The sequence below is a fragment of the Xenopus laevis genome, chromosome 4L (assembly GCF_017654675.1).
Source record: "Xenopus laevis strain J_2021 chromosome 4L, Xenopus_laevis_v10.1, whole genome shotgun sequence".
NCBI classification, from domain to species: domain Eukaryota; kingdom Metazoa; phylum Chordata; class Amphibia; order Anura; family Pipidae; genus Xenopus; species Xenopus laevis.
Genome location: NC_054377.1, coordinates 59,428,181 through 59,500,269, shown reverse-complemented (window position 1 = coordinate 59,500,269; position 72,089 = coordinate 59,428,181). Strand labels below are relative to the sequence as shown.

The following is a 72,089-nucleotide window of genomic DNA, read 5'->3' as shown; positions in this document are numbered from 1 at the left end:
AAAACTATTGGAAAAACCATACTGCTTGTTCTTACTATAAATGCAAAATACTATAACTGCAAAATGAAAACAAATTTCATGTGTGTTATAAATAAATAAAAACATGTTTGAAAAAACCCCCAAAAAAACGTAAGTTTAAAAACTGAAAAATGAGCACAAATTACAAATGATTTTAAATACCTACAAAACTCTGTTAGAAATGCACTTTCCTGGCAATTGTTCACACTATTAAAATAAACTCTTTCCTAATAAATGCTCTTGTTTCATAGAGGTCGGGACTTAAGAAAAGCACATTTATTTATTTGTAGTTTGTTAAAAGCAGATTTATTAGCCATTTCTATATTCACTCCTATTTATAGAGATTGCTTTGTTTTAGCTTTGGCTATCCTGTAAATCTTTGCTGTATATGTGCTTATTATACCCACCTCATCCAGGAGATTTCTGGTTTCTGTGCTAAGCACAGCTGGATAGCAGGGCTTTCCATTGGTCACTTGGTGAATTACACTTTCCACGGTCCGTCCACAGAGGAATGGAGATCTTCCAGTGGCCAGCTCAGACAGGATAATGCCGAATGCCCACCAATCAGCTCCAGCATCATATGGCTTCCTCAATAGAATCTGAAAATCAAGGCCAAATCATTTACTATTAATCACTGTAATATGTTCCTACATCACACACACACACTCACACACACACAATACTGTATATAGATCACACCAATTGTAGTGTGTAGGGCACACGTCACTGTTTGTTAGTGACCACATTAGAACTGAATTTCTCACCTCTGGTGCCATGTAAAGGATTGATCCACACTTCACAGTAAGCTTCTTGTCCCCAAAAATGTCATGTGCCGCTAATCCAAAATCCACGATCTTGATGTGGCCATCTTTGTTGACTAAAATATTCTCCAGCTTCAGATCTCTGGAAGAGAATGATTAATAATAAAGGGCAGGAAAGTAAAGGGTGATGTGAGATGGAAGGGAAAGGAGCACAGGAAACGTAAAAAGCAGCTAAAGGCATGAAAGAGAATATTATATACAGAGCTGTCTTGATTCAAAGGCTGTTTATAAACATGACAAAACTGCCATAAACAAGAAACATTATAGAGAGAGGGATGTTTTACAGGATAAAAACCAGAAATTATATAGATCTGTCTTACTTACCGATGCACAATCCCTCTTGAGTGAAGGAACTGGAGGCCTACTACTAGTTCCGCTGAATAGAAGCTGTTGAAAAATATTAACATATGTATTAACCATCATGTTTACCTTTATTACAACAATTTGTTCATTAAGACACCAAAGTAAAACTCATAACCAGATGGTCTTGCAGTTTGGTTAAAACAAGCCAAACTACCTGATGAAATCTGGTTTGTGGAGTGTGGCCAGCTATAAACTCTCCAAAATTGTAACTGATAAACCTGATAAAAAATGCCTTTGTTAAGCGAAGACAGCATTAGATTTTCATTATATGGAAAGTTAATCTTAGAAGCTCATTTAAAACATTTTGGAGTTCTATGGGGCCTGTCAAATCCCAGTGAAGAAATGAAAATACTTGTACATCGGTGGCTGGAGCGCTGCATGTGACCAGTGTCGGCCTTAGACACATTGGACAAATTTGGCCCAATCGGGCCCCACACGAGTGCCAGCTCTGATTCCTTATTCCTTCATCCCCCAGTGGCCCAGCCTGCCCACAATCCCAATTGGCCCAGCCCACCCTCGAACCCATTGGGCCCAGCCCACCACTGAACCCGATTGGCCCAGCCCACCTCAAAATCAATTGGCCCAGCCAACCCCAAACCCAATTGGACCAGCCCACCCCTAAACCTGATTGGCCCAGCCTGTTCCCATACCAGATCAGCTTAGTCCAACAGTGCATTGGTAAAAGACTGCTAAGTCAACAGAAAAAGAAACAAAAAAAAGTGTTGGACAAAAGAGGTACAAAGTGGGAGAGAATGGGAAAAAGAATGAGAAAGTAGGAAAAATTAGGAGATACAGAAAGGGAAAGGAAATGTATTTGTAGAACACCAAATAAATGAGTAAAGGTGAGTGATTGACTGGCAGAGGTGATAGTGGGGGTGAAAAATGAACAAAGAAATGTTTAAGGAAGAAAAAGAATATCTGATATGTGAAAGAAAAGTAAGAGCTGAGGTGCTGGGAGAATAAAAGACAAAGGGGATAGTGTGGTAAAGAGGGAAAGAAAATATCAGAAAATAGAAATCAAAAGGCACCTTTAACCGTTACAGATTGCCATGGGAGTTTTTGAAAGGCCAGCTAATTTTTAGTTTTCACCAATTGTTGCTGAATGTTTATCCCTATAGGTATTCCCCTGTACTAAGCACGATAGAAGGAACAGCCGCCTGATGTTGCTCATAGTCTGTTCAGAGAGATTCCATATAACTATAGCAGCATAGCTATTCCCCCGTACTAAGCACAATTCAGCAGGAACAGTACCCTTAAGTTTTCTCATAGCCTGTATAGAGAGATCAGATAAAACTATAGCAGCATAAGTATTCCCCTGTACTAAGCACAATTCAACAGGAACAGCCCCCTAAATTCATTCATAGTCTGTACAATGACAATGACTTATTTGTGTATTTAGACCCTCTCCTATTCATATTTCAGTCTCTTCTTCAAATCAGTGCATGGTTGCTAGGGGAATTTGGACCCTAGCAACCAGACTGCTGAAATTGCAAACTGGACAGCTGCTGAATAAAAATCTCAATAACTCAAAACCCACAAATAAAATAAAATGAAAACCAATTGCAAATTGTCTCAGAATATCCCTCTTTACATCATACTAAAAGTTAACTCATAGGTGAACAATCCCTTTATCGGGGCCCAGTAAATTTCTGTACCAGGGCCCTTAGGGGTCTAGTTACACCACTGGTTCTAGCTTTACTTTGCGGTGCTAAAATTTAGAATTGTATTTCTGGCCTCCCTAAGGGATAATATTAGAAATGGGCACTATTTTTACAGTTACACAGGGGCCTTGGTTTTAGTAAAGTGAAAGGGGCTGAAAGCCTACGGACCCTATGTTGTGTATATCTGTATCATCTGCAGGGCCGGATAAACATAGTGGGCGCCCCTAGGCCCACTGCCGTTTGTCGCCCCTGTCCCCTCCCCTTTTTTAGTGCAAATTTTCATCATCTGGACCAATGCGGGTGTGGTTGGGCAGCATGCCGCCCCCCTAAAATCCTGCCACCCTAGGCCCGGGCCTAGGTGGCCTTTCCACAAATCCGGGCCTGATCATCTGACACTGGGTAACACACATCTTGGATCCTAATAATTTGGATTTATTCCTAGTACTCACTATTTAATAATTAAAATAGAGTTGGAGGCACTTACCCCTGGTTTTGCTTGCTGTTTTCTTGACCAAAGTAGATATTTTGGAACTAACCAATAGACTAAACATGATGCATCTTTCAGCTTTGTGTAACTGGCATCTGTCTAATATGTGTTTCTGAACCATTAGTTTGTATGTTACTTACATTACGGTCTCCATCTCCAGTTTCTTTTTAGTCGTTATCAGATGGTAAAGGCTTGTTTTGTTCACACACTCCATCACCAGAAAGGCATGCAGCTGGTTACACAGATAAATGAGTATAAAAATAATTATTGAGTATCATATTCAGAAGTAAAATAAGTGCAGAACTAAAACAATCATAAGTGAAAGTATAAATATTTGCCCACTCCATTACTGCATAATAATATATTTTTTAGGAGATTATCAGCAGTGAGCATTAATGATGAGTCCATTGTATCAAACATGCACAGGGATTTGTTAAGGCACTTGAACATTAAAATTCAACAAGTGCGACTGGATATATAGAGTAGCAGAGTAAGATGCATAATATAAGTCCACTAAACAAAGTTTAATAAAGCATAGTAACCATATTGTACCTTTGTTTGGAATGCTGCAAGCCCCTTGCAAAGAAAGGGACACTTTCCAGTGATGCGCAGTGTCTGAGCCTCGCTCTTAATAGCCTCTTGATCTCGAAGTTTGTCCGTCTTCTTGATAATTTTAAGAGCCACGTGATTCCTTGTGTTGGTTAATGAAGCCAACATTACCTGAGAAAGGCAGAAGGAAGAGAAAATGATCAGAAGGAAAACATTAAAAACATGGGAAACTGTAAAAGATTGCCGCATTTGGCACTATAGCTGGATTTAAAATCAATATGGGGAAATCCGAAGCCTTACGCCTACAACATACCACCCCGTCAGACTGGACCAATCCATTCCCGTTTACAAAAGCCAAAACTCACATAAAATTCCTGGGAATCCATCTGACGCAACACCACAAAGACATATATAAATCGAACATCAGACGAGTCATAGACCAAATTGAGCAAGACACTCAGAAATGGATGAACATGAACCTAACGTTCTCAGGAAGAATCCATTTGATAAAAATGACGTTATTCCCTAAACTACTTTATAAAATGCAGATGCTTCCTTACCGCATCTCTACCACTGATAACAAAAGACTTCAACACATTTTTAGGACCTTTATATGGCATAAGAAACGTCCGCGAATAAAATTAGCCACGCTTCAACACCAAAAACAAGACGGTGGACTCAATCTCCCAAACGTAATGGTATATAATGATGCTGCCCTTCTTAGATATGTAGGTGATTGGCTCCATCATAGGAATATTTACACTACAATATCTTTAGATGCCTCCCTGTCGGAAGGGATGTCGCTTAACTCACTACTACATACGCCATTACAGGAAATCCCCAAGAACATGCAGGAAAATCCCTTATTTATCCACGCCTATAAAACCTGGCACTCCATTCGGAAAAAAGCAGCCTTATCTCCTTTTAATTCGATCAACCTTACCTGGTTCAATAACAAAGCCTTTTCTCCGGGCTTGCATAGCCTGATTTTCAAAGATTGGCATTCCAAAGGCTTACAAACCATTAAAGACATGGTCACCCCTACTACCATAATCCAACCCATTTCGGCCTTGCTCCTAAAATATCCATTTTTGCGGCTCCATCAGTTTTCCCTGATCCAACTCTTACATTTCGCTACACAACAACTGGCCAAACTCACGGACAGAGATAAAAACAATCCAATTGATTCCCTTTGGCCGAAACGTGAAACTATTAAATCCACCGCACACATCTACAAACAGATTATGACTAATGATCCTGATACCACTACTATGGCCTTTACAAAATGGAAATCCATCATCCCACAAGCCGAGAATGTGGATGTTCTCCGATACCACACGCGCCTGATGCAAATTTTGCCTGCTAGCACTTACCAGGAAATGTCCCTGCAATTATTGCACCACACTTACCTGACGCCTTTGAAAAGATTTCATATCGGTACAACACACTCAGACAGCTGTCTGAAATGCGAAACTCCCAGAGCTGATATGATACATTGTCTATGGTCCTGCCCACTCATACAACAGTTTTGGAAGGAGGTCGCCAGTTATTGGGAAACCCTTTCTGGGAAATCTATAACCATTAACGCCACTTGGGCTATATTTAGCAAACTTCACTCTACCCCACATATCTCCAAGCCGGAGAGGGCCCTGGCGGAGCGACTTGCGGCGGCAGCTAGAAAGACTATTTTACATACCTGGCTGTCCCGACTTCCTCCGCCAATCTCTTTGGTGCGACAGAAACTGCAATACCTCTTCCACTTAGACTGGATAGAGACCCTAACAAACAAAGAAAAAAACACTGAAAAATTTTTTGACACCTGGATGTCTTACATAAACACCTTCACACCACTTACAAGATCACTCACTCTTCAAATTTTTCAAAACACCACGTGGTACGAAAGGGAGCTGCTGTTGGGGACAGATCCTGTCTGTGAGGCGGATCACCTGTTGCGATCCGTGGGTAGCCCGCAACAATCACCTACGATGGGAACCCCCAGGAGTCATCATCTTAACCAGCTGTTTACTTCCACTATATCACGATCATAATCCTCCCACGTGCTAATCCATTGTCTACAAACGGTACTATCGTGAGTACTTTTCAATTTCTACAGTTAGGGGTATGTTTACCTGATTTCTTTTTCTGCGATCACTTGACGCTATTTTAGCCTATCTTTGTCAACCCTGCTTTATTGTATTTGAATCTGTACTTGACATTGTTTGTTTGCCTTATTCTAATTTCCTTTTCTTTCTTTTGTTTACTGTAAAAATTCTTCGTACACATTGAAAACCAATAAAAACATTTGTGGAAAAAAAAAAAAACATGGGAAACTGTGATGAAATGCTTTTGATGTAATTTAGGTTTTTATATATCTGCATTTAGATTCATGCTAAAAAAAATTAAGCTGAATCAGTTGCAGAATATTATGTTAGTGCAACACAATTGTTTGAGAATTGTCACTGAAATGTTTGCTTGGTTTGCCACACCCACATCGGTTCAGAAACACTTGGGATGAGCAGGAGCTAAAATAGTTTTTTTAATTTCCTGCGTACCAATCCCCATTGTCCGGTACCGATGATCAAAATTTGTGCAAATAAAAGGGAGGGAAAGGGGGCGATGAATATCATTTGGCCTAGGGGTGCCCGCTATTTAAATCTGGCCCTGATCTCATAACTTACCCTGCCGAAAAATCCACTCCCAAGTTCCAGGTGGAAGCTGTAGTTGTTAATCAGCAAAGGATTGGGTCTTTCAGGTTCCAGTCGTGGCTTCTTCAGCTCCTGTTCTTCTTCAGCTAAAATATAATTTGATTAATAAATTATATGGCTTGGACACACTGGATATTTCAACTTTCTGGTCTATATAGAATTTATAATACACAAAAGCCATGAATATCTTGTAAATTATATCCTTATAATCGGTGAGTAGTGATGTCATCAGTTATAAACGGTGAGTAGTGATGTAATTTCTGTCACATGACTCACTAAAATTTGTGTATTATAATAAATAAAGTACCCCCAATTGTAAAATATGAGGATATTATAAGTTACCTCGGAGTTCCATGACCTGTATAAAAACACTCGGCCTTTGGCCTCGTGTTTTTATATGGTCATGAAACTCCTCGGTAACTTATATTATCCTTATATTTTACAAGAGGGGGTACTTTATTCACTATATAATGGGGTTTGCAGCCTCAGATACAGGAAAACTATTTAATTACATGTCGCAAAGGTTTGCCTTTTACTGGACTGACTCTGAGTTGTGAGGAAATATAATGGACCTCTAAAAAAGTGTCTTTTAGGACAAGAAAACCTAACTTCACAGTGTGGTGACATGACGTTAGCCCCCCCCCCAAGGGAATACAATACTTTTTTTCTCTGGTGGTGGTGCTGCTGAATAAAGTTTGAATGCTATTTACTTGGGGGTGCCCAATTTTTTAGGCACCTCCTCTAGAGTGTATAGACGCCAACCTTACACCCTGGGCAGGCTACATGTTATACCTTGGGCCCCTAAATGTTGCCGCACAGAACGAAGACATATACATAGGAGTGCTGAGATTCAGTTTTCTATCCATTGGCCCAAAATCACACCTCTCCCATTTGACCATCTGATGGCACCATTCCTGAGTTTAAACCTGTCATCCATTCACCCTCAAATCACATGTCCCATTTTACCAATTAGATTAGGGATCCCCAACCTTTTGAACCCATGAGCAACATTCAAAACTAAAAGGAGTTGGGGAGCATGAAAAATTTTATTGCATTGCCGTATAAGTGCTGTGATTGGCCATATGTGGATTATCAACCTACATTGAGGCTCTGTTTGGCAGTGCTTCTGGTTTTTATACAACCAACTTGTCTCCAAGCCTGGAATTCAAAAGTTTTTATGAGATTTTATGATGAAGTAGGAACTTGGACAGTGGGGTTAAAGTTGACAGTGTTGATAAATGTAAGGTTATGCATCTTGGATTTCAAAACTTCCAGGCCCCTTATCTCTTTAATGGGACTAAGCCGCATTCATGTACTTGTGGATAAAAGTTAGCTGTAGCAAGCAAATGCCCTTTATTCTTCCACTTTAGAAAGCACTGGTAAGGCTCCTCAAGAATATGCAGTGCAGATGTTTATGTCTCTGAAAGAGGAAAGAAACTGCTGCTGCAGGATTAAGAACTCAATCGATGCTGGCTGTACTAGTTTCTATGCTGCCCTGTAATATACGTTTCAATTCATTTCTGCTTCTGTTGGAAGAGATGCAAACTGTAGAATAACTATAGTAGACATGGTCTTCAAGCCAGAACTCATTGAAAAGAACCAGTGGTGTAAACTTGGGAGGCCTGGCCTCCCCCTAAACAGCATCTGCTTCATCTGTAGTTTCTTTCGATGATTTTGTGCCTGAATCTCAGCTCCTCACTGCCATTGAGAAGACTTAAAATGTTGCCCACATTTTTAGAAGCAATGAACTACAGAGCACACATAGGTGGAAAAGGTCATGGTGTGATGAACCGAAGGGCATGGTTGGGGTGACCCAGATGATTCTGAAGGGGTCTTGCAGTGGCGTAACGACTGGGGCGTATCCCACCCAGGCCCGATAGGATCACACCCAGCATGCGTGGCACAGCTCCCCTGGTAAACTGCTTTTCTAAGTTGACAGCTCTGCATGCTCCCTGGTCCACTGCTTCAGACAATGTTGAAAGACTTTGGGAATGTTTCTATGGATTTCAATAAGGTGGGTAAGTTATGTTTTAGGTGCAGATTACTGGCAGCAGGAGAAAGACCTGTTACTGTGGAAGACCAGGTGAGAGGAAGACCCCTGACAAATACTGGGAAGTTTACATGCCCATATTAGGTGGTGGCCCTCCAGCTCACACAGAAGAAGAGCTGAATGCAGCCATGGCCAGAGGTAGTAGCATAGACTTTAAAAAAGAAATAGGGGTACAGTTAACTGCTGTGCATAGTGTAGAGGCAAGAATTGTGATCATGGTCACTTTATAACCACACCCCTAAAATATCACATCCAGTTAACCAAACAACCCGTTTTTACACAGTTGGAACAAAAGACACGCTATGGCCTACACATTAGATCACATATTGTGGCGACCTGCAGTTCAGGGTTAGGGTTGCTGATCACTGACTACCGATTGTATTTATGCAAATCTGGAAGGGGGGCCTCCGGCTTGAAGAATATGAGCTCGGGAACCACAAAGACACAGCACACAGGATGATAGTTTGAACTTTTTCAGTTTATTCTTGTTACTACATGGTTTTTATACCCTGTGCAAAATGACTGTGAGACAGGTTGGTCTCCCTGGCAGCAGAGAGGCAGTGGGCGGGTTTGTGCAGCTACAGCTGAGTTCTGTCACTCACAGTTATGACCACTTCCTGTGGAAGACTGGAAGTACACACCCACCATTCATTTCAGCCTAGCCACTGAGCTACTAGGATTTCTCTGCAGCTCTGATACGGTTCCATTTATAAGAGGTAGAAAACACAGTTCAGATTATTCATTATTATTTCTATGGCGCTATACATGTACAGGAAGGGGACACAGGGTAGCATGAGATGAAGATGACACCCTATGTCAACTTTAACTGGTAACGACAACTTCCAGAGCATCAGGGGGTTGCTAGGAGTTGTTAATATGTTATTGTTTGCTGTATAGTTGTTACACACTGAGGCACATAAGCCTCTCAGGGGCTCTTGCTTCCTATAGCGCACAAGTGTGTTTGATATATGGGACCTCTTATCCAGAATGCTCGGGACCTGAGGCTTTTCGGATAATCTTTCCATAATATGGATATTCATACCTTAAGTCTACTAGAAAATCATGTAAACATTAAATAAACACTATTACTACAAGGAGAAAGGAAATCATTTTAAAAATGTTGGATTATTTGGATAAAATGTCTACTGGGGACAGCCTTTCCGTCATTCAGATCTTTCTGGATAACGGGTTTCCGGATAATGGGCTACTTCCTTAGCACAGTACAGAAATCTGTTTTTCAGTTCCGCATGTCTGCTCAGTGCGGCACAGAGGATACTGGGAAACCTGAAGAGTAAGGTGCTAATAAATAATGTACCCTGGACCGGTGTATTTTTGGAAGAAGAGAAGCACCTGTTAGCCTGTGGTCTAAAATAAGGGACTAGAAACACTGGAGTATGTCTAACAACTTGGCATCCCCTAGTGATTCCACCTTTTAGGCCAATGACACACTGGTGGTTATCTGTGTTGGCATATAAATACCAGTGGAAAAAATCTATTCTGCTGTCTTCCTCTTCTGAATTTGTGTGCTCATCAGTAAGGAAACAGCTTACCCCAAAATCTGCTGTGTGTGCACTGATTGGTTGATCCCATTTCCGTCACCACATACACATTCAGGAAGAGGGAGGCATCAGATTATCAGAGAGAACTACCTGTGTGCCATTATGCAGAAAGGCCTTTTGTCTTAAAAAAAACGTTTAGGGGGGCTTCTACTCGTTTCCCCCTAACAGTGCAGCTGAACACAGGCAACACTTCATTTATTGTGTATAAGCTAGTGTTTGAGCTCAAATTTGGAGTGCAGAGACCTGCAGCTTTTTAAAAGTACAGGGCATGGTGCAAAATGCAATGTTACCCCTCATTTTAAATAAGGGGTAACATTTACAGCGCATGCAAGATAGTTCATCAATTTACCAGTTCATGGTTTAACCCTTTGTATAAGTAACTCCACTCAGTAAACCTGAGAGTCAGGCAGAGATGATGATGTTTATACAAAGCCCATTGTATTAACCAACTGCACTTACTACAGGAGGAGGTAGAAAGGATAAAAAATAAAATCATATGCATTAATGATTTATAATAAAAGAAAATATGTATTTTTTAATAAAAAGAATGTTAAGAATACATTTTCAAAACAAGTACTATTTATTTATCTTATGTTGAACTTTGGTGTATGTTGTACTTTTAAATAAAATATGATAATGATACCAACTATATATTTTCAGGTATGCTTTGGTCCCCCATTGAGAAAGGCCCAGCACAAGAGTGGCTCATACATGCATGTATGTATCTTCCAGTGAGGATTCTTCAAAAGGAAAAAATTCTGATTCTTGGTGGGGCTGATCCTAGTGGCTGCTTTTCTGATACTCACATCATGGATCTTGGTAAGAAAAACTGATCATTTAGTAGTTTGATTCATGAAAAATAGCTAAAGGATTTAGACAGTGAATTCTTTCTAGTAAAGGCTTTCTTTTGTTCATTAAGAAAATGTCTATTCAGTGAACCAAATCATAGCAAATTGTAAAGTCAACTTTCCCTTTCTATTGATTGTCCCATTTACGTTCTAGACATTTTGTCAGTTTCCCAGCTGCCCCAGTCATGTGACTTGTGCCTGCACTTTAGGATGTAATTACTTTCTGGCAGGCTGTTATTTCTTCTATTTAATGTAACTGAATGTGTCTCAGTGGGACTTGGCTTTTACTATTAAATGTTGTTCTTAGATCTTCCAGGGAGCTGTTATCTTGTGTTAGGGAGCTGCTATCTGGTTACCTTCCCATTGTTCTGTTGTTAGGCTGCTGGGGGGGGGAAGGGAGGGGTGATATCACTCCAACTTGCAGTACAGCAGTAAAGAGTGATTGAAGTTTATCAGAGCACATGTCACATGACTGGAGGCAGCTGGGAAATTGACAATATGTCTAGCCCCATGTCAGATTTCAAAATTGAATATAATAAAATTTGTTTGCTCTTTTGAAAAATGTATTTCAGTGCAGAATTCTGCTGGAGCAGCACTATTAACTGACGCGTTTTGAAAAAAACATGCTTTCCTATGACAGTATCCCTTTAAGTTAGGTTAAAACAAGACATGACCATCAAGTCCAACCTTTTAAGTCTATATATAACCTGCCTAACTGCTAGTTGACCCAGAGGAAGGCAAAAAACTCAATTTAAAGCCTCTCCAATTTTCCTCAGAGGGGGAAAAAATCCTTCCTGACTCCAGTCCCTGGATCAACTCCCTTGCTAAAAAGCCATGCAACCCCTTCATAAAGCTATCTAATGGATCAACCAGTACAGAATTCCACATCTTCACTGTAAAAAACCCCTTCTGAATATTACGACGGAACCTTCTCTCTTCCAATTGGAATGGGTGACCTTGTATCAACTGGTAAATAAAGAGAGAGATTAGAGAGAGCATTAGAGAGATTATTTTATGATCTCCTTATATATTTATACATAGTTATCATATCACCCCTTAAAATAATGCATTTCATCTGTTCATACATATACCCCTTAGAATGTTTTTACTTCAACTTTAACTTTTAGTATGATGTAGTGGGATGTCCTATTCTTAGCAAATACATCTTCATTTTATTATTTGTCTTTCACTTTTTTTCCTCTTTCCAGCTTTCAAAGTCTTACACAGTTGCTAATCTTTAAGCAGACTGTCAAGATTATTTCCATTTGTGTCTTTACTTTGTAGATTTAATTGAATAGAAGGTAAAAGATCGTGGGATGAGGAAATGGTACTGCCGATACAATTGCAGCCACGTACATTGATGGCAATTGGTCATGCAAGTAAAACTTTCGACCTGAGTGCAGCTACGTGGATTGGAGATCGTCCCAAAAACCTGATGGGCGTCCACGAAAAAATTTCTGGGGGGGGGCAAGGATGAAATCATATTACACAAATTACCTAACAAGTTACCTAACAACAGCTTTTCTATAAATACAGTATATAATGTAGTAATTGTATAGTGTATAGTATTGCCATTTTGTTAGTGATACAAACTCCTTGTTATTCCCTCTAGCGTTCTGGTTACAGCTGGATACAGATGGTGAAGCCTCCATTTTACACACCCTAATTTAAAGTTTTTCCATATTTTATGCCATTTTTTGTTGTCTCACCAATATATAATACATAATGCATTTACTTTATTTTACACCATTTTTTCTGGTCCCCTGAAAAAATGTAAAATGAGGGTTCTACTGTACATAACGTAGAGTAACAACAGCAGTAAGAGGTTGTGCACAACAAAAGGTCACTAGCATAGAATTAATGTTTATACATTCTATTTCAGTCTAGGGGAAAGCTGCTTTGTTCCCAGAGTGGCAAAAGGGTTAAAAGATAACAGTCATCAACTCTTGCAAATCCCCTGCGATCTCGGCTTCCAAGGGGGTGGGGGTAGTTCCATTACTGTACAGTCCTGAAGTCTTATCAGAAGTGGCCTCCAAAGTTTAAAGAAATCCAAATGACTCAGCTACCCACAATGGACTGGGGTGCAGAAAAATGTCAGTAGGTGTTCTGGTCTCATGAGTCAAAACATTATAATAATTGTCCCTAACACAAATTCCATTTTGAAAATTCATTTTGAAGTATGACAATGACTCCCAAAAACAGGGCATATATCATAAAGAACTATTTGCAGAGAAGGAAGAACAAGGTATTGTGCATCAGATCGGGTCTGGACTGGGATTCAAAATGGGCACTGGCATTTCAAGTACCTACAGACCCAAACAGTCCCCCACCAGCCCACAACTGTCTATGGCCTCTTACAGCAGCCTTCTAGCATATGCCACAAATTGCCATAACTCACAAATTGCCAGTCTGGGCCTGCAATGTATAGTATGGCCCCATGGAGTCATGATGTGAACATTGTGAGCCAGTCTGGGATTACTTTCAGAGACAGAAGCAAGTAAGGTGGCCAAAGTCTGCAGTTGAACTGTGGCAATTCTCCAGGATGCTTGGAATAACTTAACAGAAGGTGTACCTAAGAGACCTGCTGCTGTGATAAAACAGAGGGTAGTCACACCCACGTTCAGTACATTCAGCATGTTTTCATAGCAGAGAGATGCCACACTGGTTTCCATAAAAAAGGCATTTCCTTAATTCGGAGTCTAATATAGTCTGGAGACTAGTTTGGAATGTCAGCACTAAGAAGGGTAAGATCTGCTCTCAGGAAAACAGATTTTTTTTTTTTAAAGGTAGATTTTTATTTATTTAAAAAACAAATAAAAAATTACATTAATAACAAAAAGGAAACAAAAATTAGACAAAAACGTACCCAAAGCAATTATCAAAAAGGAATGTTTAGTTCCTATGTCAAATGTACAAAATCAAATTACTGTTTGTACTTCTTATTTTGTATAGTATCAAGTCACCTGCTTGTTTCTTTCCCATATTGTGAAATGTAAATGGAGTGTTTTGCATTGGGAGCAGATGTGTTCCATCTTAAATAAAACAATTCTGTGTCTAATCTGGTCTTTCCATTCTTTCGCTGCCTATCTCATCATGATCAGGAAAAACAGATTTTTACTCCCATGGTGGAACTATCCTTATAGTTGTGGGTTTTACACCTTTGTGAAAGTTCTTGATAAGCTGAGAAAGAGAAGTCTGAAATGAAAGTTTCCCAAGTACTAAAATCGTTTTGGGGCTCAGAGTAAAGGTGGCCAAACACGGAGAGATCTGCTCGTTTGGCGATGTCGGCAAACGAGCGGATCTCTCCCCGATATGCCCACCTTTAGGTGGACAATTTCAGGCTGATCCGATCGTGGGCCCTAGGGCCCAACGATCAGATCCTAACGAATGGTAACGGGCGGTCGGATCGCGGGACCGCATCAACTAACAGATGCGGCCGCGATCCGACGGGATTTTTAGCCCCGCGATCAACATCTGGCCAACAATCGTGGAAGCCCGTCGGAGGGCCCCATACACTTGGTCTGTCGGCAGCTTTTATCGGCCCGTGTATGGCCACCTTAAGAAATACCAAAGTTGATAAAAATATAGGAGGTATTTCCTTACATGGCAGTGCAATCTGTATGTGGCAAATATCCACAATACCTACTACACAAGTATCTGCATACCCCTGCTACATTTAAAACAACAAAGCAAAATGTTCTGAGCAACAGACTGAACCACAATGAGCTTCCATTGACTCACAGGGACCATTTACAACCCCCAAAAGAGTGGTCATTGAACCACTCCCTCACCTTGTCCCATTGTGAAGTGATGGGTTCTGGGAATTGAAGTCCCACTGCTTTACATGGCAGGAACAACACAAATTCTCCAGAGGGACTTCAAGTCCCAGAAGAGCCAGCAGTGCCTGAGGTACTGAGAACATTACACAACAAATCAGACTTCTTTGGTGCAAATCTGGACTAAAGGCATCACTGCAAAGTATATATCAAACAACTTTATTTATACAGGAATAACAGTAAAAGAACATAAAAACCATAATGGATTATAGACAATTTAGTTATTCAACAAGATTTTAAGCAGGTCAGTTATATAGAGTTTACAAGGATAAAAAGCAAAACAAAAACAGGCATAAAAGACATGCAAAAATGAACAAGAAACAAATGAAATGCTCTGGTGCTGGCTGATAAAATGCAGTGATATATTGCTTGTGAAAGTGTATTTCTTAATTACTATTTCTAAATTAAACTTACATCTTCAAAAAAAAAAAAAGATTATGTTGCCATTCAAGGGTACATTTCCCTAACAATAAAGGTCCAATGAAAGGGGTCACATAGCACATCAGCATCAAAAATCATTTGCTCTTAGGGGCCTATTTATCGAGCAGTGTAAAAACAAGCTTGCGAGTTTATCATGGTGTGTAATGAATGTGAACTGGCTTCAAAATTCTGGAGTAAAGAAAAATTTGCACCAATTCTAGCATTTTTTTTCTTGCCTTATCGTAAGCCTAAATAAGAAAATGACTAGAAATGCAGTATTTTATATATAATCATATATATGATACATACTGTAATACATACTGAAGTTACTGTAACAGCCCAAAGTTTCAGCAGCCCTACAATTTTAATAATTCAAACCTTCATTGTACACAGGAACCCACCATCTTGGATCCTGCTAGGCCATGCACATGCTCAGTGTGATCTGGGCTACGATCGAGAAGCTTCAGGGGTCAAAGATCAACACCATAGCAGAGAGCATAGTCAATTCTAATACATAATGCACTGGTTCCTGTGCTGTTATGTAATGTGGATCTGAACTAATTACTAATTAGCCTTGTATTGTAACTTTTACGTTCAACATATACTGTATATTGTGCATTTTTTCCTAAACTTAAAGCAGCCCAGAACACGTGCAGTGGGTCAGCAGAAAACAAGATGGGGAGCAACTGGGAGCATCTTTGGAGGCACAGATCTTTACTGCTAAAGGGCCATGTTGGCTGGTACAGAAGCTGTAAGGTGTAGCATTTCTAGCATCATTCTTTAGCCTATGACTAAGGACTAGTTGAGTCCGAAACGCATCAGGCAATGATGCGTCTACAGATGCACCTCATATCAACACAGCTTGATAAATAGCTATTTTATTTTACACCATTACTTTGGTGTAAAATATTTTACACAGTTTGATAAATAGGTCCCTTAATGTACATCATGTAGAAGTCTTCAGCCGTGACTGTGGGCATAGCTAAAAAACTATGGGCCTCTGTGTAAACTTTGGTTTAGGGTACAATGGTTTTAAGCCCACACCTTCTATCCACCTATAAACCCTATTTCCTGCACGTGGAGTTAGACTAATACTCCCATCAAACTATTATATTTCTGTGTTGAAAGATGGAATCATTTATTTGGATGGGGTTCCCTTCACGTCCCAGGACCCTTTTGGTTACAAAGCTTGTAGCTATGCCCCTGGCCATGGCCTGCATCTGCACTTGTATTCAAAATAATCCTACACACACATAGATGGCTTGTTACTAAATGTAGTGTACCCCAAGACTGAAAAAATCTAAGAAGAAATATGTTGCTTAAAGGAGCACTCCTGCCTGGTACATCATTCCCAAGCCACATTCACACAGACCACTCTAATAGCTGGGAACAAAAAAAAAACAAACAAAAAAAAAAAAAAAGAGATGCTGACCACCCCATGAAATTACTGTCCAGAACTTGGCACCAGCAGTACTGGAATCATCACATACCTAGATTCTATGGAGATCTATATTCATGTATTGTCACTGTTACAACAGCTTTTTTACTTTATATTTCCCATTCCTTAGCATTCAAATGGGGGGCTGGGGATTCAGATCATGGATATTTGTATAAGTGCCCTCATGGAGATCTTTGTGTCAAACCAAGGGCCTTTCATTTCACCCCTTTCATTTCATTGTCTCTCCCACGATAAACTGTGATTTAGTTCCTGCTTGCGTATAACAAAGCATAAAACAAAATCTTCCCAGTTTGTTATGAAGATGGCCGTCGACCATAGGATAGGCTATTTCCTTAATAATACCACTGTACCCTTTATATTGCTACATGGTAACAATGGTAACTGCCCGTTAAAGGCATATAGGTAAGGTACTCCCAACTTGTCGGTGTAAGTGAAGCTTAAGTATCACATGACAGAACCAATGTTATTAGGTTTATTTGCTAATAAAGAACTTTAGAAGTAAAAACAAGGAACAGAATGTTTGCCTTATTAAAATAAACTAATGTTATGTGTGGTTTCTATAGAATATGTATTTGGGAAAGATCTGCTTCAGCAGCTTGTGTTATATTCCACCATATTTTTTAAAAAGAAAGCAAATAAAAAGTCGGTTTCCTTTTATGCATAATCCACTCCAAACGTCTCCTGGGAGGCGTATACCATGTACAGGAAACCATCTTCATCCTTTTCTCGTTCATACACCTCAGATATAGGAGTGGATACGCTCACCATGCTGTGGCCATTTACTAGCAGAAAGAAAGCCTGATTGGAGTTGAGCTGTAGGCGGCGCCTGTGATGAAGGGAAACAGAATAGTGTTCATTAAACCTGCTAAAGAGAACAGATAACCAGCCTATTCTTGGAATGTGGGATGAAACGAAAGACAAAAAAAGGAAAACATTCAGATTCCTTGCAGATGGAGCTGGTGCAGAAAAACTCTTCTGTGCCCTGCAGGACTCTGTGGCTCTACCTATATTGCCAGCGCACTTGAAGAACTATAGAGGTTGTTGGCACAACATCTTTTATAACCCGCTTTGCTTTAGTTGGTTCATGCCTTAAAGGGGTTGTTCAACTTTCAGTTAACTTTTAGTATGACGTAGAGCGTGATATTCTGATACCATTTGCAATTGGTTTTCATTTTTTATTATTTGTGGTTTTTGAGTTATTTAGCTTTTTATTCAGCAACTCTCCAGTTTGCAATTTCAGCCATCTGGTTGCTAGGGTCCTAATCAGCCTAGCAACCATGCATTGATTTCAATAAGAGACTGGATTATGAATAGGAGAGGCTTAAATAGGAAGATGAGAAATAAAAAGTAGCAAAATAATAAATATGTAGTCTTACAGAGCATATGTTTTTTAGATGGAGTCAGCGACGCCCGTTTGAAAGCTGGAAAGAGTCAGAAGAAGAAGGCAAATAACTCAAAAGCGATTAAAAAGAAAAAATGAAGGCCAATTGAAAAGTTGCTTAGAATTAGCCATTATATAACATACTAAAAGTTAACCTAAAGGTGAACCACCCCTTTAAAGAAGCTAACCAAAGTGTTCAGTAAAACTTTTGTCAGAGTAGCTAAACTTTTAATTAGGGATGCACTGAATCTTGCTTTCAAGGGTTTGGCCAAATGCCCGAATCCATGGGTATGGATTCAGCCAAATACCGAACCAAATCCAAATCCTTGTTCTGCACCTGAAAAGCTGAAGCACAGGCGCAAATAATTGATGCCCAGTTATACAGTTCTATATATATATATATATATATATATATATATATATATATATATATATATATATATATATATATATATATATATATATATATATATATATATATATATATATATATATATATATATATATATTATAGTGAACAAAGTACCCCCTCTTGTAAAATATAAGAATATTATTATTATTAAGTTACCGAGGAGTTTCATGACCATATAAAAACACAAGGCCGCAGGTAACTTCTAATAGCCTCATATTTTGCAACTGAGTGTACTTTATTTATTATAATACACAAGTTTCAGTGAGTCATGTGACAGAAACTCACCGTTTATAACAGATGACATCAGAACTCACCGTTTATAAGGATATCATTTACAAAATATTCATGGCTTTTGTGTATTATAAGATTATATCATTATTATCCGAAATGCAGCACTCATTATGTAACGAAATTGCCCCTAAGCCTACCTTTTGGCCTTTAAGCAAATTTAAAATTCTGTGCTAGAGCACTGTTTCTGTCACTTACTCAAGGCACATAGAGGTTATCGATCCGTAAAAAATACCAGACACACAATGGCAAGTGTAGCGGGGGTGACCCCTGCACGTTTATTACGTCAAATGTAACGTTTCATCTGACGTAATAAACGTGCAGGGGTCACCCCCGCTACACTTGCCATTGTGTGTCTGGTATCTTTTATGGATCTATAACCTATGTGCCTTGAGTAAGTGACAGAAACAGTCACTGTCTGGTATCTTTTACGGATCTTCAAGTAGGAGAGGCGCCGACCTCTCTAACCAGCACGGGGCTTAAAGGAGAAGGAAACCCCCAGGGCGCTAAACCCCTCCCCCCTCCCCTGTGCTGCCCCCCCTCCCTCCTCCCCCCTGGCCTACCTGTCCCCCTGGGCAAATGCCCCTAACTTTTTACTCACCCCTCTGCGCAGGTCCTGTCCACGGAGTACGCAGTCGCCATCTTCTCCCACGCGCGTCTTCTTCCTGCTCTGATCGGCGTTTTCTGGCGCATGCGCAGTAGGAACAGGTACCGGTACGGCTCTACTGCGCATGCGCCGAATGTCACGAAGTGAAATCGGAAAACTTTGTGACATTCGGCGCATGCGCAGTAGAGCCGTACCGGTACCTGTTCCTACTGCGCATGCGCCAGAAAACGCCGATCAGAGCAGGAAGAAGACGAGCGTGGGAGAAGATGGCGACTGCGTACTCCGTGGACAGGACCTGCGCAGAGGGGTGAGTAAAAAGTTAGGGGCATTTGCCCAGGGGGACAGGTAGGCCAGGGGGGAGGAGGGAGGGGGGGCAGCACAGGGGAGGGGGGGAGGGGTTTAGCGCCCTGGGGGTTTCCTTCTCCTTTAAACAAAAGGAGAGGAGGGGGAAAGAGGAACAGTGTGGATCACATAGAGATTATAAACACTGCTGCTTTCCTACTAATAACAGTAACAGACCCATGTCCCATAAGCCTTAAAGGGGTTGTTCACTTTTAAGTTAACTTTTATTAAGTTATAGAATAGCCAATTGTAAGCAATTTTCAAATGGCTTTCATTTTTTCTTTTTATTGTCTTTGAATTATTTGCCTTCCTCTTCTGATTCTTTCCAGCTTTCAAATGGGGGTCACTGTGCCCATCTACAAAAACAAATGCTCTATAAGGCTACAAATTTATAGTTATTGCTACTTTTAATTACTCTTCTTTTTATTCAGACACTTTCTTATTCCTATTCCGGTCTCTTATTCATATAAATGCATAGTTGTTAGGTAATTAGGACCCTAGCAACTAGAAATTGCAAACTAGAGAGCTGCTGATTGAAAAGCTAAATAACTTAAACACCACAAATAATACAAAATTAAAACCAATTGCAAATTATCTCAGAATATCACTCTCTACATCATACTAAAAGTTAATCTAAAGGTGAACAATCCCTTTAAGACAGATATTCCAAAGAAGGGGAGAACATTCTAACAAAATGAAGAAGGAAACACAAATTGCTGGCTTCTATATGAAACAATGGCATCCGGGACCAGTAAGAAGTTCTTACTCCCTTACCTGATAATTTTAATAAGTTCACTCATGTTGACGTGATCAGGGACCAGGAATTTGGTTTTATCGAGGACTGGCAGTTGCTTCTCCCCCTTGTATCTCTCAATGATGACCTGCAGGGTAGCAAATTGGAAGAAAAACTATAAGCTTCAAGTGTGAAGTGCAAAAGATTAACACAGGGCAAATAAAGTGCATCAATGGTAATGCTCCAACGCAGAAAGAGGGATTTATAGAGAAGTCATCTGCAGATCTCCAACTGCTAGTGTACTACAACTCTCAGAATCCCAGTAATAGCTAGTGGCTATAAAGGCTGCAATTCCATACACATGTATCTGCTATTTCGTCACTTTGGATTACTAGTATCTGCTGACCCATTCACTAATATGTCTGTTATAAAGGAAACATTGGGTATGGGGGTTAGAAATGCCTTTAACAGGAATGCCTTCCATCTGCGTGTGTGATGCTGAAAAGAAGGCCAATGTAGTAATGTACACTTGGGAAGGCAGTTCAAAATCAAACAAACCATAACATAACATGATTACGTGAGACTGAGGTAGTTTGCTAAAACTGTTCCCTGAGGTGCCATACATGCCCAGTGGTGGGGAATTAGGGATGAAACCAGCCAAATAAAATCTAAGCATGTATAGTATAGTGACCTTTAGGTTAATGGCGCATGTTGCCGTTTTGAGGACTTTAAGATTAACGTAAAGGAATACTATACCCCCCCCCGTACAATGTAGGTCTCTATAGAAAAGAAATTGCATAAAACCGCTCATATGTAAAACCCTGCTTCATGTAAACAAATCATTTTCATAATAATATACTTTTTAGAAGAATGTGCCATTAGGTAATCCTAAATAGAAAATTTAGAGCCATCCCCCGGGATCGTACGATTCACAGTGCACACAAACAAACTATACATGTTAGGTCACATGAGCCAATTAACAAGACAAAGGGGCAAATTTACTAAAGGGAAGTAACTAAGAGAGATAGATACATAGATAGACTCTACCGGTACTTCGCTTCCTAACACCTGGCGAATTTGCACTCTGGATGTAGCTACGCAAATTCACTAAGATGCGGATTTTACTGAACGTAACGTTACCTCTTGCGCCAGACTTGCCTTCGCCACCTCAGACCAGACAAAGTGCAATAGATTACATAGGAGTTCTCTTTCTTTCGCGTAGTAACGCTAGTGCAACTTCGCTGCTTAAGTATTCATTTTGGGGGTATAGTTTTCTTTTAAGTAGCCCAAAACCATGAAGTCAGAGCACCAAAATCAGCCACCTGACTGAAATGTTAGTCTATTGCAGTGATCCCCAACCAGTAGCTCGTGAGCAACATGTTGCTTAAAGGAACAGTAACGTCAAAAAATAAAAGTGTTTTAAAGTAATGAAAATATAATTTAGTGTTGCTGTGCACTGGTAAAACTGATGTGTTTGCTTCAGAAACACTACTATTATTTATATAAATAAGCTGCTGTGTAACAATGGGGGCAGCCATTTAAAGGAGAAAAGGCTCAGGTTACACTGCAGATAGCAAACAAGCTCTGTCTGTCTAATAGTTTTATCTGTTATCCATTAGTTAACCTGTGCCATTTAGCAGTTTTTCAATTTCCACCATTGCTCCACAGTAGCTTGTTTATATGAACTATAGTAGTGTTTCTGAAGCAAACAGATCCGTTTAACCAGTGCAGGGCAACAGTACATGATATTTTCATTACTTTAAAACACTTACATTTTTTGGTGTTACTGTTCCTTTAAAAACGCCTTGGATGTCGCTCCCAGTGGCCTCAAAGCAGGTGCTTATTTTTCCAATTCCTGGTTTGAAGACAAGTTTTAGTTGCATAAAAAGTGTCCGAAACAGCCCCATATGTCATTATTCTTGCGGTTTTTCAATTACACACAGACATATATGTCTCCTTTAAGTTCATCTTAATTCAGACAGGGGTGCTGCGCCAATGAGGCAAGTTGTGTCCCACTAGGTACTCCTGGTACTGGCAGAATTTCCGTTTTTTAAACCGGAATTTTGGCTTTTCTAGCGCATAGAGTGCAATTATGTTCTCTGCGCTAGCATCCTGGCCCTCCCTGCCGCCCTAATGGATCGTGAATAAAGTACCCCCTATTGTAAAATATAAGGATATTATAAGTTACAGAGGAGTTCTATGACCATGTAAAAGCAGAAGGTCAAATGCTAAATGTTTTTATACAGGTCATTTGAACTCTGAGGTGACTTTTAATATCTTCATATTTTGCTACTGGGGGTACTTTATTTATTTTAATACATAAGTTTCATGTGACAGAAATGACATCACTAAGCTCCGGTTATAACTGATGACATCACTAAGCACCATTTATATAGTGCATAAAGTACCCCCCCCTTGTAAATTATAAGGATATTATAAGTTACCGAGGAGTTTCATGACCATATAAAAACACGAGGCCCGAAGGCCGAGTGTTTTTATACAGGTCATGGAACCCCGAGGTAACTTCTAATATCCTCATATTTTGCAACTGGGGGTACTTTATTTATTATAATAAACAAATTTCAGTGAGTCATGTGACAGAAATGACATCAGAACTCACCGTTTATAAGGATATAATTTATAAGATATTCATGGCTTTTGTGTATTATAAGGTTATAAATAGATGACTTTCCAGTGATACATATTAGATCACATTATGTAGTTGTTATTGCAATTAAATATAGTCACTTTACATTCCATACGATTCTTAGGTGTTGCTGCAGCAGTGACAGATTTGCAACGTTTGTTTACTGCCTGTCATCCTACACAACACACGTGTGCTTGGCAGAGTAAGGGTGACAATTGGCATGCAGTTGTGCAGACTTGTGACGGCAGATTACTCACTGGAATTTTTGTTGGATGTTGTTCCCTGATGAGTCTCACGTCTTCCACTCTTTGCTCTGATGGGAAAAAAACGTTTTGCCTTTAGCCATAAGGAACAAATAAACATGCTATACTTGTTCACTAGTATCAGTTAATTAACAAAGGCAATAATTACCATGATCCACAGAAAAGTAAACACAATGGATATGGTGCAAAAGTAAAGTATCTTATGTATTCCCTCTAGGAACAGAGTTGCGATTGACAAGAAGCCGACAAAAAAGGTGAGTTTGGGGGCAGGCCACGGGCTTTTGTTAGGTGTATTACAAATTAACCGGCAGCTACATTGCTGGTAATACCAGCCCCGGCCTTGGCAGGTGTTTTTTCCGGCTAGGCCGGTAAAATACCGGCAGGGTGGCAACCCTACTCCTGCATAGTTCATTACCCCCCGAAAGTGTCCCGAATACATTGCACACGTATTGGTTCAGAGTAAACGAAGCCGGCCCGCACATCTCTAATACAAGCTAACTGTGAAACCTCTGAACTTGACATTCTTAAAGGAACAGTAACACCACAAAATTAAAGCATTTTAAAATAATTAATATATAATGTACTATTGCTCTGCATTGCTAAAAGATATGTGTTTGCTTCAGATACACTACTTTAGTGTATATAAATAAGTTGCAGTGTAGCCACGGGGGCAGCCATTTAAGATGAAAAATTAGAAAAGGCACTGGTTACTTAACAGATAACTGATATAGATATAGCTCTGCAATAGAATAATAATAGAATACAATGGTATTGTCCAGTGTGCATCTGTTAATTGCTATGTAAACTGAGCCTTGAATGGCTGTTTATTTACAACAATCACATGCTCAGTGGGTTCTGAGCTGCTGTTGAGAAGCTAATCTTAGGGGTCATCACAAATGGCCAAGCAGATAATTAGGTTGATTTGTAAAATAAGCTGATGCTACAGGGCTGATTATTAAATTATGATGCTAGTTGCAATGGTTTCTGTGCTGCCATGTAGTAATTATCTGTATTAATGATTAATCAGTCTTATATTGTGACATTTCTATTCTATGTGTACAGGTATGGGACCTGTTATCCAGAATGCTCGGGACTTTTAGTTTTCCGGATAACGGATCTTTCCGTAATTTGGGTCTTCATGCCTTAAGTCTACTAGAAATTAATTTTAACATTAAATAACCCCAATAGGCTGGTTTTGCTTCCAATAAGGATTAATTATATCTTAGTTGGGATCAAGTACAAGCTACTGTTTTATTATTACAGAGAAAAAGGAAATCATTTTTAAAAATTTGGATTATTTGGATAAAATGGAGTTTATGGGAGACAGCCATTCCGTAATTAGGAGCTTTCCGGATATCGGGTTTCCGGATAAGGGATCCTATACCTGTACTGTATATTGTGAGTGAATACCTAAGCTCAGTAAGTGACAGCAGCACAGAGCATGTGCAGTGAATCAGCAGAAAAGAAGATGGGGAGCTACTGGGGCATCTTTGGAGACACAGATCAAATTCTATAGTTAGCATAGATATGAGTAGTTAAATATAATTTATGTGGGGGTATGGAGGGGTCAGTGTATGGATGATGGGTTTCATTTAGAGGGGTTGATGGACTTTGGTATTTTTTCATTTTAACTATGTAACTATGTAATTGTTTGCATATTCACACTGCCATGGCTCTTCCATGTTACCCACTGCTGACCTATACAATAGGTAGAAGGTTCCAGACCCAGAAATGCTTATCTTGGCAATAGGGATTTGTTGGAAACAAACAAAAAAGATAAACATCCCCTTTAATCCATTTACGTCTGTGACAAACCCCCCATGGATGCACTTTGTAGGCATGGAGGGACACAGCTGCCAGGGATCAGGAAGTCTGTACAGAAGGAGTGATCAGGCCACCCGTCCCTACCCAAGGGAATATTATCACGTCTTGTCTCCGGTGTTTCTTGCTACACACTTGGCTAAATAACATGTTTCTATTTACACAATACCTCTCTGAAATGATTCAAATCCCAAGGATACGCAAGAACATGTTAATGTGTCACCTGCTGCTGTAATAAATGGGGTTGTGTCATTCCTCTCTTCCTCCATCTGACTAGAAAGTGTGCTCATTAAATCTTAATGCTTTTCTGCTCTTTTCTTTTTTGTGTGTGTGTGTGTCTAAAGGGATTATTCCTCTGAGGGAGGTTTCATAATTTATATGGCTGTGAGGTAGTTTGCTATACCATTCAAAAAGCCACAATTTTGCATAAAAGATTGCCTTCTAGGTTTTATGATTTATTTGTAAATGAAAAATGTAAACTTGATAACCTATTTTACTGTAACTCAAATAACTTTAATAAACATGTACAATAAATATCACAAATAGAAAGTCATGTGACAATCACGTCTGTTTTAGTATAATAATGCCTAAGGAAACAGATCATGAGATGCCACTCATTGTTTTGGCAGGTTGTGAAATCGGGTTTTACTCTTCTGGTTTATGCTAGTAGTTCCTGTGGTGCTGAAAAATAATTACATTTCCTCCTCCACCCCCCTTGTTGGGTTGGTGTTACTGTTCCTTTAAGAGGGCCACATGGGACATAACTGTTCAGCGAGGTTGCAATTGATCCTTTGTATTCAGCTCAGATTCAAAAGCAACAATTATGACCCACGTGCCCCCCCCCCTCAAGTCACTGATTGGTTACTGCCTGGTAACCAATCAGTGGAAACCAAGAGAGCTGAAAAGCAGGAAGTAGTGTTCTGGCTATCATGTTATACATCCAGTCACTCAAGCCTTTATACATTACATTTAGACTAAATATATTGAAAAAAAAAAATTTTGCACAGCCCATCGAATTACCCAGTTTTATTTTTAAACTGAGTAATTCCTTTAAAGAGAAAAAGACATTCATTTTGAAAAATGTGGATGATCTGGATAAACTGGAGTTTATGGGAGATGGCCATTCCATAATTCAGAGCTTTCTGTATAACAAACCCCATACCTGTACTAGGAAAGTAGCTGCACTGTATATGTTTCCCCACCAGCAACTCACATCTTAGCTGGTGGGAAGGAAACAATGAACATTTTGCTGCCCACAGTAGCCAAGATTAATTGTAGGTGACAAAATGTCCTGTGTGGCATTGCCCTTAAGCATGAATGATTCAAATTACTATTTGTACGTGTAGTAATTAATATAATCTCCGCAGCTGTCCAATTGGGTATGGCCCTTCAGTAAATATTTGTAAACTCCAGCCAGCTAAATTGGATGGCTTTGTATGAAATCATGAATGCACACTAATCCTGCTCCCAGACACTTGCATAGGTTCTAACTGGCCCCTTGTAAGGAATATTGTGGACAGAATCAAAATAGAAGTTGCTGTAATAAGTATTATGCTGTGTTAGAAAACAATGGTAGACGTCACTACAGACAACTTCTAATATATCATATCCAGGTATCTCATTTTTCCTTCTAATGTTCACTATTTTAGTAAACAAAGACCTATCGCAAACTGTCTCAGAATATCTGCCTCTTTAAGTGTCATTCTAAGGCTATACATGTTCACCTCCTTATAAATGAATGATGATAAAGCACCAGCACTCTGAAACATGAACCAACAGGATTGCCACACTGAATGGGGGGTTGTAGGGCCCATGGATGAGGTGAAGGATTTGGTAGGGAAGATACTGGCTTGTCAGAGACGCTGACGCTGAGTTTCCATGTATGTGGAGTGGCTTATCCAAATCAAACACTACTCACTCCATTCATACAAAAAAAACAAAGAACTCCCTGTGTTGACAGAACATTTCCTCGCATTAACACTTTTACAACCAACTGGTAACAATGCAATTTACCAAAAGAAACACTTTTGAGAAAAATCATTAACTGAAAAGCCAATGGAACCCAGATAAGATGAAGCTTATATGTGGAAAAATAGTCTAAACAAAAAGCACTAAGAGGAAGAGAAAAGGGAAGAAATTCAGTTTGTGTTTGGCAACAATATCCTGAACACAACCATCTTCAACGGCAGCCCGGGAGCCACACTACCACAAACAAAGTGCATTGAAAGCAGGGCATGCACACTCCCTCCAGCAGCACACCAGCTGAATTATACATTAATTATTACTACCATTCTCCTGGGTGTCAATGAATCAGAAGACTTTGACTTTGCCAATTGTCTAGACGCCACAATTTTCACAGCATATCTAAGATGAAAGTATCATTACTATGATAGAAACACTGCCTTAAAGGGGTGGTTCACCTTTAGGTTAACTTTCAGTATGTTATAGAATGGCTAATTCTAAGCAACTTTGCAATTGGGCTTTCACTTTTTTTATTTTTTTATAATTTTTTATTTATTTATTTGCCTACTTCTTCTCACGCTTTACAGCTTTCAAATGAGGATCAGTGACCCTATGTAAAATCAAATGCTCTGTAAGGCTATCTCCTATTAATATTCCAGTCTCTTGTTCATATGAATGCATGGTTGTTAGGGTAATTTGAACCCTAGCAACCAGACTGCAAACTGGAGAGCTGCTAAATGAAAAGCTAAATAACTCAAAAAACACTGATTATCACTACACTATCTACATCATACTATACATTAACTCAAAGGTGAACAACCCCTTTAAAAGATGCAGAATCAGCTCCTCCAATCCAGGTTGCAAGCTTATTGGTCTATGTATGTGATCATATGGACGGCCATATATGGGGCAGGTTAGAACAAAAAACTTGTCAGTCAAGGATTTTATCATCTTGATCATGTGGTCCTCTCCAAACATGTTTCCATATTCCTGCAGTATATTCCCAGCAGGGGCCAAGTGATCAGATCTAGTCAAGGGCAGAGGTAACTACGGTAAATCAGGCAAAATTCCCCCACTTGTTTGTTAACCTGCCTGTGCAGGGCCGGATTTATATAGTGGCCGCCCCTAGGCCCACTACCGTTCGTCGCCCCTGTTCCCTCCAGGGGGACAGGTGCAATGGTGATTGGCGCACGGAAAATGTAAAAAATGATTGTATCTCCAGCGCATCCCCAGTGTTTTTGCACCAATGTGGGTGTGGTTGGGCAGCATGCCGCCCCCCTAAAATCCTGCTGCCCTAGGCCCGGGCCTAGGTGGCCTTTCCACAAATCCAGGCCTGTGCCTGTGTATGTAAATCAATTAAAAATAAATAAGACCTCTTCTGCAAATGTCAAGTACGATTGTTAACTTATCATTTATTGTTAATCTTTTATTTGTTTTTCTTTTCTGTTCAAAAAGCAAAATAAAAACCTATAAAAAAAAAATAATAAATAAGGCACATTTTCATTTCCTGGTGGTTCTTTCCCTTTAAATGCGACAACACAAGAAATGCCAAATCCAATTACTTTATGGCATACATGCTAGTAAATAGAGAGGTATGCATGCGCAAATGTAAAATACAGGGAAAGTACAAAGCAAGAGCATGTGCTTATAAAACAAGCATGTGCTACTATTAAAACACAAGTTTAGTGTTTAATTTAATCTGTGTATTGCTGGTAAAACATGAAAAAAGTGGATTATTTCCAAAACCTACTTATTCTACTTCTTGTTATCTGCTATTCAAAGTAGGCCTAAAGCCTGACTAGACCTAACATGGCTGCCAGCAAAAAAGCAGTTTAATTTTATAATAATATTAGAGGTTTTCAAGCAAACGCACAGTTTTTACAAGGGCAGACTAATGTTATATCATGTTTAAATGTGTATGAAACCCTTGAATTTATCTGGTGGCACTAGATCTTTACATTTTTTTTCATTATGCAGAAAGGTTATTTTTTCTAGGTGCTAAAATTTTACTCCCTTCATGCAGAAAGATACATAGCAGACAAGCCTGAAAATCTACACAACCAACAGTATTGCCTCCAGGTCTCCCAGCCCTGAGTTTCAGTAGCATACAGGTTATGGTGTGAATAAAAGGAAAACCCCTGCATTAACCACTGCATGATGACTTCATTCAGATCAAAGGGCTACAGCTCAGAAGAGATTTAACCTTTTCACTGCCCAAAGGAGCAGCAGAATAAAAACGACACATACATTTAAATAAATTGTCTTAGTCGGGCACCTAAGTGGCTAAAGTGATTCTAATTATGTCTGATAGCTAGTACTGCTTCATTTGATACGCCTAAAGGCTAATGGCTTAGAAACAAAATTCATAAACCAACATGGAAGCCCTGGCAATAACCCAATAAAACTATGACAAAATATAACTATTCTCACAGCATGCTCTCTCAGACATGTTTGGGATATATCTGTGACATTTCCCTGCCACTGCACTGGAGGGGGTGGTATTTTGCACTTTCTACTTGAATGGTTTCTACCCAAATTTTGACTTGTCATCAACACATAAGAAAACAAAGCTTATCTCCTAAATACCAAATAATCTAACAAATATATTACAGGTTTGGGATCCGTTATCCAGAAAGCTCTGAATTACGGAATAGGCGTCTCCCATAGACTCCATTTATCCAAAAAGTCTAGATTTTAAAAAATGATTTCCTTTTTCTCTGTAATAATAAACACAGTGATGTTAAATACACTTGTACATTCGTTATTTAGAAACAAATGTTCCTTTAAAGTGATACTAACACAAAAAAACTACTTTTTAAAATATGGAAGTATATTAAAAGTTACCTATAGGTCATGTTTTTGATTGAGTAATTTTTAGTTGAAGTTTGCCAACCTGACAGTCCCATCTCAGTCTGTCAGTTAAAATGTCTAATGCTAACAGACTCCTGCTGCACAAATATGGCAGCCCCCTCATAGAGGAACATGGGGCATCAGACAGGTAATCTAAAAGCATTGGGCAAATACTTTATGGCAAAGTTATAAGTACAGTAACTTTCAAAGACAATATTATTATAGATGTAAAAAGAGTTTAATTTCTGGTGTCGGTATCTCTTTAATACTCAAAACATGTGAGCTGGAATGCTCCCACCTATAATATTAAAGGCCACTAAACCTAGAGCTCATCTTAAAGGAGAAACAAACCCCTTATTAAAAAAAAACCTAGCCCCCCCCCCACATAGACCCCCTCTCTCCTCCCCCCCCCAGCCTAGCTGCCCCCAACTTTTTACTTACCCCATGGTGCAGATTCAGGGATCGGAGTTCACGGCAGCCATCTTCCCGGGTCGTCGGTAATCTGAGACTGAGACCAGCGGAGCATGCCCAGTTGGAGCAATTACCCGGTTTGCGACAACTGCACATAAGCTGAAATGGACGGAAATTGACGAAACGCCGGAAGAAGACACGAAGACCTGGAAGATGGCTGCCGTGAACTCTGATCCCTGAATCTGCACTGAGGGGTAAGTAAAAAGTTAGGGTCATTTTCCCAGGGTAGGAGCTAGGCTGGGGGTGAGGAAGGAGAGGTGTCTACGTGGGGTAGGAGTTATTTAAAAAGGGGTTTGTTTCTCCTTTAAGAACAGAAATGGTTTATTTGTTGATCCTTACACAAAAGTATAGGAGTAGCAGCTGCACTCCTTAGTACATACAGTAAAACCTCAATATTACATTCCCTGATTTTAAGTTCTTCATTTTACATCATTTTTTTGTGGTTCCACCAATATATATAATACATAAATGCATTTCCCTGATTTTAGATCTTTTCTTTCTGAAATATGTAAAATGTGGGTTCTACTGTCAAATCAATGTGTCATGCATTCCAGTCACAGAACACTGTGCTTGGGTTTGTATTGTGCTCAGCATTACTGTGTGCAGTTGTCTGTCTAATGAAGGCAGAGGGACTGCAACTGGGAAAAGGATATTAGATGATGTGTGGTACAGTTCAACTGATCCTGATTCCCTGTTGGATTGAGTGATTTGCAGTGCCCATCCCCCAGTAGAGCCACTGCAGTGCTTGCTCTCTAGTGAAGATGATTTCATCCTGCCTCTCCATTGAGTACCATTATCCTGCAGGGCCTGGGTACAAGGCTTATTGCTCTCCCCCTGGGCTTGGGTTACACTATTCACAATGCAAATCACAAAAACAGTCTGCCATGTATGTAAATATACAGTGGGGGCAGCACATTTAACCAGCTACACCCTGCGTCTGATTGGACTGGCTCAACTCTGTCACTGGGAAAACATTAGAAAAGGATTTTACATGTTTGGCAATGTAACTAAACAAATTATTAACCCTTTAAGCGTCACCAAAGTGGGAGTAAGACACTATGCACCCGCAAAGTCTTAGTCCCTCCTTTGTTTTACTGAGGGGTTAGTCTATCCTTTAATGCTAGGCTGTCTTTCCCAGGCGCAACTTACTGACAACAACTAAAATATTCAAAAGCCCCTACCTAAACTCCTTCTTTGTTTAAAGGTCTTCTCGGAAGGCATCGTGTTGCTGTGCTGTGGAACTATCGTTCCTTCTTCCTCCTATCTCTCGGTACAGACCTGCGCTGTCTGCAGAGCTCCTCTCTGCCATCAAAAGCAAAACACTGAAACAGTGACATCATCTGTGGCGTCATATGGGAGGTTCCCAGCGCCATCTTGAGTGTGGCAGCTGCCTAGTACAGAAGTGCCGATATATTAGTGCGCTTATGATTATGGTAATGCCCAAATCTAATAACGCGATGAACAATTTATAACTTTTCTATAATTATCGGATCCCACACACAATACATGCATAATCACGAATAGCTGCATTTAACTCCCTGTCCTCGTTCATTCTTGCTTTTTAAAAGCTGATTCAAAACTGTGAAGTGTAAGAGTTTTTTTTTTCCATTTAATTTTTATTTATTGACCTGCCTAGCCCACAGGGATATCCGGAAAACTCCCGGTGGGCCCAGGTGTCAGTGGGCCCTCATGCTGCTAAACATTTCATGGCCATTCCCTATTTCTATGAGAACAAAGGCTAAATAGATGTTATAATAGTTTATAGTAAGGTACTAGGAGAATAGAGGTTGAGTGAGGAGAGGAAGACTAAGGGCAGAGACACTCAGATTCTGGGAGATTTAGTTACCCAGCGACAAATCTCTTCTTCAGGGCCAATAATCTCCCCGAAATGCCTCCCCACTGGCTAGAATGTAAATCACCAGCAGGATGGCAATATGTGCACTTCGTTGCCCGAGGTTGCGAAGAAATCTTCGGCGACTTTGGAAAACAAATCGCTCTTAGCGTTATCCCTCCGGCGATATAGATTTTGGCCGGTGGGAGGCAGTTCGGGGAGATTAGTCTCCCCGAAGAAGAGGCGATTTATCGCCAGGCGACTAAATCTCCTAGAATCTGAGCTTGTGTCGCAGCCCTTATAGTACTGAGAGTGGGCCCTGGTTTAAGGATTTTGGGTGGGCCCCTGGTGTCCCAGTCTGACGCTGTGTACTAATGTATTGTAAAATATGCATTGTTGCAGTATGTATTTACACAAAGGGTTACAAAACTCTGTAAAAATGAAAAACATAATAACAAAGAAAATAGTAATTGTGGCATGTGCTAACATTTTTATACCCTAGGAATTTGGCACAGAACACAGTTTGTAACTGCTTTTTTTTTTCCAGCTAACAGTCTTAATTCTTGTTGTACGGATTCATTGCACTTAATTCTGAGATCTTCTTGGGCCATCTTACATGTTTAAATCTATCCACAGATTTTCAATAATGTCATTCCAAAACCTTCAGCTTGCCTTTTTTTTTCAGGTAGTTCATGATGGCTTTTGAGTATGTTTAGGATCATATCTAATTGTTGGAGTCATCTCTTATTTTAGCTTAAATTTCAGCTTCTTGGCTGACTACTGCTTCACGTTTAGGGTTACCACCTGGCAGGGCTGCCATCAGGGGGGCACAGGGTGTACAAGTGAAGAGGGGCCCGGCAGTGCTGAACTTTTCAAAAGAGCCGGGCCCCCCTTGACAGCGCCAAAGCCGTGCCGCCTCCTTCCGAAGTCCTGAATGCGGAAGTGCCGATAAGCCGAAGTGGCGAAAAGACCTGAAGTCACGATAATAGCTGAAATTGAAGTCCTGAATCAGCGAAAATACCAGAAATCACGAAAACAGCCGAAATTGAAGTCCTGAACCAGCGAAAAGACCCACAGTCACGAAAGGAGGCAAAGTTGAAGTCCTGAAGCCACGAATTCAATTCCTCTGAACATCAATGTGTGTTTTTTATTTTTTGTTAATCCCCTGGCCACCAATGTATTATTTTAATACTCTATAGGCCCCTGCCACCAATGTTTTTTTTAAAAGATATTCTTTGGGGCCCCAATTTTTTTTAACTTGGCCTGGTCACCAATGCTGTTTATAACTTGTGTGTGTGGGGGTTACCTTTTTTAGCGCTGATGTCTGTCTGGTCTTTTAACTGTGATGTAGAGTTGGCGGGGTCTTGGATGGGGCTCAGGGGCCGGGGCCAGAAAATTTTGTTGTACAGGGCCCAGTGATTTCTAATGGTGGCCCTGCTACCTGTAAAAAAAAGTAAAAATGATGCTTAATGCCAGTATAGTTAATAGGGAAAACGAGAACTATATATCTATAATATCTCGCTCTCTATATATATTGAATAAAGTACCCTCTATTGTAAAATATAAGGATATAATAAGTCACAGAGGAGTTCCATGGCCGTATAAAAGCACAGGTCATGGAACTCCGAGGTTACTTCTAATATCCTCATATTTTCCAACAAGGGGTACTTTATTTATCATAATACACAATTTTTGGTGACAAAAATGACATCACTACTCACCGTTTATAACTGATGACATCTAGGTATGAACCAAATTGACTTTTTTTGATTCGGCCGAGCCTCCGAATCCTTTGTGAAAGATTCGGCCGAATACCGAACTGAATTCGAACCCTAATTTGCATAGCAAATCAGTGAGGGGGAGTGAAAAAGAGAGGCGCATGATTTTTAGTCCTCGAATACTGAACCGAATCCTGGATTCAGTGCATCGCTAATGACATCACTAGTCACCATTTATAAGGATATCATTTACAAGATGACTGACGTTTCGGCTGGAACACCAGCCTTTTTGACTATATAAATTGACTAAAGTCCTGCAAGTGCGGCTTCGTCTCTGCACCTTTAAATTTCCTTTTGGAGGACAGCACCCAGGCAACCCTTACTACGATATATATATATATATATATATATATATATATATATAAAAATATATATAAAATATATATATATATATATATATATATATATATATATAAAAAAAAAAAATATATATATATATATATATATATATATATATATATATATATATATATATATATATACATACATACATATACACACACGTTTACATGTACAATGTTTCTTAACCAAACCCCAGAGCATAGTGGATTCACCCCTGTATTTAACAATTAGCATGCCTTTTTTCCTCCAATGAGGTTAATTTTGTCTCTAAACAAACCTTTGGTGATTATGACCAAAAGGTTAACACTTTTTTTCTGAATGCCTCTGGCTTGTCTTGATGCTGTTCTGCATACCTCAGATGTTGTGTGTGATAAAGTCACAGATAAGGCTTTTCCTGATAACTCTTTCATGCAGATCATGTTTGTGCAAGTGGTTTTGCACCGCGGAATGCATAACACTACTACTGTCCTGTGTCAGCCAAACCTTTAGGGTCTGGCCACACGGGCAGATTCGGGGAGATTAGTCGCCCCAGCGACAAATCTCCTCTTCTTCGAGGCGACAATCTCCCCGAACTGCTTTCCCCCTGCCCTCTGCCGGCTAAAATGAAAATCACTTCAGGGAAGGCACACACGATGCTTCGTTTCGCCCGAAGTTGCCTCACAAGGAAACGAAAGGGGAGATCGTTGCCCCGAAGAAGAGGAGATTTGACGATGGGGCGACTAATTTACCCGAATCTGCTCGTGTGGCCAGACCCTAATGCAGGTCCTTCACAATCATATAAAGACTTGCCTTTTTGGTCATCATATAAGCTGTTCTCTCTAAAAATAATCTTGAACTTCCAGACCTTGCATTGCCTTCCCTTCCATTTTGTTTTGATATTATAGTCAGTGGAAATGGCAAGCTAGAATGTCTATTAAGGCCTAATGAGGTAATTAAAGGGTTTATCTCATTGGTGTAGATTATATTACTTAATTACAGTGTGTACATTGCAAATATTTAATTCTACTATTTAAAATGTTATTCTTGAACCAATAAATTTATTTTTTTAGTTGTAACATTGTTGTGTAGGCAGCCATCTCAGGTCATTGTGTCTGATCCTGTGCATTTAGAAAAAGCCAGGACCAGTTGTGTAACTATAGAGGAAGCAGACCCTGTGGAGCCTGGTCAACAAGAGGGCCCATGGTGTTACTATTAATTTATTGTTTTGCTGTACAGTGCTTTGCCCTCAAGGAGCGCTATACAAATAAAAATATACATACAATGGTCAGCTTCCTCTGTAGTTGGCATAAAAATCCCCCTCCACAGCGGCTTTTCTACATGAAATCTTTGTGTGCTCTTATTGGGCCACTGGCCAGCACTGCACAATACAATTGTTTTCTGATTGGATAATATCACTCCTGCTAAGGGCTATTCCACACGGGGAGATAGCCTTGCGTTTGCGGTCGCGACAAAGCGCCGCGCCAGTCGCCGCGACCGGCGCAGGCGACAGTTTTGTATGGGCGCCTATGTAAAAACGCCTGTGCTAACCACACGAGGTGATGCGCTTTTCAACAGTCGCCTGAAAATGCCTCGCCAGGCTTTTTCAGGCGACTGTTGAAAAGCGCATCGCCTCGTGTGGTTAGCACAGGCGTTTTTACATAGGCGCCCATACAAAACTGTCGCCTGCGCCGGTCGCGGCGACTGGCGCGGCGCTTTGTCGCCGCGACCGCAAACGCAGGGCTATCTCCCCGTGTGGACTAGCCCTAAGTGTAACTGGAAGCATTGTGGTCAAACTTTACTATTGAGTGGTATTCTCATAGCTACCATTAGGTGGAGCATCAAAGTATTTTTATCAATGCAAGTGCCAGGGAGCTGGTATCTTATTACCAACAGAGGCCCAAACAGCCCCCCATCACACCAATAAATATTTTGGAAACACAATTTTTAGAACACTATGTTACTTAGGTCGTTCTGAAACGCTGGGGCTGCAAAAGGTGTGGTTGCAAGCTGAAGTCCAGTTGGGGTGAGCTGTAGAGTGAATGTGTCTTGTAAGTAGGGTTGCCACCTTTTCCAGAAAAAAATACGAACCTTCCTATATATTTATAATTTTTCCCCTATTAATAACATTAGGATCAACCATCATTACCGGCTAGGTGGCAAACCTACTTGTAATTGCAACCTGAAGGTAAGGTTGGATGAGATTTGCAGTGAACAATTGTTTGTGTTTCTAGAGGTTGTTTAAACTTGACTTAGTTAGTTATATTGCAAAGTCATATGTATTGTAAGCTGCAGGATCCGTAAGACACTTTTCTTCTCTTTAAGACTTTTTATTTACACACAGGGGTGACCATTTCAGGATAGAAAACAAATAATAAAAATAAATCCTGCCCACTGGGCGCTACCTCCACACATGATGAGTTCCCATACTAAACTGGGCCCCTTGTGGACTACCAGTAAGCAAACACATAAGTAGGGGTCACCCCTGTACTCACAATTCTCCTGGGGAATTTCTCAGCAACCTGGCTTTTCCCAGTCAGACAGCCTCTCTGTCACTTGCTGTCACCTCTCTCTGCACCTTGCAGTGGCAAGTGGCACCCCCAGCCCTGTGGGAGTTCCTCACAAAGGCAGTATCCTTCCTGCTCTGAGAGAGCTTCCTAACAGGCTCAATAGAACTAAATACCTTTCCACAGGACAGCCTTCCAGTGGAAAGTGAGTGCTAATCAGTGAGCTGGACTACTGGATCGGAGTATCCGGCTTGCCTGTTCCTTCCAGAATACTCTATCCTCCAGGACCTGGCCACCAAAGCCTTTAGACAAATCAGAGCAACTCTTCTCTGTTTATCAACACCATTCCTGGTGCCTATATCTTCTACTGTGGAGAAATCAAAGGAAAAACATAAATTTTTAACCAATTCTTCTGTCACTCTACCACAGTATGTAGCAGATTTGTGTTAAAAGAGAACTAAAGTTTAAATCACTGGTGGGGGGGGGGGGTTGTTAGGCAGTAGGCACCCCCATAATGGTGGGGGGGGGGTTGTTAGGCAGATGGACTGGGCCATCTGGACACTGGACCCAGGTCCCACCCCACTCCCCTGCCAGGAATGTAGCCTCTCTCTTGCCCAGTAGTGGAAATTGAGGAGGAGGTAAGCAGCACATGTGGGTGGAGGGGGGGGTAGGTTGGACTCCAGGAACAGGGCCCTTCAGTCACAGTACTGGTGGACCCCAGAAGGTCCTGTCCAATCCCATGTCTAAGGTATTTCTGCAGAAGATCCTTGTTGCCATCTCCTTTTTCGTCTGGTTCTGGCAGTGTCAGACTGGGGGGTCCGGGCCCACCAGGACTGCCTTATCAGGGGCCCACACCTGCTCAAGGCCCCCGACCCCCCCCCTGTCAACTTCAGGGGACCCCTTTGGTAAGCGCCCTCAACCTCCCTCCACCCCACCCTGGCCGATAAAAGGATAATCGCAGGTACACGCTCAGGGCGGGGTGGAGGAGGAGGCAGCTGCCGAATGGGGGCCTTGAAGTTACTGGGGGGGAGTTGGGAGCCTGAAGCAGGTGTGTGCAGGCCCCTGATAAGGCAGTCCTGGGGAGAAATCGCCAGGCAGGTGGGAGCAGATCTGGGCCGGGCCCACAATGCCCGGGGCCCACTGGGTTTTTTCCCGGTGTCCTGCCATCCCAGTCCAACCCTGCTGGCAGGTACATGCACAGTAGAATGAAAGCCGAACAAAAAGCTGGCTTTTTCACTATAGGACGCATAAGCATGCCTGTGTCTGGATAAAAGAAGAGAGAAGAGGAAGAAAGATTGTGCCAAAGAACTTCTGCAGAAATATTGCGGGCCAGTGTAGTTTTCCACTAAAAAAAAGTACCGGCTGTGGATATCAGGTCACAGGTGAACTATTTTAATCACTGGTGTAAGCAGGGCCTGAACTAGGAGTAGGCAGAGTAGGCACGTGCCTAGGGCGCAAAGCTGGGGGGGGCACCAGGCACGTTATTTCTCTGCCGCCTACCACATGTCCGGTCCCCACTCTTCCGGACTGCCTGTTCTTTCATCCAGGCATTTTGAGATTCGGCTTGCGTGTCGAGGTGATTCACACATGCTTGCGCTCTGTGTCGGCTCACGCCTCGCTTATTTGCACATGAGCACACAACAATCCGCACTTGCGCTCACCCAGCTGGCGCCATGACCAGCCAGGTTGCCTAGGGCACCTGGCCAGCCTTGCCCAGCTCTGGGTGTGTCTAACATTTAGCTTTAACCATTTGGCTTGTGGCTTCTCCTTTATGTGGAGACACCCAAAGTAAACACATTTCAAACACTACTGTAGGGTGATGCCTTTACATGAATCAAATTTGACTGACAGCAATCCATAATAAAAATGCTGGTTACTTTGATTACTTTGATTAGGGCAAATTGAACATTATCCATAGACTGTGGACCATAGCGGCCAATTTATCTTTACACCTCTAAGAGAGCATAGTAATCAGCTACTTGCATACATATATAAAGTGAGATATTACATCTCTAGGAAAAGCTGGGTTGCATTAAATGTAACCGCCACAAAAATATACATCATTATCTGTTGTAAATGTAAACACAGCCACAACAGGTTACACAAGTGTATATTATTCCTTTTATTAGTGCACGAGAACAAAATCTCAGTGCCTCGTTAGCGCAGTAGGTAGCGCGTCAGTCTCATAATCTGAAGGTCGTGAGTTCGATCCTCACACGGGGCATGTGTTTTCTTCAGTTACTGAATAAATAATACTTGAATAACATTTTTCACCCCTAATTTTAGTAACAGCCGATAAACTCAAGGGTACATCGTCAAGTGTGTTAGGGCCCTTGAATGTGCGTGGAAGCCCCAGTACTGAGAGCAGTGAGAACACTATTTAACTACATTCAGCTGTAGCTCGTTGTAGAGCAGCAGAGAAGAGTATGTGCTCTGTGAGAACCAGGGTATGAGTAGTCATTTCCAATACACGCAGCCCTCCCTGTATTATAGGTGATTGTAGTATAGGTGATTGATTGTAGTATAGGTGATTGTAGTATAGGTGATTGTATTATAGGTGAATGACGCCACCAGTGTCGGGACGTCAGTGGCAGAATGACAGGGAGAGAGAGAAAACGCCTTGGCCAGGGGGAATCGTGGGCCGCAGCCCTGACAGGAGGAGTGATTGCGTCATGTCTCCGCCTGTTTGTGGGCGTGTCCCCGGGCTGTCACAAGCAGCAACACAAGCACCCGGGCCTAGTGTAGGGAGGGTCCCCGGACTGTCAGTGGCAGCGGGCCCCGGTGTGGGATGGCGGTGTGCGCCAGGTTGTGCGGAGTCGGACAGTCCGGGGGCTGCAGGAGGAGACGACAGCGGAAGGGAACCGGAAACGACCCTGAGCTGGAGGATGAAGAGGAAGAGGACGAGGTGCGGATTGAGGCTGAAGTATTAGTAGAAGGACAAGCAGCAGTGGCGCCCCGGAGACCCCGCTCTCTCCTGCAGCTGCCACCCGAGATACTCGTGGAGATTTTCTCCTCTCTGCCCGGTACCGAGCTGCCCAGTCTGGCCCAGGTGTGCCGGAAGTTCCGCCAGATCCTCACTACGGACACTATCTGGAAGCGGCGCTGCAAGCAAGGTAAGGCCCGTGGGTCTCTGCTCCAGGGTGGGGTGTGTGTCAGAGAAGAGTGCGGCCCACTGGCTGCCGGGGAATCCGAATGCAGAGCTGTGTCACGTGTTAACAGCCGGAGGGCCCATTTACTAACTATATGAGTGGCTTCCCCGAGCATGGAAGTACTACAGGCGCTTTACTAACACTCAACCTAAAGCCGGAGAGTCAAATTTGTTTTGCAGTAGCGAGTTGTTGTCAATATATCAGATGACTATGTTGTGCCAATAGCATGCGACTGCTTATACAACTGCTGCCTGCTCAGCCCACATGCACACACTGCAACTCCAGCACAACTCATTGCTCTATTCATAATTATCAGCGGCTCCGACGCCTTTTGCAATGATTTGGACTAGTTTTCCCCATCCCCTTATCACTTTTCATATCATATAGGTTTGTTACAACTCCAGGCTCCTCCCACAGTGCCAGGGCAGCTCCTGTATCAGGTGATTAATAAACTAGAGTACTCTGTGTCCCTCAGCCTGTGGACATCATTTCAGCCAGTGGCTTCTAAGGGTTAGTTCACATGAGGAGATTTGGGGAGATTTGCCTCTTCTTCTGGGCGACAATCTCCCCGAACTGCCTCCTCGTATCTTCCCATTCCTAATAATGACAAGTCACCTGCGCTAAAGCACACGCGGCGCAGCGTTTTCCGAAGTCACCTGAAGTTTCCTCACAAGCCAACTTTGGGTGACTTTGGAAAATGGAGTGTCGCGTGTGTCATAACCAGGACCGCCATTAGAACAAAATTTCCTAGGCGTTCTTTTCCTTGATCTTTGGCTACTTTAATTTTATTTAAAAACCTCGGCTAAAACAATTTTTGTTGGGGGTGGTGGAAATAATCTTTGCTCGGTTCAGCTCCTTCTCCTTCTCTATAAACTAAACTCCCAGGAGACCGTGTAATTGTGGTTTTAAAGGATATATTAGCCTCTCAAACCAGCTTAGGGCTCAGCTAACAACGACACCACAGTCCCGGTTACTCTGCCTTCTCCATCTTTGTGGTGTCCCAGGGATAGAAAAAATCAGGTAGCAGGTATGGGACAACTCCACCTCCTCTCATTTCATTTTCCTCCTTTTTTCATGAATTTGAGCATTGATTTTAGTTTTTAGCCTATCCAATGGCAGTCTACTTAATTTTATTTAATCAATTGAACTTTTCACGTAGGAGTATTGACTTATACAGCACTGTAGCACTTTATATTTATTAAATTTCTCAACTTAGTAATTTCTCTATACAATCAATTAATTTACAACATCACAACAATTAATTTAGAAATCAGTGATCAATTGGGGTAGCACTTAATCAATTGGCACAATACTAATGATTATATTGGTAGGGTATAAATCTGTGTGAAGGGGTTCCGTCTGAATTTATGGGTTATGGTAATATAGATCCTTTTGGATTTCAGAGCTCTTTATAATCAATTAACTTATTGCACTGCACCTTATAACTTATTGCATAGCACCTTATAACTTATTACTAAGTGATATATTCAACTTTATGCACTAATTAGTGGTGTTTATCTAAGTGCTTATAACTTAACTGATATTTAATAAGTGTGTTAAAATTACTTTGTGACTGCCTTAGTCTAACTGATCAAGTGGGGGTTCTTTTCTATCCTTCCTGATATTGTGAAATTTTGAATACTGACGGCAGTCAGACCTCTGCTTGGATCAGAAGGATAAAAACAAAGGGACAGTGGGGTGATTTGTGTTTTTCCAAAATTTCCTAGGCCCCCCAGGCTGCGCCCACCGCAAGCCCCACCTACAGGTCCGCCCACCCCACAGATCCGACCCCCACCACACAGTAAAAAAACAAAGAAAATATTGGTTGCTATGGTTTCCACATGTTAATAAAAAATAAAAAGATATTGGTGGTCAGGGCCCCCCATAAAAAAACATTTGTGGCCAGGGCCCCCCCATTAAAAAATATTGGTGGCTAGGACCCCACATGAGAAAGAAAAATTGGTGAGAAAATTGGTGGCCAGGGCCCCTTAAACGTCCATACCTTCCCGAAGTCAGCAGTTCTCAGAAAGATGGGGAGCCCAGCTAATCAAGTAAGTGTGGTGTGGCCGGGCCCCCCTTACCCTCTGGGCCCTCTACAGCTCTCCCCCCTGTCCCCCCCTGATGGCTGCCCTGGTCATAACGCAGGCGACTTCTCATTACAGCCAGCGCAGGACAAGAGGAAGCGGTTCAGGGAGTTTAGTCCCCCTGGTGTGGACTGACCCTTAATGATAACTTATGTAGGGTTTTTTTTTTTCAAAACAAATACACGTTAGAATTCTCTCTCTCTCTCTCTCTCTCTCTCTCTCTCTCTCTCTCTCTCTCTCTCTCTCTCTCTCTCTCTCTCTCTATATACTATAGCAAGCAAAAAAGAAAAATTGTGCTCATTAGTAAATTAAAAAAAGAGGGGGGGGGGGGTTGCAATGATGCTGTGACCACAAAATTCACACAGAAGAAGGCAAGAGATCCTCTTCCCATAATCAATTTGCTAAGGACATGAAGACATTCTGTGCATCAAATTACCATTAAGCTACCTCCCTATAAACAATCTCTGTTTTGTGTAAAGAGGAAGGCGGTTTTTGGTAGCACTTAATGCACTAAAATGTACACATATTGATTATGTATAATACAAAATGAATAGACTGTAACTTGTATCCTTATAAAAAGTGCTTAATGATGTCATCAGTTATTATTGGAGCTAAGTGATGTCATTTATGTCACGTGACTTGCTGAAACATGTTTATTATAATAATTTAAAGTACCCCCGGTTATAATAGATAAGGATATTAGAAGTCACCTCTGAGTTCCATGACCTGTGCAAAATTTTTATATGCTCACGGAACTCCTTTGTAACTAATAATATCCTTATATGTTACTTTATTCACTATATATATATCACTGTCATGCAAGGCCAGAACTAGGGGTAGGCAGAAGAGGTAAGTGTCTAGGGTGCAACAGAGGTGGTGGGGGGGGGGGGTTGGGGAGCTGTTCACGTACCTCTTCCATCTGCCTACTTCTAGGCCGGTCCTGGGTGACAAAAGAGTGGTCTCTGGTCCTGGGAGCACCATAAATTTCTGCAAACAAAGCTTATCACTGCCCCCCTGCCTTGTCACTTGAGCCCACATTCGACACTACAGAGGCACATGTGCAATGAGGGGCAAGATTCCAGTTGGCTTTGTTTCGGGTCCCCATCTGTCTTGGCCCAGTGTTGCTGTCATGTTCCACAGTGGTTTACAGATTATTGCAACTAATATTTGATACATGAGATCAGAATGTCAGAAAACTGGCATTGCAAGGAAATGAACATTAGAGCAGTAGCCTGAGTTTGCATTTAACCCTCAAAACATCAGCTCTACAGGGTACTACTAAAGACTCTGCTATCTGCTTACGCCCTACTACAACCATGCATCTCAGTACAGGTATGTGTGTCTTATGTAGAAACCTGTTATTTAGAAAGCTCCAAATTACGGAAAGACCATATCTAGGAAGACAATTTTAAGCAAATTGTTTCCCTTTCTTCTCTAATAATAATAATACAGTACCTTGTGCATAAATCCATATTGGTGGCAAAACATTATATGAATCTTTAAATGATTTTTAGCAGAATTAAGCCATGGTGATCAAAATTACTAAAAGATCCCTTATCTGGAAAACCCTAGGTCCCAAGAAACTATATCCTATACCTATACTGGATAATATGTCCTATACCTGTATATCTGTTAGTTTTGCACAACGTCCATCTCACTGATAAGTGGGTTTGTGAGCATTACATCAGGTTACCTACATCTCTTGCTGCTGTGTTGACCTTTGGCAGCAGTTCTAGTTAAAGGAACAATCGCCAAAAAATTAAATTAAAGTTTTTTAAAGTAATGAAAATATCATGTACTGTTGCCCAGCACTGGTGAAACTGATCTGTTTGCTTCAGAAATACTACTATAGTTCATATAAACAAGCTGCTGTGTAGCAATGGTGGAAATTGAAAAAAGGCAATATGGCACAAGTTAAATAGTGGATGTTACGGGTGTTAGTTGGAGGAAAGATAACCATTTCCGCTTGAGAGGTTTAATTTAAGGTAGCGTTGCGACATCCAAGTAGAAATAGCGGACAGGCAGGAGAAGACCGGAGTTCTGGGTTGAGATCGGGAGAGGAGAGATAGATCTGAGTATCGTCAGCATAGAGGTGGTAGTGGAAACCATATGAGTTGATTAGTTTGCCAAGGGAGGGCGAATTATAAGGGGCACAGGACAGAGCCTTGAGGAACCCCAACAGAAAGAGGTAGGGGAGCAGATGCTATTCCATTGTAGGAGACACTGAAGGAATGATTAGTAAGGTAACAAGAGAACCAGGACAGGGCAGTGTAATGCAGGCCAAGCGAATGGAGGGACTGGAGGAGGAGAGGGTGATCCACAGTGTCAAATGCAGCAGAGAGATCAAGCAGTATTCGTAGTGAGAAATGGTTGTTGGCCTAGGACACAAAATTGTGGGGGTGCTAGATATCTTCCTCATCTGTCTGCCTACCCCTAGTTCAGGCTGCAGTCCTGTGCACACTGTCCCCCATTGCCTATTCGTCACTTCCCCCATTGCCACTGTGTGTTTGACGGCCATGTTGCATTGGGAGCCCATCCAGCTGGGCTGAGCACTGGCATATATTCGTCAGCAGAGAAAACACCGGGAGGCACATTTATTTGGGGTCGAGTTTCGAAATTCATGCGAGTTTAAAGAACTCCTTTAAATTCGAATATACTCTACATTTGATTGGGGGGTTATTTATAAAAAAATCTCAAACTAGGACTAATTTTAATGACTCGAAAACTCGTATCGAACTTGATTCGAGTTTTTTCTCCGAAAAAACTTGAATATCAGGAAGGCTACTAACATGTTCAAATTGGTCTTTGGACCTCTCCCATTGACTTGTACATAACCTCAGCAGGTTTTAGGTGGCGAATAGTCAAATTTAAGTTCTTAAAGGGCCAGAGTATGATAAATCTTGAAATTTGAATTCGAAGTAAAACTCAAATCGAGTTTAGATAATTCACAATTTGAATTTGAGAGTTTTGACCTAATTGTTTTTTTGGAAAATTACATTTTTAATTTCAACCCTTAATAAATCTTCCCCCTGGTGTGTCATTGGCCTTACTGCTCTCCTCTGTCTACTAGTACTATTGTAATAGCAGTGAACAATCCTCTCCAGCCAAGACTCTAAATTTCCATAACCTTCTCTGCTTAAAAGGGCTGTTCACTATCCAAACACTTTTTGGGTGATGGCCGACAGAGAGATTTTTCACCCACGGTTTATTAAATCTGGCAATTTACTTTATTGCCAGTGGGAAAACATTTTGGGTGATTAGTTAGTTTCCCACAGTATTTAACACAGACGACAAATTTCCTTGCCTGCTATCATTCTTTCTGTTCAGATAGTACACCAGTAATTAGGGATGCACTGAATCCTGGATTCGGTTCGGGGTTCTGCCTTTTTCAGCAGGATTCGGATTCAGAATCCTTCTACCCAACCGAATCTGAATCCTCATTTGCATATGCAAATTAGGGGTGGGGAGGGAAATTTCATGACTTTTTTCAGAAAACATGGAAGTAAAAAATGTTTTTCCCTTCCCACCCCTAATTTGCATATGCAAATTAGGATTCGGTTCGGTATTTGGCCGAATCTTTCGCGAAGGATTCGTGGATTCCACTGTCCTAGTCCAACTCAGGTTGTATGAGGTTTGTTGCAGTGTGCTGAGCAGTGGAAGTGATGTCATTCTTTACTGGAAGTGATGTCACACTCCACAAGCCACGCACATCACTTTCTCAAGATGGGCAGTGCCTAGGGTTGTGCACCAGACTTAAATACAGCACAGCAAATATTAAAGTGTAAAGTTTTATGTTCCTTTCTCAGGTGTTTTGGGCTGTTACAGCTGAGTAATCAAGCAAATCATGTATCAGAGATAACTGCCTTTTATGAAACTCAGGACCCCCCCCCCCCCCCCCCCACACACACACACACACACCAATTAGGGCTGTTACAGGGAGATATGATAAGTTTAAAAAAAGATACAAACAGTCAAAAATAAAAAATTGAAGCTGGGGAAAAAAGCCTTCATTTTACTGTCTGAAACTAACTGAACTGAAAAAACTGATAGGTGAACAACCTGAGAAAGAGCATAACCAAAATGTGCAAGCATGGATAAAGTCTTGGCTGGAGAACAGTTTGTTTCTGCTACATTGTTTCTATAGACTGGCAAACTGTAAATCTAATAGCAATGGACACGGATACAGAATTGGATATATTTCATTAATGTGTATTGTAAAGTGCACATCCCCCCTAGAATTCAATTGTCTTTCTTATGTTTGGGTTTACACCCCCTTTGTTTGTAATCTTTGTGGGCAAAACTGCATGAAAAGGCCTACGTGCATACATTATTTTTTCTCATATGTGAGGTGCAACTGTTCAACTCACCCGCAAGTGTTAAAGAGATGAAGGAACAGTGTGGCATTATTTAGACTTTTCAGGGCTGAATTGCTACAGTAGCATTTATATCTATATGGAGTCTGGTCGTTTGATTACATTTTGCTTTGATACATACTGTCCCTTTAATCTAGAAATAGATATCCCACCAAGTGGGATTGCTATTCTTTTTTGTAGCACTTTACAGGCATACTCTCACAGTGGTACGGGTTACATTATCTCCATCTTCTTTTAAGTTACTGTGAATAATTATGGAGGATTAAAGTCAGTGAGCAGTAAATTGCATGTAGTGATTACAATATGTGTGTCATCTGCACATGAGAGGGTCTAATTTTCTCTACTCTTTAAGTAGATATTAGTGCTTCATAATCAACAACCAGTGCACAGGGCTAAAAATACCCTTAACATGATCTGATGGTGGCTATGCTCCGTGATGTTATTTCCATTATATTCCCTTCCTCACTCATTAGCATGTACTTCACCAGTTATCCCTTATTAAAACTGAAAGGGATAATTATTCCAGAAATGTTTGTGTTTTAGAATCATGATGGCTTTTATTCTGTTTTAATTTTAACTCATTCCCACCCATAATGCTAGTCGCATCTCTGGCAGCAAAACATTACATAGTACAGCTACTAACCGAAATAAGTGGCCTTGCATTTGTACTAAACATATTGCACATTAGTGTTTTACTCCTGATATGTTAGTGACATATTTATCAGTTTGTAGACCATTGGCACATCAATGTTTTTTACTGCCTGTGTAAAATGGTCCTGGTTGTCCAGATATTATAATGTCCAAACACTAATGGCCAGATTTATTAAGGATCGTGTTATTTTTTCATGAAAATTCGAGTTATTTTGGTCAAAAGATTGTTTTTTTTGGGGGGGTTTAAAAAAAAATAAAAAATAAAAGAAAAAACTCGTAGTTTTCGAGATTTTTTATACACACTGACCCTGGAAATAGCTTTAATCCGAAATTACACCATTTAAAACCTGTCGATGTCATGTAGAAGTCAATGGCAGAGGTTCCTTGAACCATTTGAAGATGTTAATAGCTTTCATGATGTTCAAGATTTTTTCAGAGGGTTTCACCCGAAAACTTCGAGTTTTTTTCTGGTTGTTAACCCCGAACTCGATGATTTGAGTTTTTCTCCATTCAAGTTCTCTCTTAGATTAGAACCCATTTGAGTTGTGAGTTCATTTGAGTTTGAGGTCTAAAAAAACTCTAAAATGCAACCTTTAATAAATAACCCCCTTATTATCTTTGCAGATGACAGGGATACACCGCCTCAAAGGGATATATAACATTAAAATTAACGTTTAGCATATAGTAACCTAGACAACTTCACAATAGTGTAAATGATCTACTTTTTTTTATTTTTTAGTTCTGTGATGTAAGGCTTGTAAACTGCTTTACACTTTTTTAGCACCAGGCAGCAAATCAGAAGTCAAAATGGAAGACAAAAATTAAAGGGGAAATTTGATAAAGAGGCCCACATAACACAGAAACCCCTAAAATACCCATCACAGTTACCTGTTTCTTCAAAAAGTATGAATACATGCCATTTGTATGCTGAAATCCAGTTGTTTAATAGTTATTTTCTTTCTACATCATTTGAAATCCTGGCAGGGAAGGAGGGACTTAAACACTTACTTACTTTTCAAAAAGCCTAAGTTATGTTTTTGTGGAGTTCCTCTTTAAGAATAACAATGAATCTGAAGCCTTGTTGTTGCTGGGGTGAGTGACCTTAACAAGCCAATAGCATTTTCAGCTACAGTATAGGAAGTCTCAGAATGTTATAAAAATAGAGACTGAATATCAGTTGAAAAGCTGCATAGTATAGGAATATTTATAACATATTGAAATCCAATTTCCTGTTAATGTTAATTAAAATATAGTGGCATATTATGAATATTAGTGCTAGCTTTATCCTTTTTAGCATCAACCATGGTGGTCATGACTGGCACTAGTGTTAGGTCAATGTGTTGGGGACCAGAGGTACAGTATTTATATTGTCTACTGCAGAAGCACACACCCTCTAAGGATGCCTATTACCCCCTTCAGAGTTATAAGCTGAAATAGCCCACACTCCATATAGAGAAAACACTGCAACTGACATTGGTACAACTAGGCAGGTTTTGGCCTGATGGCATTGCCAGCGGCTGTCCCCTGGTACATATTGACAAAATAGTGCATGCACATTGTCACAAATCTCCTTGTGCCAAAACACTGTGTACATAAGTAGCTCTTATAAAATATACTGTACGTATATACATACATTTATCTGCTCTGATGTGGGTCTTGTGTATGCACTTCTGAGAAATCCTCATGCTGCAGCTTGCAGTGGCCCTGGGCAGAATCTTGCTTGGTCAAGGCCCTTCCAGTGTCAATGTTTTTTACCCTATCCTGAGTGCAGGCTGTTGAAGCCCATAGTTTTGGCTGGGGAAAGAAATTCAGGCCGATAAATGCCATTTAAATGCAATACCTAGCATCCTGTTCTGTTCAGAGTTCTTCATTTCTTACTAAGCTCTAACTGATTTGCTTTTTGTCTCTATATTAAAGGAATAGTTCAGTGTGAAAATAAAAACTGGGTAAATAGATAAAAAATGTTTCTAATATAGTTAGTTAGGCAAAAATGTAATATATAAAGGCTGGAGTGAACAGATATCTAATAAAACAGCCAGAATCCAACTTCCTGCTTTTCAGCTCTATAACTCTGAGTTAGTCAGCGACTTGAAGGGGGGCCACATGGTACATTTCTGTTCAGGGAGTTTGTAATTGACCCTCAGCATTCAGCTCAGATTCGAAAGCAACAGATATGACCCATGTGGCCCCCCCTCAAGTCTCTGATTGGTTACTGCCTGGTAACCAGGGCAACCAGTCAGTGTAACCCAAGAGAACTGAAAAGTAGTGTTCTGACTGACATGTTATACATCAAATAACTCCAGCCTTTATACTTTACATTTTTGGCTAACTAACTATATTAGAAACATTTTTTATTTTGCACAGCCTGTCTATTTACTCAGTTTTTATTTTTACACTGAACAATTCCTTTAATAAAGAACCTTTTAGATGATGATAACTAAGTCCAAAGTACAAGGCTGCTGCACACTGGGTATATTATTCCAGGAGCTCATTTTAGCTGGCAGAGAAATGCCAGAAATTGCCACCACTTTTTCTTGAATTGGATATGTGGGACAGCACTAGTACTGGATCATTAGAGACCAAAATTGCCCTAGTAACTGTTTTTGGATGACAATCACCAGTCCCATATTTTCCTGTTAATTAAATTGGTTTTGGCTATTTCTGAAATACGTCTGCGGAGAATACTCTGGTGGGCCATTAGCCCTACCAGTCATATGGACATATTAATAATCTTTTACATAAAAACACCGGAAATACAGTATTATGTGCTACTTTTTAGCATCTAAACTTACATCAATTGGGCCACACTCATTTAGCATACTGATAGACTAAATGGTGGTGGCAATAGCTGGGTTGCTATTTGAGGAGAATCCACCATCTTTCAGTGTTTTGATTCCAATCAATTGGAACTTGGCTCCCAAGCCAAACTCAATGTCAGAAGAGGATAGTATGAGTTCCTTTAGCTTCTATCTAGTTCTGGTCTCGTGATTTAAAATATCTTGTTGTTGGCACCTTTAACCTCTCATTATGACTCTTTTAAGCACTATGTTAGTTTAACTCATGCTTTTCTCTCCTTTCAGAGTATGGTGTCTGTGAAAATCTACGAAAACTGGAGGTCACAGGAGTTTCCTGCCATGATGTCTATGTCAAACGTGAGTAGTTACTTAACCTGCCACTGAATTCAAGACCTCATTCTAAATAAACTCGCTTTTATTTCAAGGACTTTCTTTAAAAAGCAAATCTGTATTAAGAAACTTAGCATTCATACATGCTGCAACATATTTGTTAGTATATACAAAGAGTCTTTCTAGGCCTCTGTTGCCAGACTATAAGTATAGCATCAAATCAGAGACTGACACTGTATCTTGTCAGCTTTAACTGCATGTCCTAGGACTTCTGGTGGAAGGTATTTAGTAAAACATTCCTCAGTGTAAAGGTAATGGCATGCAAGGTTATTACCCTTCGAGTTGAGTATCACATGTTTTCCAGGATAAAGTTCATATCATAACACAATAAGGCAATGGGCATAGATCACTTTCCACTTTAGTTAGTGGGTACTACATGTGCATTGTTATGATGCAAAGAAACACATTTTCTGGTGATAAACATGCCAAGTCATGAATATATTTGTAGAAAATAATATATTATCTTGAATTACTACCTAATTAAATGATGAACTAAATAGCATTAGCCCACTTAAAGGGGTTGTTCACCTTCCAAACACTTCAGTTGATTTTAGATTGTTCCCCAGAAATAAAGACTTTTTCGAATTACTTTCCATTATTTAGTTTTTACTGTTTTTCCTAAATCTAAGTTTAAAGTTGAATGTTCGTGTCTGTGGTGTTTGAGTCTGGCAGCTCAGTAATTCAGGCGCAGTCTCTGGATTGTTACAATTTTGCAACATTTAGTTGATACGTTTCTCAGGAGCATCTCTGGAGTATTAGCAACTATTGTATCAGTTCTAACAGCTGCCTGTAATGAAACCCAGGGATTCTGAAATGTATCAACTAAATGTATCCATTTAGAACAGTTTAGAGGGTCGGTGACCTTCCCCCCAGGGCTGCTTCAGAAGGGGAAAAAAGACACTTGACACTTCAATATTAGAAAAACGGCCACATATAGAAAACAGAAAGTCATTGGAAAAAATCATTATTTCTGGTGATCTATCTGAAAACAACTAGTTGTTTGAAGGTGAACCACCCCTAGAATTTGCAAGTTTTATTAGTCAAATCAACTCGACTTGCTGTGTTTTTCTTGAAGACGTTTTACCAGTGATCCAAATGGCTTCCTCAATTCAAGTCCAGTTGTTTTGACTTATTTCTACAGATATACCATGACCTGGATGAATGAGAATCTTCTCAAACTTATATTATAATCATCTTAGAGCAAAAAATACAGTGGGGCTTCTTTTTGAGCACAGTTTTGGATTCTGCGTTTTGATTAGTATATATACATTACAGCATTTTGTATACTGTTAGTTAAAGTCAGAATGATACTTAAACAGGGCTTACAACCAGCACCTAAAAGTATAGGGCATTTTGAAATGGAGTTTGGGCTGCTTTAGCCCTAAAAAAACTAACACACTGGAGCAACTGGAATCTCAATTTTCATCAAATTTTCATCAAAACTGAAGGCAAATTTGCTCTAGGCCAAGGGCTATCGTCACTTCAGCGTTTTGGGATTCCTGCATATGCAGTCCAAAAAACCCTTGCCAGGGGTAAGTAGATATAGTAGAAAGCAAAATGCTGCAGCATTTCCTTGTTGCAAAGATGAAAAGGTGAGGTTATTAATGTAATAAATTAACTTTTGCAGAAAGGAAGTGCAGCATTTTGTATGTGGTTTCCAGACAAATAACATTAGGAACACTACAGAAAAAGGTGCTGGGGATCCCTTTACTTAACACCTGTTTTATGCATAATTTAAGGCCAGCATTCTCTTGCCCCTGTGTAACTTGTGCAATGCACCTTGTTTCAGATTTTTAATCTGGTGCAAGTTACAGAGCACAGCTCTTATATGCCAGTCGTGCAGGTGTGTGGTTTGACAAATATTTAAATGGCAGTTTAACTTCATAAATCTAATATTTTTCTGTTGCTTTCTAATTTTTTTTTAAATTAAAAAAAATTAAAATTTTTAATATTTTTATGATGGAGTCGTGCTTTCTTTACTAGTTCTTAATGCCTAAACAAACTGTCATGGTGTATTCAGACATTAATTCACAAACTATATGTGCTCCTTTGAATTTAATTTCTGTCACCAGTTTATCCGTTATTTAGTAAGTAAGGCCAAGAAGGGGTGCAATGTTGGGTATTTAGTTACCTCAAATTAGCAACGACAATTATTTACTCCTTAACTTGCTGTGTCTGTTCAGGTATTAATCCACGGGTGAAGTCGGGACGGTTTATGAAAATCCTTCCCGATTATGAACACATGGAGTACAGAGATATTTATACCTGCTGTACGTATCCGATTGCCTTCGAGTTTGTGTGCTGTGTGTTTGCAGGTTTTTGCATGGACATTAACACATTCTGCTTTATTAAAGGAGAAAGAAAGTCTTGTTAAAATCTATGCCTCCCTTTTTAAAATGCACCATTGGGCACCACAACACTGTACTGTGTCCTAAAAATCAGAGGGTTTGCAGACGCTATTGCAACTTTACTGATAAGAGGACATCAAGAAGCATGAGATGCTGCCTGCCAACCCCTCTACACTGCTATTTTTTATGACCAGGTACATTAAACGGGGCAGTATTGCTGGCCTGCATTGGTGTGGTTCGCAAGGCGTTTTTTCTCTTTTAAATGGGTGGTTTACCTTTGATCAACTTTAAGTATGTTATGGAATGGCTAATTCTAAGCAACTTTTCAAATGGCCTTCATTTTTCTTTTTTTTATAGTTTTTGAATTAGTTTTCAAATGGGGGTCACTGACCTCATCTTAAAACAAATTCTCTGCAAGAAAACAAGTTTATTGTTGCTTCTACTTATTACTCGTCTTTCTATTCAGACCCTCTCCTATTCATATTCAAGTCTCTTCAGTGCATGGTTGCTAGGGTAATTTGCACTGTAGAAACCAGAATGCTGAAATTGAAAAACTGGAGAGCTGCTGAATAAAAAGCTAAATAACTCAAAAACTACAAATGATAAAAATGAAAACCAGTTGCACATTGTCTCAGAATAGCACTCTATATATCATACTAAAAGTTAAATCAAAGGTGAACAACCCCTTGTTCACAAGAACTAATACCAATATCACCCCCTGTGATCAGCAAACACACACACACACACACACACGGGACTGGCAATATGTGGGTTTTGGCAAATGCCAGAGGGGCTGCTGTAAGATGCCATAGACACTAACTATTTAGTGGGCTGGTGGGGGGCTGTTTGAGCCACTGTGTGGCCTGTTGGGGCCTCTGGGTGTTTGAAATGCCAGGGCCTATTTTGAGTCTCAGTCCAGACCTGGTTATAATCAATGCTTAGTGATCATAACTTGTTAAATATGAGGATATTAACAATTGTGTTGGAGTTCCATAATCTGTATTAAAGCACTCAGCATGGGATCTCATATGGTCAGGGAACTCCTCAGCAACATCTAATATCTTTATATTTTACAAAAGGGGTACATTATTCCTTATATAAAGATATACTCTGACGTGTGCTTCTGTTTTCTGAGCATCAGGCTTCAAATATAAAATCTGTTTACAAATAGTTATGCAGATAATTGACTCAACTAATATGAGGCTACAGCTTTTTGCATATATTTCTAGATCACTTTGGTGACATCTAATATTCTTTTAAATTATAGCACAGTAATCTTTATCTGTGCTATAGAAATATATATATATATATATATATATATATATATATATATATATACACACAACATCATTTTATGTGCACCTAAATTCTCTTATTGTTTGTGCTGTTAGCTGCCCTTTTTTTTAAATTTAAGGAAACTCAACTTATTTTCTTTAAGACCATGGGGGGGCAGATTTATTAAGGGTTGAATATTAAATTCAAATTAGCATTTTCAAACTTTTGGTGTCAAAATTCACACAATTGAATTTTAATCCCCCAATTCGAATGTACATTTGAAAAATGTGAAATTTATCATACCTCGACCATGGAAACCATTCTGTTTCAATATTCGCCACCTAAAACCTGCTGAGTTCATTTACAAGTCAATAGCAGCGGTCCATTGAACCATTTAAATATGTTAATTGCCTTCTTAACAATCAAGAAGACTCTATTCGATTAGAATTTTTGGGTCAGGACTATTCGATCGAATATTAGACATTCAATTTTTTTCTTGAATAACGTCCCATTCGAGTTGTGAGTATATTCGTATGTATTACAGTAAAAAATTTACATACCTGCAACATTGCCACCCTGGGGACATTTATATGATTGTCATATTAGTCATTTGTAGTTAGCAGTGGATTTTTTCCAAATCGCTTCAAACAAGTGTGAAGAATCAATTCTATTAACACTGCTTATAAATTTGTATGCAGAGTTGCTACCTGGCTGGTAAAAATGATGCTTGATGCCAATGTTATTAATATGGAAGTAAGATTAAAAAAAACAGTAAGGTTGGTATCTTGTTAAAGAATTGGTAGCAACCCTGCTTGTATTAGCAAAGAGCAATATCTTATCAAAGATCTGTTTTAACCCTTTCTATTTTAGAATGATTAATACTTTTCTCTCAAGCAGACATAAGGCTATGTGTTTCATTTAGAAGAGAAACGCACAAAGAGCTTAAGGTCTTCCAAACAGACCTCTCCTGAATGCACTTGGCATATTATTGAAATTGGCTGAATGAGTCATTCTTGACCTTCTTATCTTGTTATGTTTTTATGGCATTAACATCATTCTGAATGCAAACAATGAAACTGATTATGTGAGAGAGTTTATATGTGTGGATTTACATTCTTTCCCATTTTGTGCCATCTACCATTATGTGCTAATATCAGATGTGGTTTTTTTTCTAGACTAATTAAATAAGGCATATAAACAGCACATCAATCTGCCAACACAATACCAAATGCAATATTGGATACTGGGTTTTAAATCAAATCTATAACTAGCATATTTTAAAATGAAAGCACCAAAAACAATAACATGTTTGACAGTAATGTTCTACATAAGTCACCTATAAATACGTAAGGTAGATAAACAAATGCATAGCAAATAGTCATGAAACTATATTAACACTTGGTGCATATGTTCCTTATAGGGGTGCTGGATCTATCAAGGTGTGAGCTGCCTAGACTTTTATTATTGTGATTCCTTGGTCTGTCTGACTGATTCTCATATCTTCTATTTTCTTTTAACATATTTGTGATTTTGGAAATACTGAGCAGAAAAACAGGCTAAATTGTAAACTACATTTTTCACATTACATCTTACTTATTACATTATAGAAGGTGCCAAAAAAAGAACATCATGGCCATAAAAGTTTCATGACATGAGTTTCAAGAAAATATAGCTTATAAACAAAGGCATTGTATACATAGGGTTAATCTCATTTACTTCCAGTGGCCCATAGTGATAATGTAAACTACAAACCCACTTGATAAGATCAGTGGAGTCTCTACTAAATGAGGAGTGTTGCGTTTTATAATCAGATGTCTGTTTTTTTTATTACATTCTTAAAATATGTTTAAAAAATGGCTTTAAATGTCAATTTAAATGTGCAGGGGTCCCCAACCCTTTTTACTCGTGAGTTGGAGAGCAACACAAATTTGAAAAAGTCCTTGGGGATGTCAAATAAGAGCCGCGATTAGCTGATTGGTAGCCCCTATATGGACTGGTAGCCCACAGGAGGCTTTGTTTGGCAGTACATCTGTGTTTTATGCAACTAAAACTTGCCTCCAAGCCTGGAATTGAAAAACACCTGCTTTATGGCCACTGGGAGCAACATCCAAGAGGTTGGTGAACAACATGTTGCTCACGAGCTACTGGTTGGGGAACACTGGTCTAAAGGCTCCTATACAAGAGCAGATATAAGCTGCATACAGATTAAATTGGCAGCTTATTGGGCAGTGTATGCAGTGTATGGGGCAAGGTGGACGTATTGGGGAGAGATCCAAATGAGTGGATCTCCGAATGTACGGCCAGCTTTAGTAGCCATTCCTACTTCATTGTGTCCAGGTATTATATATTCCCTCTAACTATAACAGACAACCTTGTTACGAACTAACTAAATATACGTCAACAGTCTATACTTAGCATGATTAACCACATTCTGTACTGCCGGTTTACTACAGCTGCCCTTAAAGATAAAAAAAATGTATCTATCTCGATAAGTTTCCAAACTCTCCTAAGTTTTAGGAGTGTGCTGCCTGCCTATGCGTGCTGCATTTAAAAAATGGGTTCTTACTTGTAATTTATATATTCTTTGATTTATTAATTGTTTCAAGTGTGCATTCTGTGTTTTGTCATTCTCAGTGTTGCACCAATACCGACACATCTTGGGCCTCTGGCAGCCAGATATTGGCCCTTACGGAGGACTTCTTAATGTTGTGGTAAGTAACAAGTCTAAGCTTCAGATCTAATGCTATTTTTGTTACATGTTTTAACTTTTTAATGGTTGAAAAAAAAAAAATGGGCAGCTGCACAGCCTCAGATGGATCCATTGGGTAACAATTATTAATTGTTTGCCCTCCAGAGGTTGTTAAACTGCAACTTCCATTGGGGAGTCTGAACTTCTTGAACTCTAGCCAAGCTGTCAAATACGTGGTAATTGAGACTGTTCATAAGTGGTGAAACGTTGTGATTTTTTTGTGACAGAATAAACACTTAGGGGCACATTTACTACTTTGCAGCTGTTTGATCTGTATAAACTACTAATTGTAACACAAATGGTAACAGGAGAATTTGTCAATGTCCCAAATACAGGTAGACGGCTTATTTATTATTGGCTGGATGTATCTTCCCCCTCATGATCCACATGTTGATGAAGGTATGAGGTTGAAACCGGTTTTTAGAATTCACTTGATGGAGAGGAATAATGCAACAGTAGAATGTATGTATGGACACAAAGGGCCCCACAATGGGCAGATTCAGGTGAGTGTTGTAGTGCTCAACATGTAGAAGTTTGCCTTGTATCGTCCGAATATTGATCAAAACAGTGAAAAGTCATACAGGTTTTACCGCATACTCATACATCTAAAATAAACTTGTCCTTTTTTTTAATCAAGTGTTCATTTCACAAGAGCAAACCAAAATTGTGTATTAATAAATACAAAACACCCTTTTCAATGTACTTATAGTACAGGGTAACAATAACCTCACTTTTTATGAGATATTTAATATCTGGACTTGAATGAGACAATTGTGTTGGGCTTTGTAACAAAAGGGAATAAATCGGCAAATAGGACATTTGCCTAGGGCCAACTATCAGACATTTTGTCTGCTATAACTATTTTGTGAAGCATCTGCTGGAAATGACAGACACCCAATTTTAGTTAAAGTGAACCTGTCATCCAGACATAAATAACTGTATAATAAAAGTCCTTTTTTAATTAAACATGAAATCCAAATTCTTTTTTCATTAAAGCTGTTGTAAACTCATTTAAAAATCTCAGCTGTCAATCAAATGTCTGCCCCTCCTCTATGCCTTAGGCATAGAGGAGGTGCAAGCAATAACATTCACTTTCCATTCAGCACTTGCTAGATGTCACTGCTCTCCCCCCTTTCCCCCAGTTCTCTTAACCATTTAATTGTGTAGCCAGGGCATGGGGATGGACACCAGGTCCCCCATTCTGGTGCACAAACAAGATTCTGAGATGATGCAAGGCTTGCCTTAATGTGTCCACAAAATGGCTCCTGCCTGCTTGCTATAAATAAAGCGTTGCCAGACGGATGGAAACAAGATTTACATAATTTATACAGTGTAATTAAAGTTCATTTTGCTTGACTAACATGATAAAATAGGATTTGGAATAGTGTTTTCGGGTGACGGGTCCCCTTTAAGTAGCTCTTTAACTTGATTTTCTTTTAAACTGGTATCTTTAGTGGAGACTATTTATTGTGGTGTGCCACATGCAGGTAAGTTGTGAGGTTCTGCTTTTGTTTGTTTGATTTCCAGCACAAACTAAAAAGATCTGAGTTTTTTTGTTTTTTATTACCAACTTTACTATACTACAGGTATGGGATCCATTATCCAGAAACCCATTATCCAGAAAGCTCCAAATTACAGAAAGGCTGTCTCCCATAGACTCCATTTCATCCAAATAATCCAAATTTTTACATAATGATTTCCTTTTCCTCTGTAATAATAAAACAGTGTGTAGTACTTGATCCAAACAAAGATATAATTTATCCTTACTGGAAGTAAAACCAGTCTATTAGGTTTATTTAATGTTTACATGATTTTCTAATAGACTTTAGGTAGGAAGATTCAAATGACAAAATGATCTGTTATCTGGAAAACCCCAGGTCCAGAGCATCCTGGATAACAGGTCCCATTCGATTTTACCAGATTTAGGGTAGAATTGCCACATATTTGTGAGGGTGGTCTGCCAATGCCACATTTGCCCTTGCTCACCAATACCTTAATGGAGCCCTGGTTCATTATAACTTTTTAAGTTCTCAAAAACAGAGGTATATTGAACCTTTCAATTTCCACACTAGTGCCACCATCAGAGTAATATTTTTCAAATTGAACACCATTTCCTATAAAATATTACCGTAAGCATATATTTCTACACCTGTTATTGCACTGTATTGTGTACTCCACGTGTACTGTATTAGGAAAGAGTATCTTTACAAAAGATTGCTCTATTTTTGCGCAGATTGTGAAAAAAGATGAATTCTCTACTAAGTGCTTACAGACAGATTATCATCGAATGTCTGGAGGAAGACAAGAGGTATGAATTGCTTAATTTTATGCAGCTCTGTACTTTTTACTGTGCCCCTTAGAAATTAGTACCTGAGGCAGATGAAGAAAAAATTATAGACTGTATTTTAAAGGTGTAGTTCTCCTGAAATTGGCTTTTAGTATTTGTAGACGAGGAAGCAAATAATTGGGAAACTATCAAAAATACAAAATTAAAACAGCACTTAAGGTAGAACTATCCCTTTAAGGGCAAAATGTCCACTTATAGAATAGCAGCCACCTAATAACAGTACATTCACCGATAGTTGGTAACACTGTTAAGTGATGTTAAGTACTGGTAAATGTACTGACAGGCTGTAAAAGTTGGGCACAAATTTAACTGTATGTATAAAAAAGTGAAAGCTCAATCAAAGAAATAATACATAATTGCAGTATATTTATATTACTTAAAAAGTTTTTTCTGAATTCTTACCAAAAGTTAATTTACTAATAGAGGAGCGATCAGATTGGACCCCAGTCAGAGGCTTTTGTTTTACCCATGAGTTACTACTTCTCCCTATGACTATAATATGTTCAATTAAATATTTTGTCTGTTTGTAACCACAGGAATTCAGGACATGGCTGCGGGAAGATCTAGGGAGAACTCTTGAAGATATTTTCCACGAGCACATGCAGGAATTAATTTTAATGAAGTTTATTTACATTTGCCAATATGAGTAAGTGATCAAAAGTTAAAACCCTATTTTATGTTATTTTGGGGATATGAGCATTCATGACATATGATGCCTCTTTTTAGGAGTTAGACCATTAAGACACATGGGTGACCAAGTTTCCCAGCGTAGCAATGATGTTTTTAATGCTAGCTCTGGTTTAGAGGGTATTTCAAATACAGAACTGATTGCAGTATTAGGTTTATATCATTTGTCCGTTTCCCAGCTTGAAAAGTACAGATTCACCTGCTACTGCCCCCTATGTGCAGCAACATCAGTGGCATTCACTGGCCAATTTGAACATGGGTGGATTTTAGCCAGAATACACTAGTCCTGGAGCATGCTACAAGAGAGCTATTAAATACATTTTATGTATTTTGGATGTATACACTGACAGAGGGCTCCCAGTAACTGGTTGTAAATTGTCATGTTTCCATCACCTTCAGTTTGTGTAGCACTGTCATTAGCCACACATGGGGATTCAGACCTTCCCCATGAACAGATGCATATGCCTGGGAAAAAAACTAAATGCAACTTTAATGTTAGACACCTGTAATACTCCCTGAAGATGTTATCAAATGACCTACTGTATGCCAAGTAGTTTAGCAAATTTATAAGTGGCTTTAGTCAGACAATATGGTCTGATTTCTCCTTAAATGGCAGTGTACCTTCACAAAACGTATACTTTAAATTTGTACACCACAAATAATTATTTTTTTAAAGTTTATTTCCATTTAAATTTACAAAATGTTTCCACAAAGTCTTGTTTTTCCCTATATTTCCAGCAAGTAGTAGACCAGGAAGTTTGATCACTGACATTATAGACTCTTAAAATCACTCAGCGGTAGCCTTAATTCTTGCTTCCCCAATTTTACTAAAGTTTAAAACAAAGTAACTGTTACACTAGATACATTAGTTGCATAGTTTTCTCTGATCCCCTCAAGAAATGTATCAATTGATGTATTATCAATCTGCATTTATGCTATTGAAAGGTTAGTGAGATACCTTCTAAAGTTCTAATTTACTTAATATTGCAGTACTGAAATTAGCTATCCCCATATTATGTATACCTCACATGCTTCAGTTTACCATCTGCAAAATAAAAAAGAGGTATCACTTAAATATCTTTAGCTATAGCGTTTCCCTTTAAAAAAGGGAAAAAATAACTAGCAGTCCCATCGGTTTTAAATTTGAAACCTACGGCATACATAAGCAATAAATATGGGAACACTTTGTCTTTATGGCTCTGAAACCCAGGCATACAGTAGAATGCTGTAAGTAGAAATATATTTAATTTTTGCTGCATTTATGATTTGCCTGAAACTCTTTGGATCCATAGCTTTATATGCATTCCACAGCAGCCCGTTCCTCTGCTCCAAAATCTGAACAGGTGCTAAGGTTTGTTTTTTACGTGTATTTTCTTCTCCTGAAGGCTGGCACTTCAAGTATGCTCCCAACACCCCTGTATGTGTCTCAAATGCAAACTATCAGTCACAATAAACCAGATCAGTCATATTTTACTGTATGTTGGATTGGTTAACTTTCTATTATGGGTTCCTCAAATAAGAAAAGAAGAAGAATATTTTGCAGGTGTTTATATTGCCTTACCTTATGTTAATTATAAAAACTGTTGTTCACATGGTGTTGTTTACCTATTTTTTCCTAAAGCAATTGCCTTACATACCGAAGGATATATCACCCACCCAACAGACCAGATGACCTGTTAAATCCCGGATTCTTTAAAGGAACCTATGGGAGCCATGGCCTGGAAATTGTCATGTTCAGCTTCCATGGAACAATTGCCAAGGCTACCAAAATAACAGTGAGTACTGCTTGGATAAACTCCATACAGTGGTTTAGATAGTGAGGAGGAATTGTGCAGGGAATAGCAAGGGACAAGCACACAATGACTGTTGTTTAAAATAACTGTAAAATTAACATTTGTAGATGATGTTTATTGAAAAGTTGCTTAGAATAACATTTTCCTTCAGTTGGATGATTGTTTGTTGCATATTTGGTTGGCATTCTCATGGGTATCTCTTTAAATAGTTTCCTATATATCATTTGCATTCAACTATCTTTACTTGCAAGTGCATAAACAAGAGCTGTCACATTGATTGCCGTGGCTAAATCATTCTCAATTGACTTGCATGAAAGAGGTCAAGACAAAGGTCATTGTAGAGTTTTATTTCAGTGAAGTCAATGAAGTAGGAGCCAAGGCAAGCAATACATCAGTTAACACTATATACGCCTGAATTCAAATATACAAAGGAGTGTATTATTGCTGTAGAAAGAAATACTCGCACTACTTAATGTCTGTTTAGCTAATCTAAAAGCTACATAATGTCAATAGGATTTAGGCATACTTGAGTGTATATTCTATATAGGAACCTTAGGGTATGTTCCTAAGGTGGCAGCTTGGACCATTTGTAATTTTTGAGAAATTCCTAAAACCCTCAGACCATCGAAAGCTTGCTGTTAAATCCAGTGTTGTATGGGAGTGGCTAGACTTCTCTACAAGATACTTGTATCAAAAGACTTTGCTTACACTTCTCTAGAGTTGAACTTTGCACCAGTGTGTTAGTCCTACCTCCTCTTCTGAATCACGTGTAAGCATGTGAATTGTCATGGAAACATTGGAAATTAGGGATGCACCTGACCGAAACAAAACCAAAACAAGGAACACATACAAGGAATTAAAAAACTTTTTACAGTGTGCTGTGCATGCAGTTCTCTTCCCCCCTCGTTTCCATAATTTACAAATGTACCAAATTCAATTTGGTACGGTTGAATCTTTCACAAGGGATTTAGCCATATCCTAAAATAGTGGATACTGTGCGTCCCTATTGGGAATACTGCTACCTTTAAACTGGAGTTAATTCCCTGTGCACATTATTTCAGTAGCTGCACCAGATTTGTGCAATTTCTAACCCCAAATGCTATTTTAACTCAGAAGCACAGGAAATAACACAATCCCCACTCTGACAAACGTTGTACACAATTGCATTTACTCAATAACATGCACAACTGCAATTGCATTCCTTTTAGCAGATCAGGTGCCTTTGCGTAGACTGCAACTCTGCACTCAGACGCAATGATGTTGGAATTGTGGGAGAAATTATGTTTTGGGTAAAAAACATGGCAAACTGTGTAAGACACTGCATTTTCCTTCTCAAATGAGTACAATCTGGCTTACTCACATTAAGGGGCATTTTTTTAAAAATGTGAGTCAGATTTTAATAAATAAAAACTCACCCATGTTGTATTCATTCCTATGGGATTTTTTTAAGGATATTTATCAATGGGTGAGAATTGGAACTCACCATTTGATAAATATGCTTCCAAAAACCCCATAGGAATGAATAGAACATGAGTGAGTTTTTTTTTATTAAAATTTGAACTCTGGACATTTTGATAAATCTGCCCCTAACTGTCACAGCGCAGTGATTAGTGCAGTAGCAAAAGCAATATTTCTTACATTTAACATGACAGATTAGAAATAAAGTTTGAGGAATGTCTACTTTGGACATACATTTTATTTTGGATGTTGCATATCATGTACCTCTAGGGAGATCCCAATGTTCCAGCAGGTCAGCAGACACTAGAGGTTGATCTGACCCGGCCAGTGCAGCTTCCCGATGTGGAGCACCTAAGGAATTTTGATGAGATATCCCGCCTTATTCTGGACGTCCAGTCACAGATCCAAAGAGAGCAGAGACAGACAGGCAACGAAGAAGATGATGGAAAAGGGGCAGGTCCTGATAGAGCAGAACATTCTCAACAACCTGCACCTGTGCATAGGCCCGCAAAAGAAGATGTAAACGGAGTTGACAATGCCGATGACAGGGAACAAAAACCCCCAAATGTGCAGTCCTTTGTGCTCCCTGCTGGGGTGATGGCTAGGAATGAGGAATACCCCCGTAGCTGTAAGATGTGGTAAGTAACCTGTTTATGATTTCAATACACAATTACCAGTTCATGGTAAATTCTGTATCACACAATTGTGGATTTAGTTCTTGGTCCAGCTATCTCCTTTGTTTATATACAACACAGGGTAGAGAAATGCAGGCTGTAAGACGGTGCTTGGCATCAGACACTTAGCAGAACTCCAGCGAAGCAATAATTCTTGGCAGCTTCTGTTCATTAATACTTTATAAATAGCTATGATGCAGTCTTATATATTTAAAGTTCTTCAATTGATGAACAGCTCCAACTGATCTGTGACCAACTGCTTCCAGCATATACTATATAAAAATATGTGCACTATACAAACGTGTGTGGAGATATTCTAAGTGTACATATAAACATATATATGTAAATATCAAGGTATTTGGTATAATACCAAAAATATGCACTCTTCTGCAGTGTCCACAAATGTAATGCATTGCCAACATTTGGACAGTAAAACTGACCAGTTGTATTGGTGCAACAGTGCCCCCAGTAAGCTACAGCAAAACATTTTTCCATTTATAGGATTATTAGGTTATTAGGTTTACATATATATTCACAAAATTGTGACTAAACACGTGTTCTTTAAAGGGGTTGTGCACCTTTGAGTTAATGTTTAGTATGATGTAGAGCAGTGGACCCCAACCAATGTTGCTCCCAGTGGCCTCAAAGTAGGTTCTTAGTTTTGAATTCCTTGCTTGGAGGCAAGTTTTTGAGGTCACCAACCAGTAGCTTGGGAGCAGCATGTTGCTCACCAACCCCTTGTATGTTGCTCCCAGTGGCCTCAAAGTAGATGCTTATTTTTGAATTCTAGGCTTGGAGGCAAGTTTTAGTTGCATAGTTTAGTCCTGCCAAACAGAACCTCCTGTAGGCTGACAGTCCACAAAGGGGCTACCAAACAGCCAATCACAGCCCTTATTTGCCATCCCCATGGACTGTTTCATGCTTGTGTTGCTCTACAACTCTTTTTTTACATTTAAGTGTGGCTCACGAGTAAAAAAGGTTGGAGACCCCTGATGTAGAGAGTGATATTCTGAGACAATTTGCAATTGGTTTTCATTTTTTATTATTTATGGGTTTTGAGTTATTTAGCTTTTTATTCAGCAGCTCTCCAGTTTGCAGTTTCAGAATGTGGCTGCTAGGGTCCAATTTACCCTAGCAACCATGTTTTGATTAGAATTAGGGACTGGGATGTGAATAGGAGAGGGCCTGATTAGAAAGACAAGTTATAAAAAAGTAACAATAATAATAAATAAATAATATTAAAAGTAACCTTACCGAGCACTTGTTTTTAGATGGGGTCAGTGACCCCCATTTGAAAGCTGGACAGGGTCAGATGAAGGCAAATAATTCAAAAACTATGAGAAAGAAATGAAGACTAATTGAAATGCTGCTTAGAATTAGCCATTCTATATAACCTACTAAAAGTGAACGTAAAGGTGAATCACCACCTTAACACACACACACACACAAATATGGCAATTTGCAGTAAATTGCTGCTTGGGCTTGTTCCTTCCTTAAAAATGCTGTAGTTACACACACAAATATGTCTCCAGTGGCTTTTCAGGCATTTTTCTGATATTTGTAAAACTATTTTGTTGTATTGCTGAGACCATTTTTAATGTTTTCCTAATGTATAGCTCTTCCAAAGTTTTGGTGGGAACCTATGCCCAGATGTTCTCTTACTTTTTAACAATAACTCTGTTCTAATGGTAATCTTTTTCTTGATTCTTTTTTTTTTTTACTTTTCATAAGCTTTTATGGTACTGGCCTCATTGCTGGACATGGATTCAGTAGTCCTGAACGGACCCCAGGTCTATTCATCCTATTTGATGAGGATCGTTTCGGGTTTATATGGTTGGAGCTGAAATCTTTTAGCCTGTACAGTCGTATGAGGGACAGATTCCAGCAATCAGAAGCTCCATCGCTAGAAGCCTTTGATGAAATGCTCCAACATATGCAATCCTGGACAACCTAATGGGTGTGGGCATGGAGTGCAGTGAGTCAGGAACTCCATGAATCTGCAGAACTGGATTTAGGTCATGTCACTGTTTGTGATAAAGAAAAGAATATTCCAACCTTGGTACCTCGAAAATCAATGCATGCACTTTCCACACAATAATACTTAACCCTTTAATTGCCAGTGGGGCCAATGCTATGCATAGCCCCGTGGCAGCAAAACAAGGTTAAATGGAATTTCAGTTGTTGCTTTTAAACAAATTATCCCTATAATTGTATATAAATCAAGGCTAACATACCGTATGTAATAATATATAAAATGTATAAATATAAGGGTATGGCTTCCTAATGATCCCATGCAATCTGGGCAAAAGTGATTTGTTCCTATTTTTCTAAACCTCTTTATCGTCCTGCGTGATAAAAATGATTTCTCCTAGTAGAGTGAAGAACAAATAAAAATGTGATTGTAAGACTAGCTATAATGGATGTCGAAAGAGGGAGGAAGTTGAGTAGGTTTGGATCCTTGCTATTGGAACAGCGCAAAGAAAATGCTGGGTTTTCTTGTGTTTTGGATTTGAAGATTGGGCTGCAAATTATAGAAGAAAAATACCTGTCATAAAGGAGACAGGAAGAACCTTCCTGAATGTCTGCAGACACTGAGGGGGTTATTTACTAAAATCTAAATTTATCTCATTGTCCCAATAAAAAAGGTCGACCAAATTCCCATCCTCGATTTTACCTTATTTATTAATAAATTAATTCGATTTAATAGAAACAGTAAAAAAAACTCAAAAAAACCAAGCGAAAACCCACATCATACAATTTTTTCGGCTTTATTTTGCCCCCAAAAAGTAGTTTTTTTGGGCTAACCGAAAAAATGGTTTAGCCCTTATTTATTAATAAATTAACTGCCTTATTCTTTAATAAACTAACTTGATCTAATAGAAACGGTAAAAAACCCTGGAAAAAAACGAGCGAAAACCGAAGTAGTACATTTTTTTGGGGGCTTTTCTCCCTAAAAACAAATTTTTCTTTTTCGTTTTTGCCCGAAAACTGGCTCAACCCAGAGCAGACTTCAAATTGATATCAGTGCCTCCCCCATAGACCTATCCAGGACCTCGACAGGTCTGAGATGGTGGATTTTCACATTCTGGCCTTTTGCAGCATCGGGGTATAATAAATGTAGAAAAATTTGATTCAAAGTTTTTGCCCCAAAAAGCTTGATCAGAAAAATTTGAGGTTTAGTAAATAACCCCTGAATGTTGGTTTTGGCATGGCAAGTTTTAGATTTGGCCTCTTTGCCTTACAGCCCGGGAATAAATTATAGCAAAACTCAATTCAGGGAGCTCTGTTTTGTACATTGAGTTAGGCTTTTTTCTGTAACGCCTAGGGAAACATTTTGACCGCCAGTAGAAAATGGCTGTGGTCAAAACCCCCCTGTCACCACTGCTATGTTGGGCATTTTTGAGTGTGTCTTTCACACATGGTGCTTTACATGAATTAACATTAGCAGCAGTGACAGATGGGCATTTTGACCACTGCAGATCTCCACCAGAGGGCAGCAACATTGAACCCCCATGCGTGAGAGATTTAAATCCTGGTTTCATTCAGAAGTGATTGTTGTTCTATTTATGCCTTTCTGTGAACTTTTACAGACATTAGTCACATGGCTCTGCAATATGATGGTGGTACAAGGGGCATTAATAAACACTGCCAAATAGTTCCAATCACATGTACACACATTACACACAGTACATAGTATTATGTCAACCTTTTTAATATTATAAAGAGATATAAAGCTACTGCCTGTTATGCTAAGTCTATTTAATAAAAAATAAAACAGTTTGTAATTCCTCATCCCCCCCAGCAGTTTAGTAAACAATCTTGTTGGGATGGTGTAATTTCAGGTGGTTACCAATGAAATAAATTCATTAGGAGCAAGAGCAATGTACCTATTGTAGGCCATTGTGGGAACCCTGGAGCTACTGGCAACTTCAAGATGGTGGAAAACTTGTGTGACGGAAAATGATAACCCTGTCTCAGGCTGAATTGTTCAGCCGAGGCAGTTTTGCCTAATAGTTATTGAATCTCACCCCTATCACTTGCCACCCTGCACTTCTCACTGTCATCCTTAAATCTGCCAGTATATATGCAGTGATTCTTATCATTTTTAACTACTTACTTTCAAACATCCTTGGCTGCATGCTGATTGATATCCTGTGGCAAAGAAAAGTAAGATGAGCAGGAACACAGAGAGAGAGAGACAGTTCACAGAAGGGAACACATTATTGTGAGACTGATGGGAATATATGAGCCTACTGATGAATTGGGCAAGATGCTAAAAGAGCAGATCTTTATGTGTTGGGCTAGCTAAGGATAATTCAGGAAGGAAGCAGAAGCAAGAGGTTAGAAAGCACATTTAATATTAAGTCAGCTCTACACATACCAGTAATATCATACAAAATTAATATTGTTATATGTATGGTGCACACTGATCTTGAGTGATATCAATGTACTAGGGACTCTGTTTGGCAATACATTTATTTATTATAAGTTTAGTAGTTTCAGTTTAAGTCGAAGCAGGGCGCATATTTCCCCTAAAAATAAAAAAAAATTTAACATTTTGTGGAAAGGCCTCTATGGCGTTTTAATTTTCTGGGGTTACTGGTCCTTTACTGCTTATAATGGCAGCCTCACAGCATGTAACGTTTCTGCTTCTGTAACATTCGCTAGTGACAGACACAAACCCAAAATATTATCCTCCAATTTGTATCAAAGCTTCCTTTTTGGAAAACTTCTTTCTGTTTGAAAGCCTATAATTTCTAACAATTGATAAATGGCAAAGGTTTTTAGGAGAGGCGGCAATTTGTTGCAATGGAGAAAATAAGAAAATAAGAATCCAAACCCATTAAGCCCATGTTCAACCACAAGGATCATAGTTATAGTGATTTGATAGATAATTTGATTAATGAACCCCTATATTTTGTATTACAATATGAGTATGTAACAGTACAGGAAACTGGTTTATGTTCTGAATGTAACAGATATTGAAGTCCTTTGTACAAGCACAACAGAGAAACTACCTTTTACCAACTTAGGGCAGGTATCACAAACGGACTCATGGTTAACAAAGGGAACATTATGAGTGCTCTGTGGAGACTGGCAGAATGTTTACATGCCGATCTTTAGGAGCAGTTTGTTTCTAATTCTGTTATGTGAGGTTTCTGAGACATGCCATGGTGCTGAATCTTGCACTGACCTTAGCCTCTCAGTGTGCCAGTTTGTCTGAGAAACCAACAAAACAATGATTAGCGTGGGATGTCCAGTTTTATTTACTGTTATTTATATTATTGTATTTTATTTAGGCAATCAAGAATACCCCTCTCCATTGCCCTTGTTGACAATTGCTTAAAAGCGCCAGTACAAGCATTACATTTTAATTTTTGCCCAACAAAATACAGGTTACTGTGATTTTAGGCAATAGGTGCCTGACCGTTGCATGCATTGGTGCCTTCAAGCAATTGTCATGAAGAATGATTTTGGGTATTTTCTGCATTTTTAGCAAGGAAAGAAAAGTGACAGGAAAAGCCCCAAATGGTTGTATAAAAACCAGTACTTTCTTCTTAATATAATGGCAACTAGTATAACACATTCAGCACTGTTTTAGCTCAGGAATTATGTTAAGCTGTCCAATATTTTAGCTTCATGCACCATGTTAGGAAGCACCAAAGCTTTTATTTTATTTATTTTTTTACAAAAATGCACTTAAACCACAATCTGTATAAGCAACTTCAGTCAGAAATGGCACTTTGGTAGTGATGGGCGAATTTATTCGCCAGGCACGAATTCGCAGCAAATAAATTCACAAAACGGCTACAAAAATTCGCTGCCGAAATGTGCGCCTGCGTCCAAAAAACAGGGCCGTTTCGCAAATTCTCCCATCACTATGCTTTGGTAAAGGCAGTCTAATATTGGTCAGTAGAGGTAAGTTCCACTCGGCTGCTGGAGGGGGCAAGATTGTGTTGCTTCATTACAAGCAATACTGAAAATGTTACTTACAATTGTTTTTCTTAAATAGCAGTTTTTTTCCAGAGCTTGTAAAAAAATATTTTAGTAATTCAGCAGCTTTATGGTTGCTAGAGTGCTTATTTACCCTAGCAACCAAGCAGTGGTTTGAATGAGAGACTGGAGTATGAATAGGAGAGGTCAGAATAGTAGGAGACTGGTGTATGAAAAGGAGAGGTCTGAATAGGAAGTAAACAAAAAATATAAGAACAACAATATAATTGTAGCTTTACAGAGCAATCGTTTTGGACTGCCAGGGTCAGTGACCCCCATTTAAATGCTGGGGATAGAGCCAGAATAATTCAGAAACTATAAATAAATAATGAAGACAAATTGCAAAGTTTCTAGGAATAGTACATTCTATAGCCCACTAAAGGTGAACTACTCATTTAAAGCTCAGTTCATCTGCTGCTCTGCCAGTTGCTCCAAAAAGGAGATATTATTGTGTTACTATGAACAGCTAATTGGGGCTCTAATTAAGGGTGCCACCTGGCCGGTATTTTACCAGCCTTGCCGTAAAAGGTGGCAACCCTAGCTCTAATTGAAACTGCAAAACAGCCATTATTGTAAGAGGGATAAACATTTCCCATAGGGCAGTGATCCCCAACCAGTGGCTCGTGAGCAACATGTTGCTCACCAAGCCCTTGGGTGTAGCTCCCAATAACTTTAAAGCAAGTGCCTATTTTTGAATTCCTGGCTTTGAGGCAAGTTTTGGTTGTATAAAAAACAGATGTATTGCCAAACAGAGGCTCCTGTAGACTGCCAGTCCACATAGGGGCAAACAAAGAGCCAATCACAGGCATTATTTGACAACCCCATGGATTTTTTTTCATGCTTGTGTTGCTCCCCAGCCCCTTTAAATCTGAATGTGGCTCATGGGTAAAAAATGGTTGGGGACCATTAGGGCAACATCAGGCAGGGTTGTTTTGTGTCCTTCAAGTGCCATGATTTTAAGCGATAGGTAGTGCTATAAAAATGCATATGATTCTATAATAATGGGTGGCATAACTAGATACAGTAACAGTTGCATAAGCTAGTAGATGATACACTGGGTTACAGGATAGTAACATAATGAAATATTTATCATACTGGCCAAAGGTGTTGAGAGCAAAACTTGTTCCTTAAATTCACATCTTGTCCAGCTGTTTTATTATTTGAAACTATTCATTTTCTTTTGTTTCTGTGGGATGAAATATCGGAGACAAGTGTTGTTCCCAGACATGGCTGTAATGTTCTGAGTCTACTGTACTATTTTGCTGCTAGATTGCTTTTCTTGGCTCGGACACTGAAAGTGCCAAAAATAAGCCACTAGTATCTTTTATTTATTAAGTGAATATATCAATTGACTGTATTTTACTCCTTACAGAAAGAAGTAATATATTTACATTATCAAATGCAAAGTGAGTATAATATATCTTTGTAAATGAATAGAGATTATACAGAAGCCATGGTTTCAAACCAGGGGAAAAAGGAACGACTTTATATTTTTGAAGATGAGATTTATGATACAAGAGACCTGGTAATACATCTTCACATTAAGCGTTATTTGTTTGCTGAGCAGATCATTTAGATGTTATTTTCATATTGATATTCACTAATAAATTCCCCTTTTATGAACCTGAACCAAGCTTCACTTTGTTCCCAAACTTGTATGTAAAATCAGGGGACTATACTAAAAATGCCATTTTAATATGTAGTGGTTAATGTGAAAATATTATTCATGCAAATTGTTTCAATTAAAGAAGAACTATTCCTACCAAGTCCCTGGAGCTCACCACCCTGTCCTGCAGTATAACCTTGTGGCTGGCATTGAGAGTGGGTAGAATCCTGCACTACCTCCATGCAAATGTGACATACTGCTCTAAATAAAATATTTGAAATTAACTACAGTTCCCTGTCGAGTTCTTATCATCTCCATGCCTGGGGGCTTCAGCCAGACGTTTGGAGCAAACATTGATGAAGATTCAGTTGGTCGGTGCTTACTATCAATATATGAAGAGTAGGGATGGGCAAATTGTTTCGCCGCGGAAATGACGCCCATAGACTTGTACGGCATCGTGCATCAAAATTTTTTTAACGAAACTGGTCAAATTCATCCATCCCTAATGAAGAGGGTTGAAGGGGTTGTTAACTTTTAGTATGACGTAGAAGGTGATATCCTGAGACAATTTGCATTTGGTTTTAATAATTTATTATTTGTGGTTTTTGAGTTATTTAGCTTTTTATTCCACAGCTCTCCAGTTTGCACAAATTACCCTAGCAACCATGCATTGCTATGGATAAGAGAATGGAATATGAATAGGAGAGGCCTAAATAGAAAGGTGAATAA

At 39.5% G+C, this 72,089-nt stretch overlaps 2 protein-coding genes and 1 non-coding gene across 4 annotated transcripts; 2 read left to right on the top strand and 1 right to left on the bottom strand.

Annotated features, from left to right (window-relative positions):
* Nucleotides 1-15,040: 15,040 nt before the first annotated feature.
* On the bottom strand, nucleotides 15,041-31,892 carry map1lc3b.L (microtubule associated protein 1 light chain 3 beta L homeolog). The gene is made up of 4 exons (XM_041590202.1): nucleotides 31,735-31,892; nucleotides 23,444-23,499; nucleotides 20,581-20,687; nucleotides 15,041-17,602 (listed from the first exon to the last, which is right to left on the bottom strand). The coding sequence occupies exons 1-4, from the start codon at nucleotides 31,772-31,774 to the stop codon at nucleotides 17,431-17,433; spliced, it is 375 nt and encodes a 124-aa protein (XP_041446136.1). The 5' UTR covers nucleotides 31,775-31,892; the 3' UTR covers nucleotides 15,041-17,430.
* A 7,246-nt stretch (nucleotides 31,893-39,138) lies between these two features.
* Nucleotides 39,139-39,211, top strand: trnam-cau. The gene has a single exon. It is a non-coding gene; the product is annotated as a tRNA-Met (tRNA).
* A 278-nt stretch (nucleotides 39,212-39,489) lies between these two features.
* fbxo31.L (F-box protein 31 L homeolog) lies at nucleotides 39,490-71,644 on the top strand. 2 transcript variants are annotated; one of them, XM_018256320.2, is made up of 10 exons: nucleotides 39,490-40,100; nucleotides 50,325-50,396; nucleotides 52,613-52,699; nucleotides 56,687-56,763; nucleotides 57,137-57,304; nucleotides 59,035-59,109; nucleotides 59,685-59,794; nucleotides 61,457-61,610; nucleotides 63,357-63,724; nucleotides 65,492-71,644. In XM_018256320.2, exons 1-10 carry the CDS (start codon nucleotides 39,776-39,778, stop codon nucleotides 65,712-65,714), a joined length of 1,659 nt encoding a protein of 552 aa, XP_018111809.1. In that variant the 5' UTR covers nucleotides 39,490-39,775; the 3' UTR covers nucleotides 65,715-71,644.
* The last annotated feature ends 445 nt before the right edge of the window (nucleotides 71,645-72,089 follow it).

Coding starts and splice junctions, on each gene's coding strand:
- map1lc3b.L (XM_041590202.1), bottom strand. CDS start 31,774: ATGCCTTCCGAGAAGACCTTTAAACAAAGAAGGAGTTTAG. Junction 20,688..23,443: donor AACATCCAACAAAAATTCCA/GTGAGTAATCTG, acceptor GCTACCCTGCAG/GTCATCATTGAGAGATACAA. Junction 17,603..20,580: donor GAACTTATTAAAATTATCAG/GTAAGGGAGTAA, acceptor CCTTCATCACAG/GCGCCGCCTACAGCTCAACT.
- fbxo31.L (XM_018256320.2), top strand. CDS start 39,776: ATGGCGGTGTGCGCCAGGTTGTGCGGAGTCGGACAGTCCGGGGGCTGC. Junction 61,611..63,356: donor CCAAGGCTACCAAAATAACA/GTGAGTACTGCT, acceptor ATGTACCTCTAG/GGAGATCCCAATGTTCCAGC. Junction 63,725..65,491: donor CCCCGTAGCTGTAAGATGTG/GTAAGTAACCTG, acceptor ACTTTTCATAAG/CTTTTATGGTACTGGCCTCA.